The sequence below is a fragment of the Pelophylax lessonae genome (assembly GCF_965119305.1).
Source record: "Pelophylax lessonae genome assembly, chromosome: 3".
Taxonomy (NCBI): Eukaryota; Metazoa; Chordata; class Amphibia; order Anura; family Ranidae; genus Pelophylax; species Pelophylax lessonae.
Window position 1 is genome coordinate 401,033,487 of NC_138770.1, and position 72,089 is coordinate 401,105,575.

A 72,089-nucleotide genomic window follows, 5' to 3' on the forward strand; every position below is an offset into this window, starting at 1 on the left:
CATGTTATACAAAGTATTAGATAGTATTACAGATAAAAATTAAAATTTATTTAAAATAGCTAAAATGTCAAGGGATATATATATAAAAAGAGATGGATTTATTTCTGAATATCTATAAAATTCTATTATTAAAAATTATTAAGAAAACAATTTAGATCTATGTCCGCATTTAGCCCCAAGGGTTTTAATGTTTTTAAACGATGTATCCAGACGGTTTCATTCTGTGATATTTTTTTCCGCATGTCTGCGCCTCTCCAATGATTAAATATTTTATCAATCCCACAAAACCAAAGGAGGGAAGGATCCTGGTTGTGGTGTAGTCTAAAATGATTGGATAAGCTGTGCTTTTTGAAACCTTTTTTAATATTATCGACATGTTCTCCTATCCTTGTTGCTAAAGTGCGAGTAGTGCGTCCAATGTATTTAAGTCCACAGGGGCAAATGCACATATATGTAACGAATTTGGTGTCGCAAGTAATAAATTGTTTTATCTCAAACTCTCGGTTGTCTGAAGAGAAAAACTTATGTTCTATTCTTTTCTTAAATTTGCTTATCCTGCAGGCTTTACATCTTCTGCATCTATAGAAACCATTTTTTGCAAAGAACATTTGTTGTCTTTTAGGTGGATCCGGAACATTTTTTGCTAACATATTGCGTAATCCCGGAGCCCTTTTGTAAATAAATTTAGGGTGTTTAGGGAGTAATGATTTCAACGTGTCATCTCTTAATAATATGTGCCAATTTCTCTTTATACACTTCTCAACTTCTTTGTATTGTGTATTAAACCCCGTAATGAAAGCCAGTTCGAAGTTCGATTTTCCTTTTTTCTTCTTTTTCTTCTTCAGAAGGTCTTCTCTCTTTACTTCGGATATTTTCTTCTGGGTTTGTTTCAACTCTTTCTCTTTATAGCCTTTTTCTTTAAATCTTTCTATTAGTTTGTCTGTCTGTATATTGTAGTCTTTCAGATCTGTACAGTTCCTTCTTATCCGGGTGAATTGTCCCTTGGGTATTGCCTGTATCCATGCCGGATGGTGGCAACTCCTTTTGGAGATATATCCATTTGTGTCCACCTTTTTAAAGAAGGTTCTGGTATTTAAAGTGCCGTTGTGCTTGTATATCTCCAGATCTAGAAATTGTATTGTATTCTTATCTGTGTTTCCTGTGAATTTTATCTGGTATTTATTTTTGTTCATTTTTTTAAAAAATTGTTCAAGAGACTCTTGGGATCCTTCCCACACAACCAAGATATCGTCCAGATACCGACGATAGTATCTCAGTTGTTGTGGGTATTTTGAGTAGATTTCTTCTTCTTCCCATTTGGCTAAGAATATATTCGCTACGCTAGGAGCATAACGTGCTCCCATTGCTACACCTTTTATTTGGTTGTAATACTCATTCTTATACCAAAAATAATGGTTTGACATTGCCATATTTAGGCCTTCCAATAAGAATTCTCTTTGTGTGTCTTTCAAGTTTGTGTAATTTTTTAAAGCCCATTTTGTAGCGTTTAATGCATCCTTCTGTTTAATATTCGTATAAAGTGATTCTACATCAATTGATGCCAGTATCGTTTTTTCGGTGATATTTATACTTTCTAGTGACACTATTGTTTCCTTGGTGTCCTTTAAAAAGGATCTTCCAATCGCTGCTATCGGCTGTAAAAATGTGTCCAAATATTCACCAATCCTGGCGTATAAAGATTCAATGCCACTAATTATTGGCCTTCCCGGTGGCTGTTGTAGATTCTTATGGATCTTCGGGATTTGGTAGATCACCGGCATGCGTGGGGCTTTTATATTCAGATATTTTCCTTCTTTTTTATTAAGGAGGCCTTTTTTTAGTCCTTTGTTGATCCACTGTACCATTTTTGCTTTCAATTTGTTAGTTGGGTTTCCAGATAGTTTCACATATGTTTCTTGATCATTTACAATACGGTCTAATTCTTTGATATAGTCCTCTTTAGTGAGGATCACCAAGCCCCCTCCTTTATCAGCTGATCTGATAATAATATTTTTCCTTTTTTCCAAACTTCTAATGGCTTCCCAGATTTCTTTCGTATTTCTAGTAGGTTTTCTTTTCAGCATTTGTACTTCTTTTTGGACAATATTCCTGAAAACTTGGATATATTGGTAAGTACTAGATTTGGGGTTGAATATTGATTTGTTCCGGAGTTGGGTATGTTGGTATTCTAGTTCTTCTTCTTCTCCTATCCCTTTTTTATGTTGTTCTGCAAAAAATTTCTTAATGTTCAATTTGCGTGTAAATTTTTCTAGATCTATATGACAACTATAATAATTATCAACAATCCAGAGGAGGAGAAAGACCACCATCTTCCACCACCAGGAATATTGTCCAAAAAGAAGTACAAATGCTGAAAAGAAAACCTACTAGAAATACGAAAGAAATCTGGGAAGCCATTAGAAGTTTGGAAAAAAGGAAAAATATTATTATCAGATCAGCTGATAAAGGAGGGGGCTTGGTGATCCTCACTAAAGAGGACTATATCAAAGAATTAGACCGTATTGTAAATGATCAAGAAACATATGTGAAACTATCTGGAAACCCAACTAACAAATTGAAAGCAAAAATGGTACAGTGGATCAACAAAGGACTAAAAAAAGGCCTCCTTAATAAAAAAGAAGGAAAATATCTGAATATAAAAGCCCCACGCATGCCGGTGATCTACCAAATCCCGAAGATCCATAAGAATCTACAACAGCCACCGGGAAGGCCAATAATTAGTGGCATTGAATCTTTATACGCCAGGATTGGTGAATATTTGGACACATTTTTACAGCCGATAGCAGCGATTGGAAGATCCTTTTTAAAGGACACCAAGGAAACAATAGTGTCACTAGAAAGTATAAATATCACCGAAAAAACGATACTGGCATCAATTGATGTAGAATCACTTTATACGAATATTAAACAGAAGGATGCATTAAACGCTACAAAATGGGCTTTAAAAAATTACACAAACTTGAAAGACACACAAAGAGAATTCTTATTGGAAGGCCTAAATATGGCAATGTCAAACCATTATTTTTGGTATAAGAATGAGTATTACAACCAAATAAAAGGTGTAGCGATGGGAGCACGTTATGCTCCTAGCGTAGCGAATATATTCTTAGCCAAATGGGAAGAAGAAGAAATCTACTCAAAATACCCACAACAACTGAGATACTATCGTCGGTATCTGGACGATATCTTGGTTGTGTGGGAAGGATCCCAAGAGTCTCTTGAACAATTTTTTTAAAAAATGAACAAAAATAAATACCAGATAAAATTCACAGGAAACACAGATAAGAATACAATACAATTTCTAGATCTGGAGATATACAAGCACAACGGCACTTTAAATACCAGAACCTTCTTTAAAAAGGTGGACACAAATGGATATATCTCCAAAAGGAGTTGCCACCATCCGGCATGGATACAGGCAATACCCAAGGGACAATTCACCCGGATAAGAAGGAACTGTACAGATCTGAAAGACTACAATATACAGACAGACAAACTAATAGAAAGATTTAAAGAAAAAGGCTATAAAGAGAAAGAGTTGAAACAAACCCAGAAGAAAATATCCGAAGTAAAGAGAGAAGACCTTCTGAAGAAGAAAAAGAAGAAAAAAGGAAAATCGAACTTCGAACTGGCTTTCATTACGGGGTTTAATACACAATACAAAGAAGTTGAGAAGTGTATAAAGAGAAATTGGCACATATTATTAAGAGATGACACGTTGAAATCATTACTCCCTAAACACCCTAAATTTATTTACAAAAGGGCTCCGGGATTACGCAATATGTTAGCAAAAAATGTTCCGGATCCACCTAAAAGACAACAAATGTTCTTTGCAAAAAATGGTTTCTATAGATGCAGAAGATGTAAAGCCTGCAGGATAAGCAAATTTAAGAAAAGAATAGAACATAAGTTTTTCTCTTCAGACAACCGAGAGTTTGAGATAAAACAATTTATTACTTGCGACACCAAATTCGTTACATATATGTGCATTTGCCCCTGTGGACTTAAATACATTGGACGCACTACTCGCACTTTAGCAACAAGGATAGGAGAACATGTCGATAATATTAAAAAAGGTTTCAAAAAGCACAGCTTATCCAATCATTTTAGACTACACCACAACCAGGATCCTTCCCTCCTTTGGTTTTGTGGGATTGATAAAATATTTAATCATTGGAGAGGCGCAGACATGCGGAAAAAAATATCACAGAATGAAACCGTCTGGATACATCGTTTAAAAACATTAAAACCCTTGGGGCTAAATGCGGACATAGATCTAAATTGTTTTCTTAATAATTTTTAATAATAGAATTTTATAGATATTCAGAAATAAATCCATCTCTTTTTATATATATATCCCTTGACATTTTAGCTATTTTAAATAAATTTTAATTTTTATCTGTAATACTATCTAATACTTTGTATAACATGTTTACATATATTTATATATTTTAAAATAATTTTAAAAATATTTAAATTATAAGATTAGAGCCGTCCTATTATAAATATTGGAAAAGATTCCCATTATAGAACCTAATTAATCTTGATTCCCAAAAATTTCCACTAGATGGCGCTAGAAATATAAGAAACTAGTCCATATCATGGTTTTAAATAAAGCTAAAAACAAAAAGATAATTTTAATAATTTTTAATAAATTTTGATAAATAATAAAGTTTTATACTGTATGTTAATGGATTGTGAGAAATTTAATAGCTTTTTATGAACTGTTATGAAAATTGTATGATACATGTGAGTGAGGGGAACGTATACGACGGATATGCAGCATAAATCCGAGTACATTGAAATAAAATTTACAAAATCCCCTTATAGACTGCCAGTATTAAAATAAAGAAATAATTGGCAATAAGTGTTAGCTGAAAATAAATTGTAAATAAGATGCCGATAATATACTGAGTAATAGCCAATCAAAAGAAGGTCCATGACACTTAAGGAAAGAGATCCCGGGGAACAGTAGCCGCCTGATGACGCACAGATGCGAAATGCATTGTGGTTACTGACAAACCCGGAAGCAAAACATACAGGCATTCGTAGCAGAGGCAGGGACGCTCGCCGACCGCCGCACACAGCACAGTGAGAGGAAAACTAAGAGGAAGCTGCAGATCCTCGGATACGATTCCCCACTACTGAAAGATTTTGTGTACTGCCGAATTGCCCAGTGCCAGGAGGGCACAACTAATAGTAAGGGACCAACTGTATACCTTTTTATTAATTTTCAAATAAAGCATACAATATTTCACTATTGGAGGCTTTTTTTTGTTTATCTTTATGCGGACTATATGGTCCATACATGCCTAATGTAGGAGCAGATATCCATCCCAAAAGATATCGAGGAGAGGTCTGATCCACCCAATTAAAGGGATCACAGGCGTTGGGAGTCATTGTGACTCATTGGAAGCTGGTAAGAGGCCACGTGTGTCACACCCCACCACCTGAAGCACTTTAAGGAGCATATTTTTTGCACGAATTACAGAGACACTTGCTATATAATTATTATTTTTTCACTGGAGAGCATGAATTTATTTGCTTATATTTGATGAGTTTTTTTATGCACGCACTATTAAGCACTTTTATTTGTTTGCTGCACGGAATATTATATATTTATATAATTGATTTGCTTGTTGCATGTACAATATATTTATATATCTATTTATTTATATATAATTATTTATATATTTATTTATCAATAAGCAACAGAAATATTTTTTAATTTTGAGTTGTGCACTTTTAAATATATTCATTACCTTCAATTATAATAATTCACCAACAAGCACTTTTAATATATATTTAATACACATGCTACCCTGAATAAGTTTTATTCCAGTAAATATAAAAGATCACCAGCGCCTTTTTCATCTACGTCCCATATTACTTACAATGTAGTGAGAATACGTTTTGCTTCAGGAAGATAAAATCTTTCCTGAAGCGACAAATTGTAGGTGACTCAGAAGTCGAGTGGACTTTCTTTGAAAGGCTATGTAAAATCTTAAGCATGGTGAAAGGCCATATTTCTATAATCTTTTTGCTATTACACAAGACAACCCAGAAATTGTCCTAAATTATTCTTTGTGAAACAGATTTGAACATGACCTTTGAACTTTCTAGGTTACACAGCCTAGTGGTTAATATTGCTAAAGCGGGGAAGTCCAACCTTTTGACCTTCCTGGGCCACATTGGAAAAAGAGGAATTATCTTGGGCCACACATAAAATACACTAACAATAAGGATAGCTGATGAGCAGAAAACATAGGGCAGATCACAAGTTAACGATCACTGATATAGATAATGTACATAGAGTATTTGAATAATAAAACTTTTTTGTAATGTTTTTTACTATAAAAGTAAAAGAGGACAACATAAAACTAGTGTGATATTTGACACTTTTTTAAAATAAACGAAAACGAATGCATCAATATCTGGTTTGATGGATGTAGTAGCAATTTTCAATGAAATCTCAAGGTGCTCATCGGATATTTTGGTTCTAACAAATATAGATGCTGCCGTAAACTGATGAGATGAATAAGGCATGATTGTAAATAGGGGGAAACAGTATTTTTTGGGGGGAAGATAAAGTCCAGTAAAGAGACATTGTCAAATTTTTCTTCATCCGCAAGTGTAAATGCATAAAGAAAAAAAAAAAACAAACAATTTTTAAGTAAGTTTATGATTTTATTTTGGGCTGCATTCATAGCCAACTTGGGCTTCAGTTGGACACCCCTGACCTAAAGTCTCAATTAGCACAACCTTAATAGAAGCAAACTATGAATTAGTACTTAGATGGTACCTAGTCCCTGCTACATTTATTCTAGAGATATCAAAATGTTACTTGGGATGCCCAGTTTAAGGCACCAAATAGGGTGGCTGTGCCAAAAAGTTCAGAGGTTTTGGATTAGTATTTATGCTCTTATCTATACTGTAACCTTTAGTCCCATAAAATGTCCCGAAGAGGCCCTGCTGGGAGTCACTTCCCTCCAAAATTCAAGGGGATCTCCTTGGAGGTAAATAACAGACCTAATCGGATCCTGCTGATTGATAGGGATGGCTTTGCGGTTCGCGGCAAATTTTGCTTGTTCGCAACCCGCCAATTTTGCGAATACATGGCGTTGTTTGCGGCGGCCAAATTAGTTTACATTGGGGAGAACTTTGACCCATGACACAACCGTCAGGTGGAACGGGACAGTCAATTGAAACATTTCAGCACATGGACATGCCCCCTACCTTGTAAATAGACCAGAGCTGGTGGCCATTTCACATTCTGCTTTTTGTCAGCGTAGGGAGAGGTTGGCTGTGTGCATCAGGGACAGATTGCCAGGGACACAAATAGCTCTGTTAAGATCCACAAAAGTCCTTTTCAGGGCCTATATTTGGTATAGGTCTACTACAGTCTCTTTTCAGTTTAGGGACAGGTATGCTGTGTTCATCAGGGACAGATCGGCAGTGACACAAATCGCTCTGTTAAGATCCACAGAAGTCCTTTTAAGGGATGGTATTTGGTATAGGTCTGCAGTCTCTTTCCAGTTTAGGGACAGGTATGCTGTGTGCAGCAGGGACAGATCGACAGTGACACAAATCGCTCTGTTAAGGTCCACAAAAGTCATTTTAAGGGCTGCTATTTATTTGGTATAGGTGTACAGTCTTTTGTCAGTGTAGGGACAGGTACTGTTTGCTGTGTGTGCACCAGGGACAGATCGGCAGTGACACAAATCGCTCTGTTAAGGTCCACAAAAGTCATTTTAAGGGCTGCTGTTTGGTATAGGTGTGCAGTGCACTATATAGGGGTGTAATCCATGTATAATATACTTTGCAATATAGAAAGCATATTATAGTGGATTTGTATTGTGCACTGTGCAGCATTGTGACTGGTGTGTTGAGCGTTGCTGCAGCAATACTACAAACAGGGACAAAAGCACTTTTAATGTATTATAACTGGTGTGATAGACCAGTGGCCCCCCAATACCACATATTGAAGTGGGGTGTTATTTAACAGTATACTTTTTTAAGAGTGTATTGTAGTCCTGCAAAAATTTGGCCTCTTTTGCTGCGTTAACCGTGCTACACACAGTGACAACAGTTACTGGCCAATTATTTGTAGAACTGGTGTGATAAAACTGTGGCCCCCCAATACCACAGATTGAACCGGGTTGTTATCTGAGTATACTTTCATAAGTGTATTTGTGTCCTGCAACAATATTACCTCTTTTGCTGTGTTAACTCTGATACACACAGTGCCAAACTCCCTGGCCAATTTTTTGAACAACTGGTGTGATAAACCAGTGGCCCCCCCAATACCACATATTGAAGTGGGGTGTCATCTGAGTATACTTTCATAAGTGTATTTGTGTCCTGCAACAATATTGCCTCTTTTGCTGCGTTTACTCTGCTACAAACAGTGCCAAACTCACTGGCCAATTTTTTGTACAACTGGTGTTATAGATCAGTGGCTCCCCAATACCACATATTGAAGTGGGGTGTTATCTGAGTATACTTTCATAAGTGTATCTGTGTCCTGCAACAATATTGCCTCTTTTGCTGTGTTAACTCTGATACACACAGTGCCAAACTCCCTGGCCAATTTTTTGAACAACTGCTGTGATAAACCAGTGGCCCCCCCAATACTGCTTATTGAAGTGGGGTGTCATCTGAGTATACTTTCATAAGTGTATTTGTGTCCTGCAACAATATTGCCTCTTTTGCTGTGTTAACTCTGATACACACAGTGCCAAACTCCCTGGCCAATTTTTTGAACAACTGGTGTGATAAACCAGTGGCCCCCCAATACCACATATTGAAGTGGGGTGTTATTTAACAGTATACTTTTCTAAGAGTGTATTTTAGTCCTGCAAAAATTTGGCCTCTTTTGCTGTGTTAACTGTGCTACACACAGTAACAACAGTTACTGGCCAATTAGTTGTAGAACTGGTGTGATAAACCTGTGGCCCCCAAATACCACAGATTGAAGCGGGGTGTTATATACCTTTTTCCAGATATACTGCGATTCTCTAGAGACTTTTGTCACAGGGTAATTTAAAAAATGGCAGGCAGAGGAAGAGGCAGGCCCTTCTGAAAGGGGTGGTAGGGGTAGGGCAGGAGCAGTAGGCCGGAGCCAAAGTGTGAAGTTTCAGAAGGTGCCTTTGATTACGTCAAAGGACGCACCAGACTTGGTTGAGTGGCTCACTCAGCCTTCCTCTTCTGCACCCTCCTCATCCTCTCTATCTGCACCCTCTTCCCTCTCTGCTGTGTGCACCCCCAAAGACACCACCACAAATTCCACCACCACCATATACCCTCCGCTTGAGTCACTGGAATTATTTTTCAATCCATCAGAAGACATTTGTGATGCACAGCCATTGTTGGCATCGGATCAGGAAGAGGAGGTAGCAACGGCCACCACTCAGCAGTCTGACGATAGTATCCAGATCAGCCCAAGGAGGTTGGTCCCCGCTGTTGCTGCCTACGCCGAGATCTCGAATGTTAGTGGTGGGGAAGGTGACGTGGATGATGACGTGTCTATGGACATCACGTGGGTGGCCACAAGAGAGGAAGAGGAGGGGAGTTTAGAGGGAGAGACGGACCAGCAGATAGGGAGGAGAGGCAGGCGGAACTTGCATTGCACAAGAGGTACAAAGCAGACTGCAAATGTATCAGGAGCGAGCCAAAAACCATGTACAGTCACATCTGGTGCTCCCAGGATGCCAGCACATGGCTCCGCAGTGTGGGCTTTTTTTAATGTGTCCGTTGCTGACAACAGTGTTGCCATCTGCAGTCTTTGCAGTCAAAGCATAAGTCGCGGGAAGCCCAACACTCACCTAGGGACAACCACCTTAAGAAGGCACCTGAACTCCCATCACCGAGTGGGAGCAACACCATCAGAACCCACAAAGCCACACTCCAGGCTCTCACCGTCCAGCCTCTTCTCCTTCTCCTCTCTCCTCAAAATTGTCCTCCACTCCACCTTCCATGATGCCGTCATCATGTTGTTCTGGAAAAAGGCAGGCTTCTGTGGCCCAAATGTTGGAGCAGAAAAAAAATTATGATGCCGGATAACCCTCTTGCCCAACGTTTGACTGCTGGCTTGTCGGAACTGATAGCCCGCCAACTACTGCCATATCAACTGGTGGACTCGGAGACCTTTCGGAAATTTGTGGCCATTGGAACATCACAATGGAAGGTCCACGGCAGGAAATATTTCTCGCAGAAGGGCATTCCAGAGCTGTGTGGCCATGTTCAGCGGCAAGTGAATATATCTCTGGCACACAGTGTTGGTGCCAAGATACATCTGACCACAAAAACATGGTCTAGCAAACACGGGCAGGGAAGGTATATCACTTTTACTGCCCACTGGGTGAACATTCTGACAGCCGTCAAGCATGTAACCCGTGGCACCCATGTAGATTTGGTTGTACCGTCACGGATTGCATGCAGGCCTGCCTCTTCTTCTCCTCCTCCTCCATCCTCCCTCTCTTCCTCTGCTGACTCCTCCTTTTCCGCTGCTAATGTCTCTTCCGCTGCGCAGCCCAAGATCCCCAGAACCTATTCCACATGCCAGGTGAGACGTTGCCATGCTGTGCTGCGTCTGTTGTGCCTGGAAGCCAAGAGCCACACTGGTCCTGCACTCCCTTCAGCTTTGGTTCACAGGCAGATCAGTGGCTGACACCACTGAATTTGACAGTTGGTAAAGTGGTGTGCGACAACGGTGCCAATCTGCTGAGCGCGCTGAAACAGGGCAAAATAACACAACTGCCATGCATGGCACACGTCCTGAACTTGGTCATGCAGCGATTCGTTGCCAAATACCCTGGGGTGCAGGATGTCTTGCGGCAGGCCAGGAAAATCTCGTGCCATTTCAGAAGATCTTACACAGCCATGGCTCACCTTGCTGACATTCAGCCGCGACACAACCTGCCCGTCAGTCGTCTTATTTGTGACTGCCCAACGCAATGGAACTCAACGTTCCATATGCTTGATAGGCTGCTCCAGCAGAAACGTGCAGTTAACAACTACCTGTACGAACTCTGCGGCAGGACAGGTTCTGGACGCTTGGGTTTTTTTCACCTAGCCAGTGGCTGCTCATGCGGGGACGCATGCAGACTTCTGCGGCCATTCGATGAGATCACCAAACTGGTCAGTCACGGCCAGGGCGCCATCAGTGACATTGTACCTTACGCCTTCTTTCTGGAGCGTGCATTGCATCTTGTCATTGATCAAGCTGTCGAGTAGCAGGAGCAGGAGTAGGAAGATGAGGAAGTCGTAATGTTGGATGAATTCCCAGTGGGTGCTAATCCATCTGAGACAAGTGCTCCTCTGACTCTGGTGTTATCCGTGGATGGGGGAGGAGAACGAGGACGACATTATCCTGGATGATGAGCTGGAGCCAGGCCACTACACCGCTTCCAGTTTAGTGCGAATGGGGGCCTTCATGCTCCAGTGTTTTAAGGGGCACCCCCGTATAAAAAGCAAAAAGTCTAAGGACCAGCACTGGGTGGCAACATACTTAGACCCCCGGTACAAACAAAAATTGGCAGAAATGTTACCACAATCACAGAGGGCGGTCAGAGTGAAGCACTTCCAGGCCTTGCTGCGTGAAATGCTACATTCTGCTTTTGCGTGAACTCGCAGAGGAACTTCCAGTCACAGAGAGACATTTGCGGGTAGCAATCCAACAGCGCCTGCAATAAGAGGGCAGTTTGAAGATGGCTTGGTCACTTCAGATATGAGATCCTTCTTTCAGCCGAACCATCGACAGCTGTACTCCGGATCCAGCATCAGGGAACGCCTAGACCGACAGATGTCCGACTACATCAGGTTAACGGCCAATGTGGATGCTCTGAGGAGTGATGAACCCCTGGACTACTGGGTGGGCAGGCTTGACCTCAGGCCAGAGCTTGCACAATTTGCAATGGAAATGTTGGCTTGCCCCCTGTCCAGTGTCCTGTCCGAAAGGACGTTCAGCGCAGCAGGGGGGATCGTGACGCGATAAGCGCACTTGCCTAGCTTATGACAGTGTAGACTACCTCACATTTATAAAAATGAATGAGGCATGGATTTCTGAGGAATTCAACACATGTGACCAGTAGACCATGTTTCATTGAAATTCCTCATGCCAGGCCACAAATATTAGCCAGACCGCCACCCACCCACAGCATTTCCTGGTCCTTGGCTTCACTACATATAGCGGCATAAAAGGCATTTCATGTCCATTGAATGGCAAATTTTTGGGGCCTTTCAGGGCCGACAATTATTTTTTCTGTGAATGCCTAATGTACATCGAGCCACAGAATACAACTTTCTTAGCTGTCAGGTAAATCCATGTGGGCTCATTTTTGGGGCCTATACAGGCCGACACTTACTTCTGTATCCTGTGAATGCCTAATGTACCTCCAGCCACCAAATACTACGTTCTTAGCTGTCAGGTAAACCCATGTGGGCTAAATTATGGGGCCTGGAATGGCCGACACTTACTTCTGTTACCCGTGAATGCCTAATGTACCTCCAGCCATCAAATACTACGTTCTTAGCTGTCAGTTAAACCCATGTGGGCTAATTTTTGGGGCCTATACTGGCTGACACTTACTTCTTTATCCTGTGAATGCTTAATGTACCTCCAGCCACCAAATACTACGTTCTTAGCTGTCAGGTAAACCCATGTGGGCTAATTTTTGGGGCCTGTACAGGCCGACACTTACTTCTGTATCCTGTGAATGCCTAATGTACCTCCAGCCATCAAATACTACGTTCTTAGCTGTCGTTAAACCCATGTGGGCTAATTTTTGAGGCTAATACTGGCTGACACTTACTTCTGTATACTGTGAATGGCTAATGTACCTTCAGCCACAGAATACAACGTTCTTAGCTGTCAGGTAAACCCATGTGGGCTAATTTTTGGGACCTGGAATGGCCGACACTTACTTCTGTTACCTGTGAATGCCTAATGTACCTCCAGCCATCAAATACTACATTCTTAGCTGTCAGTTAAACCCATGTGGGCTAATTTTTGGGGCCTATACTGGCCGACACTTACTTCTGTATCCTGTGAATGCCTAATGTACTTCCAGCCATCAAATACTATGTTCTTAGCTGTCAGTTAAACCCATGTGGGCTAATTTTTGGGGCTAATACTGGCTGACACCTACTTCTGTATCCTGTGAATGGCTAATGTACCTTCAGCCACAGAATACAACGTTCTTTAGCTGTCAGGTAAACCCATGTGGGCTAATTTTTGGGGCCTGGAATGGCCGACACTTACTTCTGTTACCTGTGAATGCCTAATGTACCTCCAGCCATCAAATACTACATTCTTAGCTGTCAGTTAAACCCATGTGGGCTAATTTTTGGGGCCTATACTGGCCGACACTTACTTCTTTATCCTGTGAATGCCTAATGTACCTCCAGCCACCAAATACTACGTTCTTAGCTGTCAGGTAAACCCATGTGGGCTAATTTTTAGGGCCTATACAAGCCGACACTTACTTCTGTATCCTGTGAATGCCTAATGTACCTCCAGCCACCAAATACTACATTCTTAGCTGTCAGGTAAACCCATGTGGGCTAATTTTTGGGGCCTATACTGGCCGACACCTACTTCTCTGTCCTGTGAATGCCTAATGTATTCCAGTCATCAAATACTACGTTCTTAGCTGTCAGTTAAACCCATGTGGGTTAATTTTTGGGGCCTATACTGGCCAACACTTACTTCTTTATCCTGTGAATGCCTAATGTATCTCCAGCCACCAAATACTACGTTCTTAGCTGTCAGGTAAACCCATGTGGGCTAATTTTTGGGGCCTATAAAGGCCGACACTTACTTCTGTATCCTGTGAATGCCTAATGTGCCTACAGCCACCAAATACTATGTTCTTAGCTGTCAGGTAAACCCATGTGGGCTAATTTTGGGGCCTGGAATGGCCGACACTTACTTCTGTTACCTGTGAATGCCTAATGTACCTCCAGCCACCAAATAGTACGTTCTTAGCTGTCAGGTAAACCCATGTGGGCTAATTTTTGGGGCCTATATAGGCCGACATTTACTTCTGTATCCTGTGAATGCCTAATGTACCTCCAGCCACCAAATACTTCGTTCTTAGCTGTCAGGTAAACCCATGTGGGCTAATTTTTGGGGCCAATACTGGCCGACACTTACTTCTATTACCTGTGAATGCCTAATGTACCTCCAGCTATCAAATACTACATTCTCAGCTGTCAGTTAAACCCATGTGGGCTAATTTTTGGGGCCTATACTGGCCGACACTTATTTCTTTATCCTGTTAATGCCTAATGTACCTCCAGCCACCAAATACTACGTTCTTAGCTGTCAGGTAAACCCATGTGGGCTAATTTTTGGGGCCTATACAGGCCGACACTTACTTCTGTATCCTGTGAATGCCTAATGTACCTCCAGCCACCAAATACTACATTCTTAGCTGTCAGGTAAACCCATGTGTGCTAATTTTTGGGGCCTATACAGGCCGACACTTACTTCTGTATCCTGTGAACGCCTAATGTACCTCCAGCCACCAAATACTACATTCTTAGCTGTCAGGTAAACCCATGTGGGCTAATTTTTGGGACCAATACTGGCCAACACTTTCTTCTGTATCCTGTGAATGGCTAATGTACCGTCAGCCACAGAATACAACGTTCTTAGCTGTCAGGTAAACCCATGTAGGCTAATTTTTGGGGCCTGGAATGGCCGACACTTACTTCTGTTACCTGTGAATGCCTAATGTACCTCAAGCCTTCAAATACTACGTTCTTAGCTGTCAGGTAAACCCATGTGGGCTAATTTTTGGGCCTATACTGGCCGACACTTACTTCTGTATCCTGTGAATGCCTAATGTACCTTCAGCCACAGAATATTATGTTCTTAGCTGTCAGGTAAATCCATGTGGGCTAATTTTTCGGGACCAATACTGGCAGACACTTACTTCTGTATCCTGTGAATGCCTAATGTACCTTCAGCCACAGAATACAACGTTCTTAGCTGTCAGGTAAACCCATGTGGGGTAATTTTTGGGGCCTGGAATGGCCGACACTTACTTCTGTTACCTATGAATGCCTAATGTACCTCCAGCCATCAAATACTATGTTCTTAGCTGTCAGGTAAACCCATGTGGGCTAATTGTTGGGGCCTATACCGGCCGACACTTACTTCTGTATCCTGTGAATGCCTAATGTACCTTCAGCCACAGAATACAACGTTCTTAGCTGTCAGGTAAACGCATGCGGGCTAAATTTTGTGGCCTGTACTGGCCCACACTTACTTCTTTATCCTATGAATGCCTAATTTTTCAGACTGGAATTGAAAATCAATGGGTCTGTAAATGTTCCGCCAAATTGTGGAATGGATGCAGACCCATTTTACAGATGTGTGAATGGACCCTTAATGTATTTGACATGTATTTACCGGCTGCAGTCAGTTCTAGCTGATTTATGAAAAAAAATATATACACGTTTGTGCTGTAAAAAAAAAAAAAAAAATTAGGGCAACTTTTCCAATTGCAATACTTCAGTTATGACATTTTCCATGTGGTGGGACTATTTGTGCACAGCTAGTAAGTCATTTCTGGCTGCAAATATGACCTAAAGGTTTTTAAAGTTTGCCTCCCATTAAAGTCAATGGAGCCCGCCGCGAACTTGCGGTTCGCGGACATTTTAGAAAATTTGCGGCTGGCGTTCGCGAACTGCCCCAGCCGATGTTCGTCCATCACTACTGATTGATAGGTTGTCTAGCATTTTGATTACCCCACAGACCAAATTTGAAGCTTAGCGAGTCAGTTATTTCTAGCTTTTGCTGTTGGGTTGTCTTCAGTTGTTAGAGATTATTCATCTGCCGTGCCGATCAGTGAGGGTTTTATTCCTGCAATGTAAGCTGATGGAAGATAATAAATTAGGTGGTCCCTTCTTCTTGTGGCATGGTCACAGTCCGAGGCCTGTGCCAAGGTCCAAGGCATTTGAGCTAGCCTATGCTAGGGCCTAAAGAAATAGAGAGATGGTTTCCCATAGGGAGCATCTTCAAAGAAAATGGCAAAACTAAAACTATAGAAAGTGGCTACCCAGATGGGACATCTTTAGAAAATCTAGAACAGGAATGCGACTACCAGTAAGGAGCAAACTCTGAGGAGTGCGCTATACTGAAGAGCCTAGGAGAAGTGCCTAGGAGAGCCTAGGAAAAGCTGCTGACAGACTGACGTTGCATAGTGACCATGTCACTCAACATTTCAAGGTACAGGTACAGCCTGCAAATCTAGGGTAACTGCAACCTATGTTTGCTGCTCTTAAAGGGCCAACCACTATTAAAGGTCTGTTACAGTTACCCCTCTCTTCCATAGAGTCACTGCAACAGTAATGTTGCTCTCTTATAAAGTCACTGTTTCTTATCTGGCTGCTCTTTTGGGGCCACTATCAATTTAGCTGCAACTAAAAGGTCTACGATATTTTGCTCAGAAATTATTAAGCAGAAACTTTCAAGAAAAAAAAAAAAAACTAAAAGGACTGGCATCCAGCTGTTAGTTTTTAACCCATAGCAAGCCTAGGATCAACCCTAAGATGTTATATGTTAGCCTGCCTTCGTACATTGGGGGTCATCCTACACTGCCCAGGTGGATGCTACATTTTATTTCTCTGCCCCGCCCCTCCCCCATCAACATGCTAATGACATTAAAAAATGTGTTCTTATTGCGTACCTTAATCTAGACCGAGTAACATTATCACTAGGTCTCTTTGCTAGGTAGACTGCATTTGACTGCAGACTGGTATGCCTACATATTGTATTGTATTGTATGTATAATGCATATTGTGAAGCTCATGATGAGCAGTAAACCAGAGTAACCAAGTTCAATGTAGGGGAGGAGCCTGTACAAATCTGCAAGACTGAATGTAAGGCTGGAGTTTAGCTTTAAAACTTATAAATACTCCCCATTTTTTCACCCATGAAAAATCACAAAATACATTTTTATTTATATTATCATATAGTAGTTATTCAGAGTTTTCTCACCTTTGTATTTTTATGTGATAATGTGAAAATGTAGCTGAGCACCACTATCTTGTTTGTTATCTGAGCAGACCTTGCACATTGATCTATGCCACCTCATGTCTGACTTACCTGCGATAGAGAGAGGAATAAATGTGTTTACTTACTTTGAGCGTTTAGGCACAGTCATGGCTCTACTTTGGGTCTAAGCAGGTATTCCCACACTTAGGACAAAGAGCACCATGCATGAAGTAGAGTGCAGATTAGGAATCATGACCTCAAGTTTTCAACATACATAAGATCATGTACAGCAACCGAATCTTCCATTATTTGATTTTCTTACAATGAAGAATATGTAGGCAGGGTCTCTTTTAAATATCCATAAAGCTGAGATAAACCTCAAAGTCCACCTACCCTCCAGTGATGCAATATCTGCAAGCACTCTTGCCAGTGCCAACATTTCTCCCATGCTTTTCAGGTTCAGAGACCTTGATTTTGCCAAGATGATGTAAATTCTGTGCATGTCCATGGGATCTTCTTTATCCAGGCATTGAGGTGCATTGAGAATATATACTGTGCTGTGCATTTATGTTCTAAACAATCTTGCAAGGAGAAAGGTAAGAAGCCTTTATTGCAAAAGATTTTTAAGACTGCTTGCAAGTTTTTAAACTCAGGGTTAAGTTCTGCTTTAAAGTCCCCTCCCCTCTTTACACTTAACTTACTTTCCTAAACCCTACTTTTATCCCAGTGGCGTACTAATGGCAGTGCAGTCAGCACCAGGTGTAGGCTCACTGGGGGTGCCTTGGCTACCTGGCAGTTATCTTTTTGTGTTGCATAGTGAGAGTGGGAGCTCAGCATGAAAGAAAGTCTTCTCCCCTGCTCCACCCTGGGCTCGAGTTCTGCAGGAACACATGGGATCGGCATTCCTGTACTTTTCCACAGCAGGAACGCCATTCCCGTTAGCAGCCGAACCCTGGAGGACTGGCCTTTGTCCTCCCCTCCTTCTGTTCTCCTCCTCATCCACTGGCCACTGTAACAAAGTCCAGCCTCCTAGACCGGCTCCAGTGATAGGTGGAACACTGATCCAATGCCAGCAAATTGAATCAGTGTGATGTGTATTGTAGGAGTTAGTCTAGGAGGTGGGACTTTGTTACAGCGGCCGCTGGAGGAGGAGGACTGAGGGAAGGGAGGACAGGCGCGCCGGGACATTCAAATCCAAGATCCGTGACACAGCGGGAGATCTCTGCTGTGTGCTATCCATCCAGGCACCAATGAGGCTGCATTGCTGGGTACTGGTAAGGCTGCATTTTTGGGCACTGGTAAGGCCGTATTGATGGTCACTGGTAAGCCTACATTGATGGGCACTGGTCAGGCAGTAATAATGGGAACTGGTAAGGCTGCATTGCTGGGCACTGGTGGGGCCGCATTTCTGGGCACTGATAAGGCCGCATTGATGGGCACTGGTAAGGCTGCATTGCTGGGCACTGGTAAGGCTGCATCTTTTGGCACTGGTAAGGCCGCATTGATGAACACTGGTACAGCCGCATTTTATGGGCACTGGTAAGGCCATATTGATGGGCACTGGTCAGGCTGTATAAATTGGCACTGGTAAAGCTGCATTGCTGGGCACTGGTAAGACTGCATTGCTGGGCACTGGTATGGCTGAATTTTTAGGCACTGGTAATGCCGCATTGATGGTCACTGGTAAGGCCATATTGATGGACACTGGTCAGGCAGTAATAATGGGCACTGGTAAGGCTGCATTGCTGGGCACTGGTAAGGCCGCATTGCTGGACACTGATAAGGCTGCATTGATGGGCACTGGTAAGGCCACACTGCTGGGCACTGGTAAGGCTGCGTTGCTGGGCACTGGTAAGACTGCATTTTTTGGCACTGGTAAGGCCGCATTGCTGGGCACTGGTACGGCTGAATTTTATGGGCACTGGTAAGGCCGCATTGATGGTCACTGGTAAGGCCATATTGATGGGCACTGGTCAGACAGTAAAAATGGGCACTGGTCAGTCTGTATTAATTGGCACTGGCAAAACTGCATTGCTGGGCACTGGTAAGGCCGCATTGATGAGCACTGGTCAAGCTGTATTATTGGGCATTGGCAAGGCTGTGTTGCTGGGCACTGGTATGGCTGTGTTTTTGGGCACTGGTAAGGTCTCATTGATGGTCACTGGTAAGGTCACATTGATGGTCACTGGTAAGGCCACGTTGATGGGCAGTGGTCAGGCTGTATTAATGGGCACAGGTAAGGCTGTATTGCTGGGCACTGGTAAAGCTGCATTGCTGGGCACTGATAAGGCCGTATTGCTGGACACTGGTAAGGCTGGATTTCTGGGCACTGGTCAGGCTGTATTGATGGGCACTGATAAATCTGCATTTGATGGGCACTGGTAAGGCCGCATTTTATGGGCACTGGTAAGGCTGCATTTAAAGGGCACTGATCAGGCTGCATTTGATGGGCACTGGTACGGCCTCATTTTATGGGCACTGGTAAGGCCGCATTGATGGTCACTGGTAAGGCCATATTGATGGGCACTGGTCAGACAGTAATAATGGGCACTGGTCAGGCTGTATTAATTGGCACTGGTAAAACTGCATTGCTGGGCACTGGTAAGGCCGCATTAATGGTCACTGGTTAGGCCGCATTGATGGGCACTGGTCAGGCTGAATTATTGGGCATTGGCAAGGCTGCGGTGCTGGGCACTGGTAAAGCTGCATCGCTGGGCACTGGTATGGCCACATTGATGGTCACTGGTAAGGCCACATTGATGGGCACTGGTCAGGCTGTATTAATGGGCACTGGTAAAGCCGCATTGCTGGGCACTGATAAGGCCGTATTGCTGGACACTGGTAAGGCTGGATTTCTGGGCACTGGTCAGTAGGGATGATCAAACGTTTGAAAAGTTTGGTTCGACCAGAACACCCGAACCTCCCAAAAGTTCGGCCCGGATTTCAGAACCCCATTGAAATCAATGGGACCCGAACTTCGGTAATCAAAAAACACAATTTTGAAGCCCTAAAACTCAATACATGCCCCTAAAAAGTGCCTAGGGCTCTGGGTCATACCCCAGGGACTATTAATCACACAAAAAAAGTTCTTAAAAATTTTAATTTTTGATAGAGAGACAATTATTGAAAAAATTATAAAAAAAAAATTTCTTTGGATTTAGTATCTGGGGGGGTCTAAAAAGTGTACCTGTGAAGTTCCAGCTCTGTAGCATGTCCAGAACCATAAAAAAAAAGGATTGTTTGTATTTTGTCACTTATAGAACAGGTTAGTGGCTTCTCTCTTTTCACACCTTGCCGGTTTAGTAGCAAGCGGTTTTTTGGGCATTTTTTGGGGTCTTTTCAGGCAGGCAAAACATCTTAACTTGTGTATACGGGTATATATACACACATACTTATATGTATATATACACCTAGACATATATAGGTGTGATAGTAGCAGAAATATATGCTTGCCCTAATGAAATCATTTACACGAATATGGCTCTGCTCCTATAACACCTATATATGTCTAAGTGTAAAATACATATAAGTATGTGTGTATATATACCCGTATACACAAGTTCAGATGTTTTGCCTGCCTCCAAAGAACCCAAAAAAATGCCCAAAAAAACGGTAGCGCTAAAAAAAAAAAAATGCCCAGGTGTGTTGTTGCAGGCATTTTTTTGGGGTTTTTGGAGGCAGGCAGAACATCTGAACTTGTGTATATTGATATATATACACACATACTTATATGTATATATACACCTAGACATATATAGGTGTGATAGTAGCAGAAATATATGCTTGTGTTAATGAAATAATTAACACCAATATAGTTACGCTCCTATCACACCTATATATGTCTAAGTGTAAAATACATATAAGTATGTGTGTATATATACCACTATACACAAGTTCAGATGTTTTGCCTGCCTCCAAAAACCCCCAAAAAATGCCTGCAACAACACACCTGGGCGTTTTTTTTTGGCGCTATCGTTTTTTTGGGCATTTTTTTGGGTTCTTTGGAGGCAGGCAAAACATGTGAACTTGTGTATAGTAGTATATATACACACATACTTATATGTATTTTACACTTAGACATTTATAGGTGTGATAGGAGCGTAACTATATTGGTGTCAATTATTTCATTAGCGCAAGTAGTGTTTTCTGCTCCTTTCACACCTATATATGTGCAGGTGTATATATACATACATGGGTGTGTATATATACCCCCTATACACATGTTGAGATGTCATGCCTGACTCCAAACATGTTCTCAAAAAATCCCTATAGACGCCTGCAGCCAAAAAGCAAGCTGACAGGGGCGAAGCCATATTACTGCAGCGAAAGTGACTTCAGAGAAACTAGCTTTTCTCTATAGCAGTCACCCTGATATGGAAGGGTTTGGTCACCCTGCCATAGCAGTCACTGTCAGTTCACCCTACACTACACTACGGCCACCCTGGCACTTAACACTTTCCCTACAGAAACTAAATTTTTGCATCTAACTAAAGTGTAAAAGAGCACCCTAACTACACTAGATATCCCTTTCCTCACACTAATAAATGCTAAATGACACTTTGTAGCAGAAGTCCACGAACTGCTTCCACTCTCTTCCATGTCCCTGTATAACAATGCTAGGAATTTGGCGGGGGCTATCTTATATACTGGGGGGCATATTCACTAATGATTGGTCTATGGACCCCCTAGTCACTCCAATCACATTCCTAGCATTCTCCTGCCCCCTTTAATTGGCTTTTGCTAATGGTTCTGGTCCAATCATGGGCTTTTAAAGCCCATTTCCTGTCCCATTGTATTTTGGTCGGTTCTGGTTGCCGAATTCCGAACTTTTTGGGCAAAAAGTTCTAAATTCGGCCGAACCTCGAACAGCCAATGTTCGAGTCGAACCGATGGTCGACCCGAACCGTTCGATCATCCCTACTGGTCAGGCTGTATTGATGGGCACTGGTAACGCTGCATTTGATGGGCACTGGTAAGGCCGCATTTTATGGGCACTGGTAAGGCTGCATTTGATGGGCACTGACCAGGCTGCATTTAATGTGCACTGATCAGGCTGCATTTTATGGGCACTGGCAAGGCTGCATTTAATTGGGCACTAGTAAGGCTGCAAAAATAGGCACTGATAAGGTTGCATTTGATGGGCACAGGTAATACTGCATGTGATGGGCACTATAACAGTGTAAATTTGCTGTCCCCTCAAAATAACTCAACACACAGCCATTAATATCTCACCAGCTGTCTGAGAGAGAACAGAGGAGAGAGAAGGCAGCTGCAGCTGTGCTGGAGGAGAGAGAGACGGCCTGCAGCCCTGAGAAGCCATTGTCTGCAATGAGAGACCAGACAGCCACAGAGGAATCCTGAACACTCATCCGGTATCTTTATGTCTAGAAGAGCGCGCCACCGATGATCCCATTCACCGGGACCCTGGATTGCAGCCTGCCGGAGGGATCGCAGAGCCGGACCAGCTAGCCATGGGACAATGGGCTCTGGAGTATAAAGGGTGAAAAGCTCTGCCATCCTCAACAGCGTTTACAGTTTATAACCATTATTTGTTGGAGGACGTCGCTGGAGGAGTGGCTTCTGTACCTGCAAGTTGTGTAAAGACTGAGGCTAAGAACAGCGAACACCCACCAGAGACCGACCCATTACCTACTGTGTTGGAAGGGAGAAGTGACTGTTGGTTTGCAGCTCTACCCATTCATTGATTTGGTAAGAAGCTTATCACCTCCACTCCTCTTGGAAGGTGTTAGGGGTAAATCTTCTAAACCTTTCTGGTGTTTGATCTCTGGAGCGGAATCACACATTTGTATGCCCTGTATTTTCATCTTTCTGGTAAGAAGCTACGCTGGTGGTGGGATATTGAATAGAGTCACAAGATCTTCACCTCTTCAGTTTCAAGGCTTCATCACATTATATTTTATTTGGACTATTTTTGGATATTATCTGGGACTTTATGTAGCACCATGCACATCTGAGACACATACCGGTGTTTTCACTGTTAATATTGTGGTTTAAGTTTGTGTTTCATTAATCCTTTTCATAAGTTCAAAGCACAATCTAATGTTTACTTTATTTTTATGAGATCAGTAGCACATTGTTTGTTTGTTTAAATCATTCCTGTGTTTTCACTGCTAAAGATTTGGAAACATCACCTTATTGATTGGAGCACCTGATACACTTATCCCTATCAACTTCACTAATTAGCCCTAAGGTAGCAGCTTTTCAACACTTAATCAGCGCACTTTCTATTTTTCCATGATGGGAAGTTATCTGGGGGTGAAAAGAGGCATGGAGAGCTTTCCAGTTGATGATCCACTGGGTTACTGGGTCATAAGGATATACCACTGGCCAGAACTTGCCCAGTATGCAATTAAGCTGCCGGGCTGCCCTGCATCCTTTGCTTTACGAACGGGCATTCAGTGACATTCAATGTCACCCGGAGTCTGTCCACAGACTCAGGGTAACATTTATCAAAATGAATCATTCCTGGATTAGCAGCAGCTATCAAGAAATTTTTGTTTGTAGGTTTCATGGGCACAATTAACATCCAAGGACCAATTTTTCAGCACCTGTTTTACAGGTGCATATCATTTCAATTTTTGACAGCAAGGCTAATTCATGCTTTCATCAAGAGTGCCTCTACAGGGTTATGGTGTGAAGACACCACCGACACCCATTCCTTTTACTTCTATCCAAAGTCTCTAAAAGAGACACCAGAATTTATCCAAAAAATCTTTAATCTTGCTTCGAGTACACAAAATTGTGGCCCCATCATACAAACTGGCTCCCCAACCCGCCGTTTATAAAATAAAGAAAGCTTAAATGGAAAATGTAATGCTTTGCCTTTATAAAAATCGTTATTGCTGCAGCAGGTGCTATGCATGGTACAGATGTGCCACATTACAGGCAGACTAAGTGGACCACCCTGGCACTATATTTAGAGGGATATTTAATTTTTTATTGGTAGTTCTAATTTTTATGGTTTCATTTTAAGCATCAGTAAATCACTTCTCATTTAAAAATGATGTTTTTTATAAACTTTTTTTATTGATACATTTCCCCCAGGGCAGTACCCAGACCCACATAACCATTGTATGCCCAATTACTTGCATATATGCCTTCAAAATGGGCACTTTTGATTTTTCCAGTTCGGGTCCTGTAGACTTCAATGGGGTTCATTATTTTAGTTACATAGTTACGTAGTAGGTGAGGTTGAATAAAGACAATAGTCCATCCAGTTCAACCTGTGTAGGTGTGTGTGGCTGTAATCATCTCACATACGCCTGAATGTTCTGATCCTTGAGATGTACGTCTAATAGTCTTTTGAAAGCCACCATACTACCCGCAGAAACCACTTCTTGTGGTAGAGAATTCCACAATCTTGTAGCCCTAACAGTAAAGAACCCCCCACGTTGCCTGAGGTTAAAACGCTTCTCCTCTAATCGCATTTTGTGCCCCCGAGTCCTCATGCAATCCCTTCGACTGAACAGCTTTTTTTCTAAGCTGAGATCCCCATTGAGATATTTAAAAATTGCTATCATGTCCCCCCCTCAGGCGTCTCTTCTCCAGGGAGAATAAATCAAGCGATTGGAGACGCTCTTCATAATCAAGGTCCTCCAATCCCCTAATTAGTTTAGTTGCCCTTCTCTGTACTCTCTCCAGCTCCAACACATCCCTTCTGAGGACTGGCGACCAGAACTGGAAAGAATACTTCAGATGCGGTCGGACCAGAGTTTTATATAGTGGAAGGATTATAGTCTTATCTCTGGAAAACATCCCTTTCTTTATGCATGCTAATATTCTGCTAGCCTTGGTAGCCGCCGCTTGACATTGCAAGCTGTTGCCTAGTCTATCATCAACCAAGACTCCCAGATCCTTCTCCATTTTTGATTTCCCCAAGGGTTCCCCTCCTAAAGTGTATTGTGCTTTTATGTTTCTAGTCCCCAAGTGCAAAACCTTACACTTCTCCACATTAAACCTCATTTGCCAAGTCGTTGCCCATTTTATTATTTTGTCCAGGTCATTCTGTAGGATATCTGCTTCTTGCTGTGCAGTTATTGCCCTGCCTAATTTTGTGTCATCAGCAAAAACTGATATCGAACTACTGATCCCGTCCTCAATGCTGTTTATGAATAAATTGAACAAGGTTGGCCCTAGAACTGAGCCTTGGGGGACCCCGCTTACTACCTCAGACCAGTCTGAGTATGCGCTGTTTATTACCACCCTTTGGATACGCCCTTTTAGCCAGTTCCGTATCCAAGAGCAAACCCTGCTGTCGATACCTGTAGACCTTATTTTATAAATTAAGCACTTGTGGGGAACTGTATCAAACGCCTTAGCGAAATCTAGGTACACCACATCCACTGGTTTGCCCCTACCCAGCTCACAGCTCACCTCCTCGTAGAATGTTAAGAGATTGGTTTGACAAGAACGCCCATTTGTAAACCCGTGCTGGTTACTACTGATGATGCTGTTGTCCTTAGCAAACTCTACGATATAGTCCCTTATCATCCCCTCCAGAAGTTTACATACTACTGATGTCAGACTGACCGGCCTATAATTTCCCGGTATATGCCTCTGACCCTTTTTGAATATCGGAATCACGTTTGCTTTCCTCCACTCCCCTGGTACATCTCCTGTCCTAATACTGTCCGCAAAGATCAGGAACAGTGGTCTGGATATAACCTTACTGAGTTCCTTGAGTACTCTCAGATGTACGCCATCCGGGCCTGGTGATTTGTTTGTGTTAAGTTTGTCCAGCCTTTCCCTGATTTCACCCTCTGTTAGCCATAGTGGCAAGTCCTGTGTATTACTACTAACCATACAGTCATGGTCAGTGTACCCCTCTGTTTCCTGTGTAAATACTGACGAGAAAAAAGCATTCAGCACGGTTGCTTTTTCAGTGTCCTCCGTAACCAACCTCCCATCATCGTTAATTATGTGTGCAATATGCTCTGCCCTAGTTTTTTGCTGTTGATATACTTAAAGAATTTCTTTGGGTTTTTTTACTATCCTCCGCTATTTGTCTCTCAAAGTCTATTTTAGCCATCTTGATTTCGTGTTTACGCTTCTTATTTGCCTCCTTGTATTGGTCGAAAGCCAATACTGTGCCTTCTGATTTATATTTCCTGAAGGCCAATTTTTTTCCCCTAATAAGTTTTTTAACGCTACGGTTTAGCCAGCCAGGTTTGGCTTTGTCTCTTCGAAATTTATTTCCCATGGGAATGCACTGCAAGATGCCTTTGCTTAATATGTTCCTAAAGCATTCCCATTTTTCCTCTGTGGTCAGGGATCCCAGGGTTTGGTCCCAGTTTACCCTTCCCATCAATGAGTACAATTTTGGAAAGTCTGCCCTTCTGAAGTTAAGGGTTCTTATGTTCCCCACTTGCCTTGCTATATTGTTATTTACGATAAATGTGATCATCCTGTGATCGCTAGAGCCCAGGTTGTCCTGGACTCCTACCTCCGAGATTAGGTCAGGGTCATTAGTGATCAATAGATCCAGGATTGCGTTTTCTCTAGTAGGAGAATCCACCAGCTGTGACATGTAATTATCCAGTAAGGTTTCCGTGAATAGACGGCCCTTATGTGAGTGTGTAGTCCCCTCTCCCCAGTCAATGTCGGGATAATTGAAGTCCCCCAATATGATGACTGATCCTAGCTTTGCCACTTTACCCAAAAGTGCTAAAAATTCCAGCTCTACCTCCTCCCCTTGTTTAGGTGGCCTATAGCCAACCCCCACAATTACTTTTCCCTTTTCTCCTTCCCTATGGAGTTCTACCCATACGGATTCTAACTCCATACTCATCCCTTCCGTAATGTCACTCCTCTCAATCACCTTTACATTGTTCTTGACGTAGAGACATACCCCTCCCCCTCTTTTTCCTACCCTGTCCTTCCGGTACACCAAATACCCTTGGATATTGGCCAGCCAGTCATGTGAGGGGTCGAACCAAGTCTCCGCTATTCCCACAAGGTCTATGTCCTCCTCATGTACTAACATTTCCAACTCATCCATTTTATTAGCTAGGCTCCTGGCATTAGCATATACCCCTTTTAGTTTTACGGAAGTTAAACGTGATTGGCGGTTATGTTTATTCCTGTTTAGTCTGAGGTTCTCCCGCACAGACCTGCCAATTGACGTTGTGGACCTACTGTCGCTGCTGACCCTACAGCTGCCTTCAGTCCTTTGCTCCCTCCTAACTGCCTCTACTTCTGAGCCCTCCCCCCCGTCTCCTAGTTTAAAAGCCCCTCCAACTTGGTGGCCATCTTTCTCCCCAAAAGAGTTGTACCGTCCCCATTAAGGTGCAGCCCATTCTTACTAAAGAGCCGGTAGCCGACTGAGAAGTCAGCCCAGTTCTCCAGGAACCCAAACCCCTCCTTCCTACACCAGTTCCTCAGCCACTTGTTAAAGCGGAGTTCCACCCTCTAATTTTTTTTTTTTTAAATACCCCCGGGACAGTCAGGGCTAGTGCATTCCACAATGGCTAGCCTCTGATCTGTCCCGGGTTGCACTTACCTGTTAGGACAAATACTTACCTTGAAACCGTCTTGTCCAGCGCTGCCATCTCAGATGTGGGCAGCTTGAAGCCAGCGAGATCCTCTTCTGCGTCCTCTTCCGCCTTCTTCGGTCCCTCGATGCCCTGCGCTGGCCCCGACGTCACTTCCCGTGCGCGCGCGTCATCCCTCCACAGCTTCTGGGCATGCCCAGAAGCTGTTTAGAAGGGGATGACGCGTGCGCCCCGGAACTGACGTTGGGGCCGGTGCAGGCGCAATGATTCCTGGGAGCGATGACGTTCAGCTCCCAGGAATCATTGCAGAGCCAGGAAGTGACGACGGGCCGCGGCGGAAGAAGGAAGTAAGGTAAGTATATTTTCTTCGCTACGAGGTAAGTAAAAAAAAAAAAAAAATGTGATTATCCATTTCTTTTTCAGGTGACCCGGAGCGAGAAGATGGAGGTAAGTATTAAAATAGGGTGGAACTCCACTTTAAGTTCCCTCATCTACTTCTGCCTCTCCTGTGTGGCTCGAGGTACAGGCAGTATTTCAGAGAAAACCACCTTGGAGGTCCTTTTCCTCAATCTATTACCTAAGTCCCTGAAATCGTTCTTTAGGATCCTCCACCTACCTTTTACTTTTACCTTTTACTTTGTCATTAGTGCCCACATGCAATAATCTGTCTGCCAGATCTGCGATGTGCCGAACGCGGGCGCCCAGTAAACAACAAACTGTTCAGTTCACGAGATCTTTTTTACAGATTGCCCTCTCTGTCCTCTTGATAATTGAGTCCCCAACTACCACAACCTTTCTAACCTTTCCTGAGTTACGGCCCCCCTTCTTCCTGGAGCCGTCCCTCCCCTGGCAGCTGGGGGAGGGCGCATGCTCCAGCACTGCCACCCCTGAGCTGATATCCCCCTCAACCTGCAACTCTGCAAATATGTTAGGGTGTACCAACTCAGGACTGGCCTCCCTGACACTCCTCCCACTAACATTCCTAACAGTCACCCAGCTGCGTACCTCTGCTGCTTGCGTCTCCTCTATTCCTCCCTCCTCTATGCTGGCCCCTGCCAGCGCCTGATGGGTAATGTCCAAGCTCCTTTCCAGGTTGTAGATGCCACGCAGTCTAACCACTGTGTTCTCTAGATCCACGATGTGGGCTTCCAGAGCAACAAGTCGCTCACATCTTGCACAGCAGTATTCGTCCTCGATTGGTTCATCAAAAAACTCATACATGGCGCAAGAAGTGCACTGAGTGGCATCCCCAATCCTGTCGGACATTATTACCCACTACTCAATGGGGATAATGTTAATGACCTGGTCTTCCTTACCTACACTACCACTAACTCCCCTGGTACAAAACCTGGGGTACTCACCAGTCGCTAATATACTAACTGTCACTAAGATACTCACCAGTCGCAAAGATACCAACAGACGCAAAGATACTCACCAGTCGCAAGATACTCACCAGTCGCAAGATACTCCCAGTCGTAAGATACTTACCAGTCGCAAGATACTCCCAGTCGCAAGATACTCACCAGTCGCAAGATACTCACCAGTCGCAAGATACTCCCAGTCGTAAGATACTCACCAGTCGCAAGATACTCACCAGTCGCAAGAAGATACTCCCAGTCGCAAGATACTCACCAGTCGCAAGATACTCTCCAGTCGCAGCTACTCACCAGTCGCAGCTACTCACCAGTCGCAGATACTCACCAGTCGCAGATACTCACCAGATACTCACCAGTCGCAAAGATACTCACCAGTCGCAAGATGCTCACCAGTCGCAAGATACTCACCAGTCGCAAGGATACTCACCCGTCCAAAGATCTTCACCAGTCGGTCGGTCACAGAACACTGTCAGTCAGTCGCAGAGCACAGTCAGACAGTCGCAGAGCAGTCAGACAGTCGCAGAGCAGTCAGTCACAGCGCAGTCAGTTGTCAGTTAGTCGCAGCACAGTCAGTCCGTCGCAGAGCAGTCAGTCAGTCGCGGCACAGTCAGTCAGTCACAGAGCAGTCAGTCGGTCGCAGAGCGGTCAGTCGGTCGCAGAGCGGTCAGTCAGTCGCAGAGCAGTCAGTCGGTCGCAGAGCAGTCGCAGAGTAGTTTTAAGCAGATAGCAGCCCCTTAGCAACCTGTATTGCTAGTGGTGTTGTGCTTTTAGTCCCCCCACCAGCCCCACCCCCTACCAGCTGATCAGTTGTTATTTGTTTACGAACCTTTGCAATGTTTGAAAGTTCTGCTGCAAACTGAACAGGGGGTTGTTTGGCCCATCTCTATTGAGAATTTTGTGCTGGGGGGGTCTCTAGTTAGGGGCATGGCTGTAAGATGGGATTTAGGGATGTTAAGGGAGATCTGTACTATGGAAGATATGGGCTTGAGGGTATGATTTGTACTTGACAGAGGGGGTCATATCCCCTTCCCCCAACTGACAGTGCTGCTGTCCAAATGTGCCCTCAGTGCTCCTTCATTTAGAGTGGGGACACTCCAATCCAGGAGTTGTGTTACTGGCCAGATCACCAGGTGAAAACAGAGGGGAAAATGCCTAAGAAAAGAAAACTGATGCAGCATCCATATCTAATGATTTGCAAGCTGCAATATATGACATCTTTAATTTTGGGTTTAATACTGCTTTAAAACATATTTTGTGGGTAAAAGGACAGTGGCATGTATGTGCTTATTATAGCTTGAGTAGGCTTAGGTTTTATTTACCTATGCCCCTTTATGCTCCTCCCACTATTCATGCAATTTGACAACACCCAAAAATCAGAGCGCCACTTTATTTCTCACAAAAGTGTGAATCGAGCCTAAGACTACTTAAAGTGATTGTAAAGAAAAATATGTGTTTTTTTTTAAATAACAAACATGTCCATACTTACCTGCTCTGGGCAATAGAATTGCAGAGAGCGGCCCTGACCCTCCTCTTCTCGGGTCCCCTGACGGCGCTCCTGGCTCTTCCTTTCTCGCTGGTGCCGCTTACAGGAAACTGATTCCCATGGGAGCACTCATGTGGGCTCGCACCCGAGCCCTGCTGCTGCGTGCATTGACACAAACAGTGGGACTTGGCCCAACCCCCCGCTCACTCCTCACTGGAGTTGATTGACAGGAGCCGGAGCCAAAGGCTGCTATCAATCTGGCCAATAAAGAGAGAGACAGAAGATCAGATCGGGTTTAGATAAGAATAAGGGGGCCGGGGGGGGGGGTCCTGCAGCAGAGGAGGTTTTTTATCTTAAAGTAGAACGATGGGCAAAACTTTTTTTTTATTATGGATAGAGCAAATGAAGGGTATAACCCCTGTCAGATTTTTTTTCTTTTTGCCATCTGGGTCCCATTGCAGGGATTTCCCTTCACTTCCTGTCCCTTAGCCAAATAGGAAGTGAGAGAAAATCCCTGCAAATGAAGGGAATTTCTTGGGGACCCCCAGGTCACCAGAACTAGCGTCCCCATTGGAAGATTTCCCATCTATTACTTTTCTGGGGACAGTCTAAAATTTGGGATTTTCTTTTACTTTCAATCATAATGTTAAACAGGACAAATCGAGAGGGTGACTATCCTTAACGGGGCACAGGCAGCAATAAAAACTGACAGGTGTTCTAATCCCTCTTCATTCTATCTGAAGCTAAAAAAAAAAAAAAAAAAAGAGTTTGCCTTTAGTTATACTTTAATGCATAGAATGCATTAAATTAAAAATCCTAAGGCTTTAGAACCACTTTAACTCTGCAGTATACTTGCCTTATCCAATTATGGAGCTGTCAGTGTCATAAGATTATACTCCTGTAATAAAATGACACAACATTGAGATCCTGGTGCAAAAGCCCAAGATCCCTTTTTTAATGCATTTTATTTTATTTTTTTAATCCATTGCAATATTTTTTTAAACATTTTTGTGTCTAAATACCATTATTTTCAGTGTTGCATGTCAGCTATTTGCTGCGTTTTTTCACTTTGAGCTGTTAAAAAATGAAGACATTTCTTTTGATTAGAATCTGTGGCTTCCTATGCACACATAACATAATGAAACAATTAAGTCATAATGTAATATGTGTAATTAAATAGAGAACACAATAATACAAGATCACTTTTTTTCCCTAAGCTCTTGGGAACCAAAAAGACCTTTAGATTCTAATGCAGGCTTCTCGGACGTAGAGCATCCTCTACTGGTATCCTAGCAACCAAAAGGACATCCTGTAGGTGGCGCTAAAATGCTGTAGCTTCACATCAAATTTGCCCTAAAGGACTTCTAATGCTCCGTGCTTCTACTAAGAAACTAATTGGTAGCGACTTGGCAAATGAAACAAGAAGCCAAATCACAATACTGTTCATAATTTAAACATGGCTTTATCTCATCAGAGATATGTAGAATTCCTAGAAGTTAAATATCTTGCCTGGTAATGTAGTTGGTTTTCCCTACTTCTCATTATTTATAGCCAGTGATGTACACTAGCTTGTAATTCATTCCTAATTCTTTATCTAACAATAATAAATATTATATTGGTAATCTCTCATAATATCTTACTTCCACCATTGTTTATTCTCTCTCTTACAAAGTAAATTGAAATAGAATTGTATTATGATTTTATTTTAGAAACTGAAATATATCTGCAGCATAAGCGTGAGTTCAGTAAATAAATAGCTTCAGGAAAAACCACTTAAGGACCGGAAGGTTTTACCCCCTAATGATCAGGCCATTTTTTGCGATACGGCACTGCGTTATTTTAACTGACAATTGCGCGGTCGTGCGACGCTGTACCCAAATAAAATTGATGTCCTTTTTTTTCGCACAAATAGATGAAAAAAAAAACCAATATTTTTTACTTTCTGCTATAAAACATTCCCAATATATTGATATCATATATTCTGCTACATATTTTTGGTAACAAAAAAATCCCAATAAGTGCATATTGATTGGTTTGCACAAATGTTATCGCGCCTACAAACTAGGGGAAAGATTTCTGGCATTTACATTTTTTTTATTTTTTTCACTAGTAATGGTGGCGATAAGCGATTTTTTGTGGGACTGCGACATTTCGGCAGACAGATTGGACACCTAATTGACACTTTTGACACTTTTAAAGGGATCAGTGACATTACTACAGTATTCAGTGCTAAAAAATATGCACTGTTACTGTACTAATGACACTGGCAGGGAAGGGGGAAGGGGTTAACACCAGAAGCGATCAAAGAGTTAAATGTGTGCCTAGGGGATGCTTTCTAACTGTGTGAGGGGTGTACTTACTGAATAAATACAGATACTGTACCTGTGTTTCTAAATAGGGGGAACACAGGATCCCTGTGTTCATCACTGACAGAACAGCGGTGTGCCGTGTTTACTTCAGCAAATCACTGTTCTGTCTCCATGGGGAGCAATCGCGGGTGCCCAGTGGACATCGCGTCCACCGGACCTGCTGATTGTCCACCCTTTAGCACGCCCCCACTAACTGCTACACAAAACAATGTACAGGTATGTCATTTCGCGTAACAGAGCTGGCCTGCCGCAGTGTAACTATGGCAGCTTGTTGGCAAGTGGTTAAAGTGTTACTAAACCCACAACAGTAAAAATCAGTGTGTATATGTAGTAAAACATACTTGTTATACTCACTGTGGAACCTAAGGGGTTAATCCTTTGCATTGTGTACAAAGGCTGTTTGACCCATCTCTCTGATCCCCCTCTTTGTCCACTGTTACCAAAAAATAACCTGATATTTACAGAGTCAGAGAACGGGCTGCACATGCTTAGTTGCTTTTTCTTTACTTGGGAGAGTGCATGTGATCAGCACAGGACCAATCAGCACTGTCCAGACATATCCAGACAGAGGATCAGGGGAGAATGAAAACTCCTCCTAAAAGCTTTACTAGGAACTGATAGAAGTCACAAGGCTGCTATATACTGCCGATAAGAAAAAATATATATATATATCAGTTTATATTTACTAAAATAATTGCATTTCCATGTTCTCTGTACTTTGGGAGACCTGATATAGAGAATGCAGGTTTTGGGTTTAGTAACACTTTAAGGGCAATATATATATATATCTATATATATATATATATATATATATATATATATATATATATATAGATATATATATATATTCAGCACCTACATGTACCAATACTGCAGGTACTAATTAAATGTTAAGATGGCTGGTGCAACTGTTGAAAGCTGAACTCCAGGAAATAGAAGAATGCTTCCTTGCTGTGAAGCTGCCCCAGCATGGCAAGAGTTAAATGCTTTTCCAAGACCCTTGACCTTTTCCAAGTCCCCTAGACCTAAGCATGCATTCAACTCATGCAGATAGGCTTTTTTTTTTTTTTTTTTACTTTCCCCGGAGATAGGCTTTAAGCGTGATATAGGAAAGAAAAATAGTAAATTATTTATCACAGTTGAAAATATATCAATGTGCAGGTTATAGTGGAACTATACTCACCTTCAGTCCAGCGATGCGGTGCCCTGGAGTTTCCTGACAGCCACTGACACCTTTGGGTGGCTGCCTTCCGAGTATTAGTCAAAGGCCACCTTCATTGGTTGATTTCAGTTCAGTTACCTTGCATTGCTGAATTTGTACAATGAGATATTTCATTCACCTGACAATTTCTTATATTCATCAGGGACTCTGATGAAAAGATATCTTGAGTCCCTGGGTCTGCACACCTGATGTAGTGGCATTGCTATGGGGTTGCGGGGGTGCAGATCACCAGAGGGGTGACACCATCAAGTAGGAAGTGATATCTCACCTTTATGGTGTCACCCCCATCTGTGCCAGCCCACGGTGTGGGGTTGTTTTTTAGAGGTTGGGCTTGGCCCCTTAGTTCCAGTTAAGGGAACTCTTAAGGTGTCAACATACCAAGACATTTTGGACAATTTCATGCTCCCAATTTTGTGGGAACAGTTTGGGGATGGCCCCTTTCTGTTCCAACATGACTGTGCACCAGTAATGTCCCTAAATACATGGAGGTGGGGGGGAGAAACTTAACTGGACTGCTACACTGTACTGACCTCAACCCGATAGAACACATTTGGGATGAATTAGAGCAGAGACTGCGAGCCAGGCCTCCTCATCCAAAATCACTGCCTGACCTCACAAATGCGCTTCTGGAAGAATGGTTAAATATTCCCTTAGACGCACTCCAAAACCTTGTGGACAGCCTTCTTAGAAGAGTTGAAGCTCTAAAAGGGTGGGCCAACTCAGTAATAAACCCTATGGACTGAGACTGGGATGCCATTAAAGTTCAGGTGCGTGTAAAGGTAGGTGTCTCAATACTTTTGACAATATATTGTACATAGGCATGAGTAGGGGGTTATATGGCAGTGTCCACTGTGTCTTTTCTTTGAAAAAGGACACTGTCCTCCAATTAGCCATGGAATGCTTCCTTGGAATCCAAATTTAAAAACCTTAAAGATTTGTGTACGTAATTTATTTTATTACTTTATACTTGTAAAGGAATATCAGCCATTTAGTATTGGTCTCTGACAGGCTATCCAGGATTAACCTACTAAATGTCATCTGATTAAGTTATCCATTTTGTACTTGGGACACATTGTCTCTCAAGAAGGGGTCCAGCATAATTCAAAAAAAAAAGAAGAAAAAAAAAGTAACCCCCACTTTAGATATTCTCTTCGGTGAGTCATGGACTTTTCGTATTACTCCTCATTCATACCTTAACCGCTTGCTGACCACCCGCCGCAGATATACTATGGCAGGCTGGCTCGGCTGCGCAAATCGACCTATAGGTACGGTGGTTTGCACTAGCGGTGCTGGGGGCGAGCGTGCGCCGCCAACGGCGCGCTCCCACCCCCACTAGGCAGCGTTATGCCAATCCATGGCACCCGTGATGGCTGCCCACTGAGAGAGAAGGACGGCCAGCTATTGTAAACACAGCTGACCATTCTTTACTCTGAAATGATCACAGAGTGCCTGTGATCCTTCTATATAGGATCAAAGGTCTCTGTGGTCATTTCACAAGTCCCTCCCCCTACAGTTAGAAAACACTCCCCTAGGTTCACACTTAACCCTTTCCTCACCACTGTGTTAACTCCTTCCCTGCCAGTGTCATTATTACAGTAACAGTGCATTTTTAGCACTGATTACTGTTGTAATGTCACTGGTCCCCCCCAAAAGTGTCAAAAATGTCAGTTAGGGGTCCGATCTGTCCACCACAAGGTCACAGTCCTGCTAAAAAATAGCAGATCTCCAACATTACTAGCAAAAAAAATAAACAAATAAAATGACATAAATCTTTCCCCTAGTTTGTAGACGCAATAACTTTTGTGCAAACCAATCAAAATACGCTGACTGTAATTTTTATTTTACCAAAAATATATAGCAGATTACAAATTGGTCTAAAAGGATGAAAAATGTAGATTTTACACTTTTTTTTTTTTTTAATCTTATATAGCAGAATGTAAAAACATTGTCGCTTGTTTTTTGTTTATAGTGCAAAAAAATTAAAATCACACAGGTGATCAAATAGCACCAAAAGAAAGCTCTATTTGTGGAAAAAAAGGACATTCATTTTATTTGGGTACAGTTTCGCACGACAGCGCAATTGTCCGTTTCTAATAATGCAGTGCAGAATCGCAAAAAATGACCTGGTCATTATGGGGGCAAATCCTTCCGGTCCAGAAGTGGTTAAATGGAGAAGTGTACAGGCTTCAGTACCGCAAACAGCAGACATCACTGATGAAATGAAGCCAGCATCTCCCTGTAATGTGAGCCCAGGTTAACATCACAATGTACACCTAGAGGGAGTGATCATGACAATCTCAGCTCACAGAAAAAGGGTTAAAAAAAAAAAAGAGCATGTTCAAGATGTTGTGGCACAACACTGACCACTATTGAACCTGTGTAGGCTATTTATTTCTATAAATCTGTTGGTTTCTATGCTTCTTGGGATTGGATAAATCTTAATGAACCTTTATATAAGAGTTACTCTTCAAAGTGAGTGGAGCCCCTTCCTTTTTGTCTCCAGAGCATAGAGATGGGTTCCCTTAACTATAAAAAATTAAAATATATAGCTTAGATAATGTGCTTGCCTTATAAATTAACGACTGGATAAATTAGCTGAATCAAAATAAATAGGAAATGGCATTCATTTTCATTGTCTAGAATGTTGAATACATGAATATCTAACTTACACCATTTTAGTCTCACACCCAAATACACAGATTTAGCAAAGATTATTGCAGTCATGGAATTGGCTGCTTTAAATTCACATATGTTTTCAGTTTCTGAACCAGTCTGTGATTTGGCAAGATAATACTTTTGGAAGGGATTTTAATTCCCCTTTTTCATGGCACAAGAATGTAATAGGAAAAAAATATCTATAGGACTGGAAAACAGGGATATACTGCAGCTTGCCAAACTATTAAAATCATATGTTTGAAAAGTGCTTAATCCAAAATCCATATAATTCTTGGAATCACCCATTATGTTACAAAAAGAATAAAACACATGACTAACAGCATGATGTTAAAGTACTCGACTAAAAGTTATCAATCATCAAAAATGTGACAACTATTTTCAGGATTAAATGCTGCATCATTTTATCATTTGTTATGAGAAACCATTTTCGAGTAATACCACTTTTTTGGCTGCTGTAGTGGGCTCTTTTTGTAAACAGAATAAGCCAAAGCCTAACTCCAGGCAAACTGTTAAATATGTTGTGGAAATATATACATAGGATCTATTTTACCTTCCAAATGATTTTTATTTCTGTCTATCCAGTCCTGAGATTTACATTGCAGGCACAGCCGTACTTTCCTGTCCTGCAGGCAAAGTGATTAAGTGATTGTAAACAATCACCTTGTAAAAACACGCATTCAGTTTAAAATAGAAATCAAAGGCAAAATATTTTTGCAAAGATATAAAAAAAAATTATAGATACTTGTTTCCTCTCTTTTATAAATGATCAAATTCCCTCTGTTCTCAGCTGCATAAGAGCTAGTAGGAGGATAAGCAACAGCACACTGAGCTTGCCAGAGAATGGTTGTGCAGAGGGGCGTGTCAGGACAAGTTTGATCATTGGAAGAGAGTACACTGAGTTCCCAGGATAGCATATCAGGTGCAACTCATTCTGTTTTACACTGGTCCAATAGGGAGGCATGCTGGACAGTGGGAGGAAACCTGACAAATGGGTGCACATGTGTTTGATACAGCCCTGGGGATTTGACAGAGAAAGGGGGCATCGGTGCATGCTGGGACACTGTATAAATGCCAGGAGCACATGTGCTCGGGGACTTTTGGCTGGATTGCGGAGTCCAGGAGGGAGGGGGCGGCTGCCTCCTTCTCTGTAGAGATGCCATGCGGCCTCAGGTAGTCATCCTGAGATATAAAGTAAATAACCGCGCTAAGCCAAAGAAAAAGCAGCAGCTGTAGTGGGAGTCACTAAGTAGAAGATGTAAAGGGAGAGCTGCGCTAAATTGATGGAAAACCAGAGTCACCCAGTATGAACAAAATAAGGTAAACCCACAATAACAGATGGTACTATGTCAAATAAATTCTCCTGCAACACAGACACATGTATATCACAAATTGTCAGCAGGCATAAATACAGATGTGAGAAATAGTCCATCAAAAAAAGTCCATAAGGTTGAATAGGTGTCCAGTGAAAAGGATGAAACCACACACCGCTTTCAACGTGTCTAATTCCACAGGTGCCACATGCAAAGAGCTCAAGATCTGCTTACCAGAGCTCATAGGATTATGAGCATAACACACATGTCCACAAATGGGCCAACCAAAATCGACAATGTGTAGCGTAATACCACTATTCTTGGGCGGATGACCCCGAGCTGAAATAGGAGCCTCTCGGTGTTCCACGTTCCAAAAAAAAAGGAAGGGTACGATAGCGTAGTACGTCCACACACGTTTATTAAACATAAGTTAAAAACACTTACATTGTATATAAGAACAAGCGCTTGTAATAGTCTAATGCCGCCCGACTTCCGGGTCGCGTCGTGGTGACGTCAGCACGCCTTCCCTACGCCGTTTCGTGATACCTCACGTCTTCCAGTCATCCTGAGAGCCTAAAGGGAGCTAGAGAGGAACTGAACCCAGAGGTCCTGTGACGCTGACTGGAAGGGGAGACACTGGAGGATCTGATTCTGCAGTACAGTGAGTACAGATCTGTGTCAAGGGGCCTGATCTGAGGAGGTCACCCCTGCAGCTAGAAGAGTCAGTGGACCGGTGTAAGTAAAGGGGATGCTAGTGAGTGTCCGGAAGAGAATATAGTTCACCAGGTCTATTGCTGGAGAGAAAGAGCAAGGAGACTTAACCCTTTCCATACATGTGGCAGTATTTTTTAAGCAGTGCAGCTGCTTTCACAAGCAACCTGGTAAGGCCAAGTGAGAGTTGTCCTTATCCAATGTACATAGTTCCAGTTGGAGTATCCCACTATTCCCTTCTCCCATCCAAGTTCCAAAATAAACACTAAAAACCAAAACCCCTGAAATATTTATTAAGCAACGAACCATTGGGAGTAAGGGTGAATGTGTGAAATGTACCCTAAGTGACTGTTTGCTGATAATTAGAGGAGGCCCAACAAGTCATCATACAGCAAGCCCTACGGGGACAGTGCTACACCTGATTGGCTTCTAGTGCTGCGCTTCCTCTGCTAAACTAAATGCTGATGTGCTAAAGATTATAGGAGGCTGATATAAAATCAATTTCAGATACTTATGCTGGTTGCTTGTAAAATATATATAATGATTTTAGTAAACATAGCTTCAATCATTGATTTTTTGCTATATGCCTAGAAGTCAGCTTTTAAACTAAGCTTCTTTATCAGTAGTATTGTAAGCATTGTGTCTGCTTTTGTGGTACATACATAGCATAGTTCTTGGTGCGAAGTACACAGTAAATATTTAATGGTTCTCATGGTCAGATTGCTAAAGGAGGCATAGTTCAGATGAAGTCACTCCATTTTACCTAAAAAATAAAAAAAAAAAAGCTTTCAAAGGATGCCACATCAAATAAACAATTGCAGAAAAGTACCAACAAGAGTTACTTGTATAGTAAAATGGTGAAATTTAAAGGCACAACAAGAGACACACCAAAAAAGGAGATTTTAATATAGACTTTTGAAGTATATGTATTAAAAGAATTTGAAATAGCCAGGAAGAGGAATATATCCTCTACACGTTATTTCCCCTCAAATGATACAGGACATGAATACCAGAAGATGATATGACAGCAATCCGTATAATCCAAATGATCTTGTTCAGTTTTTAATGGTCAACGTGTTTCGCTTGAATAGTAGCTTATTCAGGACCGTATACTTTTGGGGGAGCAGCACTATTGTCATCAAAAATAAACAAAAATTAGCTTGGTATTTGGAACCCTGATTTTCCCCCAGGGATGGAAATTAAGGCCTTTAGCTGGTGGCTAAACAAGGGCCTTTACAGAATTAGCCACTTTCTCCAACCTCTAGGCCCACTCACCAAGGCATCTTGTATTGGCAAATTAGACATGCCTTCTACTGAACTTTTTTGCTTCTCCCAAATTTCTAATTTTTTACATAAACTTTAAAATTTGAAATCAGAAGGGCCCAAGATCACTGCATACGATCAATGGTGCGGTCAAGCCATGGAGCAGAGAGGGGGAATTTCAGTTATCTACAGGGCGCTTTCCTCGATACACTCAAAGACTTCTTTTATGTGGGCCTGGGAAACAGATCTTACACAAGAATGGGATCTTGAGGTGTGGAATAGCAACTTTTTTAGGTCTTACAAAGGGGTGCTCAATATTGCCCTTGTAGAAGCTAATTTGAAAATTATGACAAGGTGGTACCTCGTCCCATACAAATGAGAAAAGTTGTACCCTTCATCTTCCCTCCTCTGTTTTAGAGGCTGTGAACACCTGGGCGATACGCTTCATATATGGTGGGATTACCCTAAAATCAGGAGCTTCTGGAACAAAATATTTTCTTTGCTCCGGAAAATTACAGGTATCCTGATCACGAAGTCTCCTCAAACTGCCCTCCTCAACTTCCCAGTGGAATCAGCCTCCAGGAATATGCAAAGACTTATCTTCTTCATCCTCCTTGTCGACAAACTGACTATTGCCAAGTCATGGAAGGCACCATATGTGTCTGTCCAATTGGCAAAAAGGAAAATCTCCTGGTTAATGGCCCAGAAGTAGATGGTCGGCATGCTCTTTGATTCCACTCAGAAATTTGAAGCCATATGGGAACCATGGGCGAATTATATGAATATCCCTTTGGTCCCATGAATTTTGGAACCCTCTCTTCAACCCCCCTTTTTTTCTCTTTCTGTGATGGCTCTTTCCTAGACAGTCACTCTCAACCTAGTTATCTTCTTTGCTCTGCACTACATTTCCCTTTTTCTCCTTCTACTATGTTGTCCTTTCCTCTTTAAGGATTTGATACCTAATCGAGGTCCTTTTTTGCCCTCGGCCTCTTTCTACTGACAAGGTAAATCATGTTTTGGGTTCCAATATATGTTTACTACTAATAACATTGAAATTCCTAGAATCCTTTGACTACTTATTTAGATCCCTTGGAATCATAAATATTATATCCGACACTTGAAAATTAATCTGCTCTAGTTATGTGAACATCGGATAATCCTGTTATGTTTATTTTTGGCTCTTTCCAATATTGGACACTTTCTATTTTTTTTTTACTGATAATCCCTATTTTCTTTTTTTTTGTCCATGTGTGATGTTATTATATGCTTAAGTTGCTCTAGCCTGAGAGGGTTTGTTAATACCTTTCTGGCCCTTTACAAGACTTTTCTACTGTTTTTCATTTGTATGATAAGCCTGGTTTGGTTTGTTAATCTGTTTACATGATACTCTTAATAAAAACGTATTGAAACTAAAAATTAGTTTGTTACATACACTATATCACTAAAAGTATTGGGATGCCTGCCTTTACACATGCATGAACTTTAATGGCATCCCAGCATTAGTCCATTGGGTTCAATTTTGAGTTGGCCCACCCTTTGCAGCTATAACAGATTCAACTCTTCTGTGAAGGCTTTCAACAAGATTTAGTAGTGTCAATGGGAATGTTTGACCATTCTTCCAAAATCACATTTGTGAGGTCAGGCACTGATGTGGACGAGAAGGCATGACTCGCAGTCACCGCTCTAATTCATCCCAACGGTGTTTGATCGGGTTGAGGTCTGGACTGTGCAGGCCAGGCAAGTTCCTCCACCCCAAACTTGCTCATCCATGTCTTTTTGAACCTTGCTTTGTGCACTGGTGTGCATTATGAACTGACAAAAGAATCTTATGGATTTGCATCCCACTGAACTTTCTCATAGTTGCTGACATTTCAGAAAAATTCCCAGTGACACCTTTTTGCTGTTCGTCCAGCAAGTCATTGTAGATTGTAGTGAGATTCTATTTTAATTAAGGGTGGGGTATTCATTTAAATGGATGTGGTTGTACTAGTAAACCATTGTACAATTACATTTTTAATATTGTGTATACATGACGAATTGTCATGTTATTGTCAGAGACACCGCCAAGAAGGTATTGATCATTAGTAAAATTATTATGCATTTGTTAATCTAGTTCAACTTCTAGTGCCTGTTCAAACCACAAAAATGGTGCATTTTTGTTGTGTTTTTGATGCGTTTCCCATGTCATTGGAACTTGTATAACCTCTTTTCCATGCTTTTTTGATGGAGAAAAAAAAAAAAAAACACTGCACTTCATGTTGTCTGAACTGACCCTAAAGCTGGATACACACTATACAACTTTAGTTGTTAGATTTCCTTTAGATTTACCTCCAACTATGTAGTGCAAGGGCCTTCCTGATTGCATACAAATTGAAAGTGTTTAGGTTTGACCTCATATTATATAGTTTTGGTAAATCTAAATGAAAAAATCTAAAGACAATTGTATTGTGTGTATGGCCCATAAGTCTGTACAGTCCATTTAAAGTGATTGTAAAGGTTTTTTTTTTTCTTACAATAACAAACATATTATACCTGCTCCTCTCCTGGGGTCCCCCATCAGCGTTCTTGCCTCCTCCTTCTTTTTGTGTTTCCCCCATAGCAAGCCGCTTGCTATGGGGGCTCAATTTTGATCTGGGCTGCTTGCGTCTATTGACACACCCAACACAGCTTGGCCCCAACCCCTACTCCCTGCTCAAAGGCTTTGATTGACAAAAGCAGGAAAGGGATCCCATTTCCACCTCTGTGAGAGAGAAGAGACAGCCGCAGCAAATGCGCTGGATTTAGATTAGGCTAAGGTAAGTAATAAGAGGGGGCCGGGGGGGGGGAACTGATCATGGATTTTTTTTTTTTTTTTTACCTTAATAACCACTTTAAAGTGTGGAATCCCAAAAGCTCTTGCAAAAAATACAGTTGATAAACACCAATTACACAAATGGCATAATATACACTACTCAAAAAAAAGGAACACTTTTTAATCAGAGTATAGCTTTAAGTCAATTTAACTCCTGGGATACTGATCTGGTCAGTTAAGTAGCAGAGGGGTTGTTAATCAGTTTCAGCTGCTATGGTGGTATTGAAATAAAAACTAGATGGGCAACAATGAGACAACCTCCAAAACAGGAATGATTTTATAGGTGGAAGCCACTGACATTTTTTCCCCTACTCGTCTTTTCTAGTTTTTTTACTAGTTTTGCATTTGGCTAGGATCAGGGTCACTACTGGTAGCATGAAGTGATACCTGGACTTCATAGAGGTTACACGTAGTCCAACACCTCCAGGATGGCACATTATTTGCCATTGCCAGAAGGCTTGCTGTGTCTCCCAGCACAGTCATAAGTGCATGGGGGAGATTCCAGGAGACAGGCAGTTACTCTAGGAAAGCTGGACAGAGCAGTAGAAGGTTTATAAACCAGTATCAACTCCTTTGTGCAAGGAGGAACAGGGTGAGCACTGCCAGAGCCCTACAAAATGGCCTCCAGCAGGCCACTGGTGTCAATGTCTCTGACCAAACAATCAGAAACAGGCTTCATGAGGGTGGCCTGAAGGTAGATGTCCTCTAGTGGGCCCTGTGCTCACTGCTCGGCACCGTGGAACTTGATTGGCATTTGCCATTGAACACCAGAATTGGCAGGTCCACCACTGGCACTCTGTGCTTTTCACAGATGAGAGCAGTCACCCTGAGCACATGTGACAGACGTAAAAGGGTCTAGAGAAGCCGTGGAAAACGTTATGCTGCCTATAGTATCGTTCAACATGATCAATTTGGTGATGGGTCAGTAATGGTCTCATGGAGGGACAAACTGACCTTTACAGGCTAGACAATGGCACCCTGACTGCCATTAGGGATCGAGATGCAATCCTTGGATCCATTGTCAGAACCTCTGCTGGTGCAGTGGGTCATGTGTTCCTCCTGGCGCATGACAATGCCCAGACCCATGTGGCGAGAGTTTGCAGCCAGTTTCTGGAGGATGAAAGAATTGATCTCGCCTGATCTAAATCCAATAGAACACCTCTGGGACATTATGTTTCGGTCCATCCCATGCAACCAGGTTGCACCTCAATCGGTTCAGAAGCTCAGTGATGTCCTGGTCCAGATCTGGGAGGAAATACCCCAGGACACCATCTGTCATCTCATTAGGAGCATGCCCCAATGTTGTCAGGCATGCATACAAGCATATGGGGGCCATACAAACTACTGAGTACCATTTTGAGTTGTTGTAATGAAATTATAGCAAAATGAACTAAAACAAAAGAAGGTATGTTCCCATATTGGTCTCTAATGATTATCAAAAATAGTAATATGTAATTAAACTACTACTGCCTAGCCAGGTAACCGTTGATCAGGGCATATGTAGAAGAAAGAGATTAAGTGGAAAGCAAAGTGTCTTTCCCCCTTAAAGAGATCAACAATGGGTACCAATGAGGCAAGTAATATAAATATAATTAAAAAAATAATGTTTATTAGGCACTTGTGCCTTAAGAGCCGTGCTGATACTACAAGTTGAATCAACTATTTGATTACTTTCCAAAAAGTCCATCCAGGTAGTAATGATTTTCCTCAAGAGGAATAAGAACTTCTATGAACATAAAAGACAGTGCTGGTTCCGCTGAGCAAGGATCTGGAAAACTATACCTGATGGAGATCAGGATTAAGTAAATGACATTGTATTAACCATGCTAGCCAGATGCCATAGTTGGTTGATCCGGTTGGCCCAGGAAGATTGGTGAAAAAAGTATGGAATGAATCCAAATAAATAAGGAAAGTATTGGGTCAGCAATCTCAGTCCAAGTTGGTCAAATATTGATCTTGGTTGTTATAAAAAATAAATAATAACTGGTGATGGAAGGGTGGTGACCGTCTTTGGTTCTGCTGTAATAACCAATTAATTAATAAAGGACGCAGAAGTTCAAAAATAAGTTAAGTAGGTATCATCCGTTGTGTTTGTGTAAGTATCACATAAGTATATCAAAGCTGGTTATGCTGCATGTCCATACCTCCGTATATGCATCAAAGACTCAGCCGGCATTAGCGTTCCTCTTCCAGTGTTCTCCTCTCGTGCTCGCTCAAGCCGATTTCCTGGTGTCGACGTGTGAGTCCGTCAGTGGCGGCCTGACGGTCATTTCCGGTGCAGCGAGTCTAGAGCTGGGGGAACGGTGAGGAACCGGCTGTGCAGGAGTCCAAAGATCACGGAGAAGGCAAATCCAAATGTGTGGACCGATTGACGCTAACGCTGACGCGTATCACTGACTTAACGTCAGTTTCTTCAGAACTAACTGTGGGGATGTGAAGTGTTCCAATTTATATTAGTTGACAGCTGATCAATTAATCAGGTGCAGGTGTACATGTTCTGTTGAAACCAGTGATCACCACTACTATCTTTTTCCACTAGATGTCAGTATTTAATCAACATTCGGTTGGTAATAAAAAGACCATCTACCCACCAGCGTCAGAGATGTTTACTTCCATAGAGATTACTAAAAGAACCTTGTTTATATATAAATTAGTGATAATAAAGGTAATAACCCTATCACTCCTTAGACGATGGCTCTAGACTCGCCGCACCTGAAATGACGTCAGGCCGCCACTGACGGACCCACACGTGGACACCAGGAAATCGGCTTGAGCGAGCACGGGAGGAGAACGCTGGAAGAGGAATGCTAATGCCGGCTGAGTCTTTGATGCATATACGGAGGTATGGACATGCAGCATAACCAGCTTTGATATACTTATGTGATACTTACACAAACACAACGGATGATACCTACTTAACTTATTTTTGAACTTCTGCGTCCTTTATTGATTAATTGGTTATTACAGCAGAACCAAAGACGGTCACCACCCTTCCATCACCAGTTATTATTTATTTTTTATAACAACCAAGATCAATATTTGACCAACTTGGACTGAGATTGCTGACCCAATACTTTCCTTATTTATTTGGATTCATTCCATACTTTTTTCACCAATCTTCCTGGGCTAACCGGATCAACCAACTATGGCATCTGGCTAGCATGGTTAACACAATGTCATTTACTTAATCCTGATCTCCATCAGGCATAGTTTTCCAGATCCTTGCTCAGCGGAACCAGCACTGTCTTTTATGTTCATAGAAGTTCTTATTCCTCTTGAGGAAAATCATTACTACCTGGATGGACTTTTTGGAAAGTAATCAAATAGTTGATTCAACTTGTAGTATCAGCACCGCTGTGTTTAAACATACATACATCAGCTCACCATTGCTACTTTTGTCCATGGCTATTTATACATGTGTTCGTTGTTATTTTTAAATGCTTTTATCACATTGTTGTGCCACACCCTGTCACCTGTGTATTATTGTTCTTTCTTAAGGCACAAGTGCCTAATAAACATTATTTTTTGAATTATATTTATATTACTTGCCTCATTGGTACCCATTGTTGATCGCTTTAAGGGGGAAAGACACTTTGCTTTCCACTTAATCTCTTTCTTCCAGCAAAATGAACTAGCCTGTTACATTATTTTTTCCACTTTGATTTTCGGGGTGTCTTTGAATTCAGCCCTCTGTAGGTTGATATTTTTCTTTTCCATCAAACTATGTGGCATTCTTTTTTGTTTCTAACACATTACCCAGTCCATATCAGTATAGATATCCAGCATGATATGTTTTGCCCATTGAGTTTTGATGTGTTTTCAAAGTGTTTTATTTTTATTTTTTTTAAGCAGTTTCTCCTTAGGAAACTGTGAAAATTGGACAGTCTAAGCCCTTACAGCTGGGGACCATGAGGCAAGTCTCTTTGGTGCCCGGTTACCCTGCACCATTGCACAGCTATTGGTACCCAGTACAACCTCAGGAACACTGCACAGTACAGGAGGGTGCTTTTCTCTAAGCTCACAGTCCAGGACACTGCTGAGGATGGTGAATGGCCAGTATCTGAGGCCCTATGTGAGTTGCATGAGTCCTAGCTACCTTTAGCATTTATATCCTAAAGTCACCAGAAATCAATTCAGGTTCATTACTCACGAGTCCCCAGGAAAGCTGCCAGCTTTCAGGCTACTCTGGACAAAGCCCAGTAGGGGAAACAGTCCTTCTCTAGACCAGTTCCTTTTGGTGAAGTCTTGTAGTCAGTTCCAGTTCACTTTCAGATCCCAGCTCTACCACCACTGAGACCTCACTGAACAGCAACGCAGTCCACAGCCTGACTCAGGGGCAATAGCCCCCTGAAACTTGGAACTTTCCTTGCTGGGGAAAGGACCACCTCTCCAGGGCTCCAAACTATTTATCAGCTTCCCAGCCACTATCTGGGCACACCTCCTCAGGGATTGGCTAGGCCCTGATCAACACACAGGTTGGTTATTTGAATTATCCTTCTCTAAGCTCTAGAAGCTTCTTCTTCAGGCAGGGGGAAGCAATCGAACTCCCAACCTGTGAAACCCTGAACAGACCAGACCAAACAATCACTGCTCTCTTGATTACAGAATGATCCAAACGCTGGAAGGAGGCTACAAAATCATACAGTTCTTTCAAATGAATTAAATAAATAGAAATTATGTTAATTATGGAAATTAAAGTATCACTTATAAAAAAAAAAGATTTCCATAATAAGTATCACAAGAAAAGCTTAGCTGCTTTCTTTGAGTGGAGAGTGGAGTCTAAGAGGCATTTGGTACCACCAGGGAACCCCTCACAGGAGTTTGGGCTTGGCTTTAGGCTACCCCCAGGCCAGGCCCATACCAAACAGGTATACACAGAGGAGGGAAGGTGCCTGGTGGTGAGGAGTTGGAATTTAAAAGAAGTCCAAGTCACTTGTTAGCTGGCAGCAGGAGGATTCTGGAGGCCGCAGAGATAGCACAGCAGAAGTTTTGATTCTAGCTCCTGCAAAGACCATGGGTGCTAGGAAGATGTAGCAGGGACACAGATTATGGATTCAGTGGAGACCACCGGGGAAAAAAGGCTGAGTTTGTAGGTCCTGCAAAGGCAGAAGGAGCAACTAAGATATTACAGAGACTGTGGTGCAGCTGTGTGCAGGATCCAGGGGTACAAGGCTTTGTGGGAGTCAGGCTTAGGCAAAGGGTTTCGGTAGCTCAGTGGAGTAATATGATCTCTATACATGAGTTGGGACAGTGTGTTCCATTCTGGTTTAAATAAATCATTTGGTTACATGATGCATCAAGTCAGGTAACTTACCTGTGACTGCATACAGCAGGCGTATATTCTGTTCTGAAAACTAGAGCACCTCATTCAGCTGAGAAATCTGCAAGGTATAGTTAGGGACACATAACTGCACAGCAAATGTAGGTCATTGTGTAAGGTGGCAGGACTATCACAGTGACACACATCATGTTGCTGACTGTTAGTGGCTCATTCTTGTGGAAAATAACAGGTTGCATATATTTAACCTACCTTCCAATGCAATTCAGCTGGATCCTCATTGTTGCTGTCTGTGAGCAGTCTTTGCAATTTTGTTGGTAGCATAGTGTACTGTGTACATACAGTTCCCCTTCGATGTATGTACACCTAGAACTGAACCGCTACTAGAGCAGGAAAATAGCTCTTCCTAATCTAGTAGTTGTTGATTCTAGGTGCACTGACACTGAGTGGAAAACTTGTTTCTATCAGCCTCTCTTCCTCCAGATTTGTATAGCAATGAGTATTAATCTTATTAAGCCTTGTACACGCTATGGCAGCTCAGGTTGGAGCCGCTGTAATAACAATCCGATGTAAGTACAGTGATCTCCACTGCTGTGCTATTGTGTTCTGACAGAGGGACCCCCACTCCCTGCGAGGACACTGCAATGGTCGTCTTCTGTGGCACTGGCTGTCATACACATTGAATGAATGTTGGCCGATTTTTATTGAACAGGTGTACTAGGCTTTAATGTGAAACTTTGCCAACTATGCCAAGCCAGTGCACTATGAATCAAGAAAACTACACATTTTGCTAAATAGTTTTAGTTGCAGTTCTCTTTTTTGCTATTTAATGCAAATGTACAATTTTCTTTTTTTTTTTGTTGGACTCCAGTACAGACTTTTTTTCAGTTTACAATAGAGTAGGTAAGAGTAAAGACTTATATCAAGTTTTATTTCTATTTATGACTCCATTGTGGAGATTCTCCCTTAGTTCCTGTGCATGTGATGTCCATGGACTGTGAGCATACTAGAGCATACATAGCAGAAAAGCAAGGCACAGATAGCACATTTTTAGGACATTGTTAGAAGTTCTAAACTTGCTCACTCTACTAAATATGAATATTTGTTGTTTGTGTCGCAGAGATTTCCCATAAAATATTGGTTTCTTTTGGTGCTATGCGACTACCTCTGCGGTTTTTATTTTTTGTGCTATAAACAAAAAAAGATAGACAATTTTAGAAAAAATAAAAAACAATATTTTTTTGCTTTTTGCTATAAATCATATCCAATAAAAAAAATAAAATAAAAAAATCAAATTTCTTTATCAGTTTAGGCCAATTTGCATTCAGGTACATATTTTTGTAAAAAAATCACGTACAGGCACGTGATTTTACGCCTAAGAGCCACCCTGCCGCAGTAAAAGTACGTGGGGCGATCCTTAAGTGGTTAAGCAAAATGAAAAGTTTTGGCTGGAGTTGGGCTTTCTAATGCAAGAACAGAGAAAGCAAACAGCATGGAGTCAAGTGTATTACATTTTAGTAAAAAGCATTTTTGCTTAAAATTTTTAACCTTTTTAAATATTCTGGTCACATATAATTAGCTCTTTGCAGATAGTGCTGGCTTTGTAAAAATGTACAATGTTCTTTTCATACTGTAAAAGTATTCAGCTCTTTCTTGTTATATGCTTTACATGCATTCCACTTTAATGACTACTGATCTTTACCCAAGCAGAAAGGAATGGGAAATATCTGTAAGTTAAATTATGCATTCTTCTTGAAAGATATGGTGGTAAAACCTCAACAGCATCAAGGAAACATTCAGTGTTGAAAGTTGTTCAGGGATGTTAGTTTTGAAAACTGAGGCTTGTGTGTGGGAGGACGGAGGCAGGAAGAGCGATTGAGTGAGTAATAATGACAGAATGTTTGAGGTCATGAATGAGGACAGGAATACACTGGGATATGTAAAGACAAGTATTATATCAAAACACAGTTATAGTTTCTTCTAGTTCTGCAGTACATTATCTGTTTACTCAGCAAAATAGATGTGTTAAGTACAAAATAGATGCATTGCAATATTTCTAGACTGCTTCCCACTGGAAAAAAAATGTTCCTCAGGAAATTAGCAGTTTGTGGCTTGAATTGGGCTGCCATGCTTTTTACCGTAAAAAACTGCCAAATCATGATTTGTTTCAAACATCTCTACATGTCACATTTAGGCAAATCTTTTTATTTATTTTTTTGGTTAATAATTGAAGTGCAGACCTAATTTGACATGTCTATGTTGTCTTCATGGATCAAATGGCATTTTTTCTTTTAATTTCTGCTGATCTCTGTCCAACAGTGTCTAGTGCAGTGATTGCAAACCTTGGCACCCCAGATGTTTTGGAACTACATTTCCCATGATGCTTGTGCAATCTACAGCGTAGTTGAGCATCATGGGAAATGTAGTTCCAAAACATCTGGGGTGCCATGGTTCGTCATCACTGGTCTAGTGTAAACCAACCAAAGCCAGCCATCTGTCATCTATCCCATTGTCAACAGTGCTACCAGGAACTCTAATTGCAGTTATGTCAGACCGCTGTGCACCAGTGATTACTGCCACATCATCATCCTGATCTCCGCCATACCAGTGGGTCCTGATCACCGCCATACCAGTGGATCCTAATCACTGCCACACTAGTGTCAACACCATGTCCAAAAAAACCGACACCGGCATGGAAGATTTTGAAATTTTAAGTATGACAGATAATAGCAGCAGGGAACTCTCACTATCAGACTCAGATTCTGAATATGAACCCATGGACAGCAGTGCTTCAGCATTTGATTCAGAAGAAGAAAGGGTTACAACAAGAAGAATGAGGCACCCTGAGAAGCAGCAGGCAAGCATCAACAGCTCAATACCTCTCTGTGACATGGCTAGCTCTAGCTGTGTAGTTTACGCAAGTGAAAGTTCAAGTAATACTATTGGAGTGTCACGTCATCCACCAAAGATTAGGACCCATACTGCTATCCCAGAGGCACTCTTATACCCTGTTTGGCTACCTTCACATTCAGGAGTATCTATGATCCCCCCATTCATAGTACAGCCAGGCATTCAGGCAGAAACCCACAATTTTACTCCCATTGAGTTTTTACATTTATCTTCCACAGAAGTATTTTTTAATTCAATTGTGGACCAGTGCAACCTTTACACCCAGTAGTATATCATCCAAAATCCCAGCTATGATTAAGCTCATCCACTTGAGTGGAAACCCCTGCCAAGTTAAGAATTTAAAGTGTTTCTTGGTCTCACACTAAACATAGGACTAACAAAAAATAAAAATTAACTGCTGGCCTATTGGTCCACAAATACATCCACCATATGCCAATCTTTTCCTCCACTATGTCCAGAACTCACTATAAAATAATTATGTGAGTTCTGCACTTCCCTGTGCCCTCCAAGATATCAGCTCTGATTAAAGGGTACACCCCGAAACGCGCAAGCGTTTTTTTGGAGGTCTACATCCTTCCACGGCCTGCGGCAGCTGAGGATGCCCAGTGGAGACCCCTGGTGGTCCCTCATTGCTTATTGCCCGTGTTTCATAATTGTTTTGTGAGTATAATATGTATACATGTGTATTACAATAAATTGTTAAAAAGATAATGCGCTAGGCTGGTGCGCCCTCTGTCCATTTCTCTTTTCCCGTATCTTCTTTGGGTTACCACGACCCGTTGAGAGTGGCAGCACAGCCTGAATTTACTACAATTTGACCTGAATCACATTTTCCGGGTTCCAGCCGCAAGGCCACCCCTTAAGCGCAGGAGTCATTTGCTCTTTGTACCCTCCAAGATATCACCCTGAGTATAAAAATTTTTATAAAATTAGGCCACTGTGTAATTATTTTAACCATACATTTTCTGAAATATATTGTCCTAACAAACATATCTGTGTTGATAATTCCCTTGTTCATTTTACTGGGAGGCTTGGTATAAAACAATACATCCCAAGCAAACAGGCCAGATACAGGGTGAAGATATACTGCACAAATTCTGCGAAAGGGTCACAGAGTATTTGTGCATGTTTAGGATTTATGAATGAAAGGACAGCCAGATGGAGCCCCCTGATTGCCCACCCTATATGGAGACAAGCAGAAAAATAATTGTCTAGGACCTTGTATTATCCTTTCTTCAAGCAGGGGTCCACCTTTACATAGACAACTTTTATACAAGCCTGTCCCTTTTTCATCACCTTTACCCTTACAAAAACTGTAGCCTGCAATAAAGTTAGACCCAGTTGAAAGGGCTTCCCACAGCAACTGGTTGCCATCAGGCTGAACGGGGGGGGGAGTAAGCCAGTTTGAGGAATGAAAAGAGCTTAGCCATTAGCCCTTTCCCTTATCAACAACAACAGCTCATTGGAAAATCAAGGAAGGCACTGTCCCATCCAAAAACCCCAGCGCATACAAAATTGCAAACAGTTCATGGAGGGAGTAGATTTAAATGATCAAATGTTACAGCCCTACATAACCACTAGAAGATCAATCCATTGGTATAAAAAAGTATCTACCTCATTCACTTTGCCCTGTATAATTCCTACATCGTCTATCAGAAGTCCACGCAAAGACCCATCACCTTCTTACGCTTTCAGGAGGAAATTTTCACATTCCTCATCTATCAGGAAAGCCCCATACCTGCACAAATTTGCTCTTACGTAGTGATTAGGCTGCATGAAAGACAAAGAATATGTCATACATGATTCAAAAACAGAAATTTAAATTGACACCCCATACTATTGTCCCCAATGTCCCAGCCAGCCTGGCCTCTGTATAGGAGTGTGCTTCTGTCACTGTTATACTATAATTCGATATTAGTAGAAGTATGGTGATCATATTTCCCTTGTTACTACTTGCCATTTCCGTGCCACATTTCTTCCTGCGGCCTGGACTCATTTGCCTGCCTCTGCCTTCTTCCTGAACTAACCACAGCCTGCTAATTGATTATGCCCCTTTCTGCCACCTGAAATGACCTCAGCCTGTTAATCAATCATGCTTTTTGCCTGCCGCCTGGACTAATCTTTTGTTTAAGCCTTTGTTGTAGTGGCAGTCAAGACAACATAGGGGTCTCACATATGTGAGTGGCTCCAGAGTAGTGTTTATGAGTGAAGAAAACTTTGTTTTTGCTTTTCTTTGGGTTTTATAATTCCCAGGTCAGGGCTTGCAGAATGGAGGCTTCTAAGAGCTTTGGTTGTGAAAAAGCATATATCTATTTGTCCAGTCTTACCTGACCAAGGCCCTAAACCTAATGCTTCTGCCTGGACCAATCATTTGACCATGTCTCTGCCTGCTGCCTGTACTGATTCTGGCTTGATTATGAACAATGTCCCTGCTTTCTGCCCGGACCAGCGGTTTGCCTGTTTGCTGACCAAATCCCTGCCTGGCACAAGTGGTCATTTTGTGGGTGTTTCCACTGTCCTGGTCCTCCAGGACCTCCTAAAATGTGATGGATGGTCAAAAAATTTGATGTGTAATTTATGCACCCAGAACGCCCAAAGGTGCTCATTGGATGTGTGGAGCCCCTCTATGTTGTTAGGCTGTGAAAAACTCTCACACATGTGGTATTGCCATACCCAGGAGGAGTAGCAGGATTTGTTTTGAGGTATGTAGCAATATTTCCAGACATTGGGCCTGATATGGTTCTGCCATTGTTACCGGTAACACTTCCAACACATTTAAGTTGAAAACCCAAGTGTGAGAACTGAGACAATGACCATTCCGGCATCTTTGGATTGTTTTTTTTTTTTTTGTAATGGGGACGGGAGAAGGGAATGAGTGGGATACTCCCTCTGGCTCAACTAGGTTCAACTGGGACACTGTACAGAAAAATGCCTGTTGGCGCTGTCTTAATGCCAGCTGAATGCTAAATGCTCCCTGGCGCTTGAAGATACTGTTCTGCTGAACTGTGCTGAAACTTCGACTTTAATACTCAGATTAACGTACCTTCCCTCCTGGGACTCTGCTTCCCGCCAAAGACGCTGCGTCATGGGTTCCCCTCAAACTCATACCCACTCCCAGAATCCTCTGCGGCAGAATCTGCCTTCTGGGGTAGATACAGGCCTGAATGAGCCACTGATTGGGTTTCCTGCACTGCCCAATGAGAATCCTCTCATGGAGCCAGTGGGGAGACTCCCCTCTCAGCAGTCACACCTGGGAGACATGACAGCCCAGCTGAAAATCATGGCCCTGCTGTTAGGAAGCCAAGGCCCATTATGCTTTTATCTAGCTCCTACCTTGTAGGGTGCTACAGTAATAATTTTTAAGTATACCTACTCTGTGTGTTAGAAATACCCTATAAATTGACAATGTTGTTTAAAAAAATAAATTTTCATTTTCATTTCTCATTTTCTAAAAACTTGTGGCAAAATCATTACGTTTTCAGAAGAATACTCAAGCCTCTTAAAAGATACTTTGAGGTATTTGCTTTCTAAAATGTAGCCATTTTGTGGTTCTTTCCACTATCCTGGTGCTCCAGGGCCTCCAAAAATGTGACAGGTAGTGTAATTCATGCTCCTAAAATGCCCAAAGGTGCTCATTGGATGTGGGGACCTTTAATGTAGCTAGGCTGTGAAAAAGTCACACAGATGTGGTATTGCCATACTCAGGAGGAAAAGCAGAATGTGTTTTGAGGTGTAGTTTTAAGTATGCCTATACTGTGTGTGAGAAATAGCTTGTTGAAATGAAAACTAATTTTGCTTACTTTCCTATTTTTTCAAAAAATGTTGGCAAAAAAATTACAACTTCAAAAAAACTTACCATGCCTCTTACTAATTATCTCAGACTGTTTACTATCCCAAAAGGGGTAATTTGGGGGGTATTTGTACTATCCTGGCATTTTAGGGCCTCAAGAAATTCTATAGATAGTCAGTACATTAGGATAGATCAATTTTCATTTAAATATACCACAGTTTGTAGACTCTATAACATTCACAAAGACTAAATAATATACTGTACACAGATTTGAGTCATTTTATTTCCAAAAAAAAGTAGCAGAATACATTTTTGGCCTAAATTTGTGAAAAAAGATTATTTATTAAAAAACTAAGAAAAAAATGTTTTTTCAACATTTTCAGGATTTTCTTTTCTTTTTTTATGGCAAAAATTTAAAAATCCAATGATGATTAAATACCACCAAAAGAAAGCTCTATCTGTCTCAAATAATAATAACAAAATCATTGCCATTGAAAGTATGACAGTGCTGAAAGCTGAATATTGGCTTGGACTGGAAGAGAGCGAAAGTGTCCAGACTTGAGGTAGCTAAGTAAACTTCAGGCCTAAAATTAGCATTTTAACATAGACAAATGGTTAAATGTTAATTTATAAGGTGAATGTTTTAGAAAAATAGTAAAACAGCTGAATACAAAATTATTTAAAAAAAAAAAAACAAACTGAAATTCATTCCAAGCCATTTTGCTTTTCATGCATATTGTTACATTTTTTTCTTGTCCTATTATATTGTAAATGTATATAATTTTACAAACACGTAGAATATAAATAAAATTTTCTTTAGAAAATTAGATTCCACTTCTGTTTTAAACATACAAATAAAGTGCAGGAACAAGAAAGTATAGAAGTTGAAATGTTAAAGTGGAACTCCATTGTTGGGGGGGGGGGTGGTGGGGGGATAGCATGTTGGGGGGGGGGTGCTGCAATTTGCAAGAGTGCACAGCATATTTGAGCATTACGGCATACACACTTCTGGGTATACTTTGCTCCAGCAATGCGAGGTCCAAGTTTCCCACCTCCACTGTATTGCCATGGCTACTGGTGCCACATCATCTTATCATCTTACAGATGACAGTGTACACTACCATTCAAAAGTTTGGGGTCACCCAGACAATTTCATGCCTTCCATGAAAACGTACATGTTTATTCTTCAATTGAGTTGCAAAATTAATAGAAAATATAGTCAAGACATTGAAGAGGTTAGAAACAATGATTTTTATTTGAAATAATAATTTTGTCCTTCAAACTTTGCTGTCATTAAAGAATTCTCCATTTGCAGCAATTACAGGCTTGCAGACCTTTGGCATTCTAGCTGTCAATTTGTTGAGGTAATCTGAAGAAATTTCACCCCACGCTTCCTGAAGCACCTCCCACAAGTTGGATTGACTTGATGGGCACTTCTTACGTACCATACGGTCAAGCTGCTCCCACAACAGCTTAATAGGGTTGAGATCTGGTGACTGCGCTGGCCACTCCATTATAGACAGAATACCAGCTAACTGCTTCTTCCCTAAATAGTTCTTACATAGTTTGGAGGTGTGCTTTGGGTCATTGTCCTTGTGACGAGACCAACCTCGCCACATTGCATTGGAGGAGCCTGGTTGCCCACCTGCTGCCTTTGGATTATGGACCTGCAGCTAAAGGGTTAATTTTACGGTGCAGAAGGATTTATTTCTCCCTTTCTGCACAGCCGTTCGGTAGTTTCTATCTACCGAACAAACAGCCCCTGGTTCTAATTCGTATGGATTTGGTGAATGCAGGGTGACCAGGAGGGTGTTGAACACTGAAAATATGGTTTGGACTACTACAAATGAGACAGTCATATTCAGGAAAAATGTCTCCCTTGTAATATGAAGATTTTTGTTCCCATTTGCCATGAGCTCTCTGAACAGGAAGTCAACTCCTAATATGGTCATTACAGGAAGTTCTGAGGAGACGGGCTGTCTAAGGTGGCTCCCCATTCACCTTTTGTCAGGTGTGCTAATGACCTCACCTGTTGTCTGCTAAGGGAGGTATTGACACTCAGAGTAATGTGTATTGAGGCAGGCTGAGTTACAGGGGGAAGAGGTAGTTGTTCCTGCCCCCCAGCAGCAGAGTTATATGCCGGGAAGGCAGTGTGAAGTACAGGGAGAGGAGAGCAGTGTCCTCCCTCCCCAGCGGCAGCGTGATTTTTTGTGAATTGGGAGCCCAGTCTCCATTCCCCAGCGGCAGTGTGATGTGCCGGGAATTGGGAGCCCAGTCTCCATTCCCCAGCGGGAGATACAGCAGGGAATTGGGAGCCCAGTCTCCATTCCCCAGCGGCAGAGTATCCTACAGGGAATAGAGAGCCCAGTCTCCTTTCCCCAGCAGCAGGACTCTGTGTTGGGAGGAGAGACAGTCGGTCTCCCTCCGCAAAGACTGGAAGTATGTATGGGAGAGGAGATTGTTACCACCTCTCCCCAGTGGCGGATCAATGATGGGCAGAGTGTTCTATCGGGAGAGGAGCTTGTTACCCCCTCTCCCCAGCGGCAGCTTAATGTACCAGGGGAGACTGTAAGCCCCGCAACGGTGCAGATAGGACCGTGGTCTCTGCACTTACCACACAGGGGGTAGGGATGGGCGGTCCTACCCCCCCACGACAGAGCTGGGTATCCAAGGGGAGACAACCGGTCTCCCCATTCCGCAGCAGAGCTATGCACCTAAGGGGGAGACAGTCCGTCTCCAGCAACCAGGCCCCAACCAGACTACTCCGGTGGTAGTGCTGGCACCAGGACAGAGTACCGCTGGTCTCTGCCCACTCAGCAACCCACCAAGGCAGCCTATCAGTCCCCTACACAGCCGTGGTGAGGCACCTGGACATGGACTAGTTTCTCCTCTACCCAGGTGTAGTGACCATTTATTGTGGGTGGGCTGTACTGTTTTTCTGCTTTGTGGGTGGGCTGCTGGACTAACGAGGGCACTGACCGGCAGGAGGTCAGGTACCCTGTTAGTCTTTTTGGAAAGGGGGAGAGATGTGACGAGACCAACCTCGCAACATTGCATTGGAGGAGCCTGGTTGCCCGCCTGCTGCCTTTGGATTATGGACCGGCAGCTAAAGGGTTAATTTTACGGTGCAGAAGGATTTATTTCTCCCTTTCTGCACAGCCGTTCGGTAGATTCTATCTACCGAACAAACAGCCCCTGGTTCTAATTCGTATGGATTTGGTGAATGCAGGGTGACCAGGAGGGTGTTGAACACTGAAAATATGGTTTGGACTACTACAAATGAGACAGTCATATTCAGGAAAAATGTCTCCCTTGTAATATGAAGATTTTTGTTCCCATTTGCCATGAGCTCTCTGAACAGGAAGTCAACTCCTAATATGGTCATTACAGGAAGTTCTGAGGAGACGGGCTGTCTAAGGTGGCTCCCCATTCACCTTTTGTCAGGTGTGCTAATGACCTCACCTGTTGTCTGCTAAGGGAGGTATTGACACTCAGAGTAATGTGTATTGAGGGCTCGTTAGGGAACCATTGTTCTGTGTCTGACTATAGTTTACATTGATTGCCCCCTGGGGCTTCTGTCTCCTTGCATTGGTCAAAGCTATCTGACCAATCCCTGTTGACTCATTTTCAAGTCCTCATTTGCATAGCAGCCCTCCTGGTCAAGCTATCTGACCAATCACTACTGACTCATTTTCGAGCCCTCATTTGCATGTCTGGAGAGGACCTTATGGGGGACTGCAGGTACTGTGAAATTGACCAATGGGAAAGCGGTTGTTGGGGGAAGGATGTTCCAAATTCTGTATAAAAGTGTGCTGTGTTCTTCCAATAAATGTTGTTCCTGTTTTACCCTCAACTCGGAGCTTTGTCTCGTTCTTGGGGGGATTCACTGTATGCTGTTGGAGACTGATTGCTAGGAGTGTAAGCTGATGTATGCTTTTCCTGTTCGTCTGCTAGCAGCTATTTGTGAGGTTCCAGGTTGGAGTGCTATTTTGTATCCAGATCGGGAGTTTGGTGTCCTGCAAGTAGCTGTGCCTGTCTCTCAGAAAGGGGCATATCGCCTAAACAGATTTTAACCCCTTGTCTGCTGAAACGGTCCGTTACAATTGGTGGCAGCGGTGGGATCGTTCTCACAGCCAGAAGGACAGCTACAGGAGGCACCATTCTGTGGATTTACAATTTGGGGGCAACGCATGTCTCAGTACAGCGACCCTTAAAGCAACAGGATGGAACCAGCAGTGGAGTACAGATATTCTCTGAGAGAATATGACCGTATGGTGTGGTTACGGCTGAACTTCTTCGGACCCAATCAACTGGAGAGATCCAAGCGGTTTGTGAAGAACTTAGTGTTCGGGACTCTTCTAGACAGGGCAGAGAGAGAGGGCCAGCTGGCACTTTGGGAGGAACTCCAGCGGCAGGTACAGTTAAGGGAAGAGGAGAACCCAGTCTCCATTCCCCAGCGGCAGTGTAAAGTGCAGGGAGAGGAGAGCAGCGTCCTCCCTCCCCAGCGGCAGGCTGAGTTACAGGGGGAAGAGGTAGTTGTTCCTGCCCCCCAGCAGCAGAGTTATATGCCGGGAAGGCAGTGTGAAGTACAGGGAGAGGAGAGCAGTGTCCTCCCTCCCCAGCGGCAGCGTGATTTTTTGTGAATTGGGAGCCCAGTCTCCATTCCCCAGCGGCAGTGTGATGTGCCGGGAATTGGGAGCCCAGTCTCCATTCCCCAGCGGGAGATACAGCAGGGAATTGGGAGCCCAGTCTCCATTCCCCAGCGGCAGAGTATCCTACAGGGAATAGAGAGCCCAGTCTCCTTTCCCCAGCAGCAGGACTCTGTGTTGGGAGGAGAGACAGTCGGTCTCCCTCCGCAAAGACTGGAAGTATGTATGGGAGAGGAGATTGTTACCACCTCTCCCCAGTGGCGGATCAATGATGGGCAGAGTGTTCTATCGGGAGAGGAGCTTGTTACCCCCTCTCCCCAGCGGCAGCTTAATGTACCAGGGGAGACTGTAAGCCCCGCAACGGTGCAGATAGGACCGTGGTCTCTGCACTTACCACACAGGGGGTAGGGATGGGCGGTCCTACCCCCCCACGACAGAGCTGGGTATCCAAGGGGGAGACAAGCGGTCTCCCCATTCCGCAGCAGAGCTATGCACCTAAGGGGGAGACAGTCCGTCTCCAGCAACCAGGCCCCAACCAGACTACTCCGGTGGTAGTGCTGGCACCAGGACAGAGTACCGCTGGTCTCTGCCCACTCAGCAACCCACCAAGGCAGCCTATCAGTCCCCTACACAGCCGTGGTGAGGCACCTGGACATGGACTAGTTTCTCCTCTACCCAGGTGTAGTGACCATTTATTGTGGGTGGGCTGTACTGTTTTTCTGCTTTGTGGGTGGGCTGCTGGACTAACGAGGGCACTGACCGGCAGGAGGTCAGGTACCCTGTTAGTCTTTTTGGAAAGGGGGAGAGATGTGACGAGACCAACCTCGCCACATTGCATTGGAGGAGCCTGGTTGCCCGCCTGCTGCCTTTGGATTATGGACCGGCAGCTAAAGGGTTAATTTTACGGTGCAGAAGGATTTATTTCTCCCTTTCTGCACAGCCGTTCGGTAGATTCTATCTACCGAACAAACAGCCCCTGGTTCTAATTCGTATGGATTTGGTGAATGCAGGGTGACCAGGAGGGTGTTGAACACTGAAAATATGGTTTGGACTACTACAAATGAGACAGTCATATTCAGGAAAAATGTCTCCCTTGTAATATGAAGATTTTTGTTCCCATTTGCCATGAGCTCTCTGAACAGGAAGTCAACTCCTAATATGGTCATTACAGGAAGTTCTGAGGAGACGGGCTGTCTAAGGTGGCTCCCCATTCACCTTTTGTCAGGTGTGCTAATGACCTCACCTGTTTTCTGCTAAGGGAGGTATTGACACTCAGAGTAATGTGTATTGAGGGCTCGTTAGGGAACCATTGTTCTGTGTCTGACTATAGTTTACATTGATTGCCCCCTGGGGCTTCTGTCTCCTTGCATTGGTCAAAGCTATCTGACCAATCCCTGTTGACTCATTTTCAAGTCCTCATTTGCATAGCAGCCCTCCTGGTCAAGCTATCTGACCAATCACTACTGACTCATTTTCGAGCCCTCATTTGCATGTCTGGAGAGAACCTTATGGGGGACTGCAGGTACTGTGAAATTGACCAATGGGAAAGCGGTTGTTGGGGGACGGATGTTCCAAATTCTGTATAAAAGTGTGCTGTGTTATTCCAATAAATGTTGTTCCTGTTTTACCCTCAACTCGGAGCTTTGTCTCGTTCTTGGGGGGATTAACTGTATGCTGTTGGAGACTGATTGCTAGGAGTGTAAGCTGATGTATGCTTTTCCTGTTCGTCTGCTAGCAGCTATTTGTGAGGTTCCAGGTTGGAGTGCTATTTTGTATCCAGATCGGGAGTTTGGTGTCCTGCAAGTAGCTGTGCCTGTCTCTCAGAAAGGGGCATATCGCCTAAACGGATTTTAACCCCTTGTCTGCTGAAACGGTCCGTTAAAGTCCTGTTATAGGAGGAAATTGGCTCCAATCAAGCGCTGTCCACAGGGTATGGCATGGTGTTACAAAATGGAGTGATAGCCTTCCTTATTCAAAATACCTTTTACCTTGTACAAATCTCCCACTTTACCGGCACCAAAGCAGCCCCAGATCATCACAATACCTCCACCATGCTTGACAGATGATGTAAGGCCCTCCTCCAGCATCTTTTCACTTGTTCTGCATCTCAGAAATGTTCTTCTGCGTGCTACAAACACCTCAAACTTAGATTCGTCTGTCCATAACACTTTTTTCCAATCTTCCTCTATCCAATGTCATGTTCATTTGCCCATCTTAATCTTTTTATTTTATTGGCCAGTCTCAGATATGGCTTTTTCTTTGCCACTCTGCCTAGAAGGCCAGCATCCCTGAGTAGCCTCTTCACTGTGGATGTTGAGACTGGCGTTTTGCGGGTACTATTTAATGAAGCTGCCAATTGGGGACCTGTGGGGCATCTATTTCTCAAACTAGAGACTCTAATGTACTTGTCCTCTTACTTAGTTGTGCACCGGGGGCCTCCCACTTCTCTTTCTATTCTAGTTAGAGCCCGTTTGTGCTGTTCTCTGAAGGAAGTAGTACACATCGTTGTGGGAATTCTTCAGTGTCTTGGCAATTTCTCACATGGAATAGCCTTCATTTCTCAGAACAAGGCTAGACTGTCATGTTCTAGAAGAAAGTTCTATTTTTATGGCAGTTTTGAGAGTATAAACTAACCCACAAATGCTGATGCTCCAGATACTCAACTAGCTCAAAGGAAGGCCAGTTTTATAGCTTCTCTAATCAGCACAACAGTTTTCAGCTGTGCTAACATAAATACACAAGGGTTTTGTAATCATCAATTAGCTTTTTAGCACGATTAGCTAACACAATGTACCATTAGAACACAGGAGTGATGGTTGCTGGAAATGGGCCTCTGTACAACTAGGTAGATATTTAATTAAAAATCAGCCGTTTCCAGCTAGAATAGTCATTTACCACATTAACAATGTCTAAACTGTATTTCTGATTAATTTAATGTTATCTTCATTAAAAAAAAACAGTGATTTATTTAAAAAATAAACGATACAACGGTAGTGTACATATAATGGGACTATACACTGTGCTGTGCATGCATTGCAGTCGGTATACAGATAATAGCTTGCTATCAGACAGGTAAAAGAGGTTTTACTGTGGCAGAGGCAGTAAGAGGCAAAGTTGCAAATAGGTGGTTAACAAGTTTAGTACTGCTTTAATGTATATTGATTACTCTCAGAAAATTGATTATGGAAAATCTCAGAGCCTCTTAAGAAATGTTGTGGTTTAACCTTACCTTGCATACATGACAACTGATTACATGTGTTTCATTAAGATCAAGTAAATGGTAATGGTGTGTAGAGCAGCAAAATCCTAACTAATGAACTTAGTTCTGTGTTTTGATGTGGTATACTTACTATACACTTCTGTTATTTGAGTCTAGGTTCGCACATATGTGATGCGTGAAACACAGAGATTGCTGCACATTTCCAGCACTGCATTGCAATTGCACTGTGTTTTCAAAGTGCTGCAGGTATCAATACAAAGTTCATGACACCCTAAACGTATTGCAAACAGGGTGCGGTTTGCCTGCACGGGATCACCATGCGATCCGGTTGCAGTGTGGCTCCAAAAAAGGTGCCTCCACATCTGTGAAGTGGTGCGATTTGGGCCCGTTCAAAATTAATGGACTAAAATCGCACTGTAATAAATAGCATGTGAATTGCACAGGAATGGGGTGTGGTTTCAGTGTGATTCACTTGCAAGTTATAGTGTGAACCAGGCCTGAATGATATTATTGAAATAAAGATGAATGAGGTGTAATACCCAAAGAGAAAAGGATGTCAGTTCTTGGACCATGCAACTGGAATCTTTAATGAAAAACATGTATAGAATATAATGCAATACAAAGAGCTAAAAACTCCACCAAAACCTCCACCAAGGTTGTACTTAAAAAGACAACATTGTCTAACAACACCGCAGCTGCACACACTTGTCTCACATGCAAGCATGACTGAATGATACCACTGGGTACATGAGGCTCAGACCGGTCCATGAGTGCTGCCCTATAGTGGAGTTCACTTGTCGGTGTAGTACCGGTGTAGTACCGCCTGTCACAGATAGTAATATGCTTGGCACATATACACTCCCAGCAAAAGCAGGCAGCACTGGGTCTCAGTACATCTAAAAAAGGTATCACACTGTACATATATGCATTATGTTACAATTTCTGCAGACTCTGTTGTGGGAGATACTAGTGTAAAACAGCTCAGTCTATATTGGCTGGCTCCCAAACAGTGCTTAAAATTGACAGGCACACTGATTGGTGATCCATTCAGGATCCATAGATCAGCTCACCCACATGCAGTGTCCGGGCCATCCTTACTCTTTGATAGCTGGGGGAGATTCAATTGCTTGTACCTCAACAGTTCACACTAATGACAACTTGCTGTGACGTCCACCGTCTGGGTCACACATCCACGTGATAGAGCTCACAGTAACTTAACCAAGATGGATGCCGAGTTTTTCAATCTAGCCACAGAGCACGTGCAGGCATGCGGGACTGCATCCTCAGTGATATCACACGCGTTACCCACATGGTGTCAGCTTGGGCTTCTTCAGGGAGTCAGCAAATAGCTGGGCCATTGGCTAGTTAATGTTTAACTTGTCAGTGCACGGACACTAATGTGGCATAAGCAATTCCTCTTTGGTTGTGTGTATTGAACAATATTATTAAATGAAACTTAAAATGTAACTCCACTTTTGTTGAGAAAAAACCCTCCCCTCTGAGTGATCTATTTACATTACACAGATTTTAACAAACTTTGTTGCAGATTCCTACCTTTTGTTATTCTGAAGAAATCACTGTTTGTTCCTTTGTTTTCCTGTGCTGAGTGGATCTAATGGGAGTGGTTTCATAATTATCAACCAGCTGTGGCAGTTGCAGAGCACTTAGGAAAAAAGCTGCTGGGCCTGCATCCCTTTATCCCTGTGAGTGTATCACCTTTTTTAACCCTCATTAAACTGTATATGCTACACTTAGTAGGTGCTGCTTTTTGCTTTCCCCCATTAGGCGTGTTCCTATTGGAAGTATCTCACCAAAAATGACATTTTTGTTGTGGGGGATGCCAGAAATCTGACTTGTATCTTAAGCAGACTTCTGGGAAAATTGGTGAGCCAATCACACAAGCAGGAAATGATGTTTCTGGGGTGTGGTCAGTACACATTCTGTGTACAGAACAGCTCCAGGTATTCATATTGCATTGCATTTTCATAAAATAAGAATGGCTATGGATTGAAAAGTAAAGGTAGATTTTAATAACATTCAATTACAATATGAATTGTATCGCACTTGTATACACTATTTTGTTTTTTCTTTATTTGCTATTTTTTTTCCCCACGAAAGTGAAGTTACCCTTTAATTCAAGATCTTGACATTTGTGAACATATTAATTGGATCTTTCCCTTAACACTAGAAAAGTCCACTACAGACAGATGCAAACCATTCCTGAGTACAATGTGACTTTCTAAACATGGAAAAACAGAATAATACAACTTGTATATATTTTAACTGATTGGAGTTCATAAACAGTATAACTTTGTTCATATGCTCTAAATTCGACCCTGTTTATCAGATGACAGATCTCTTGTACTTCTAGTGTTTAAGAATGTAAAATGTCATCTCATCTGTGGAATACAGCTAAATGATCTGCGGCGCCTACAAATAGTTGGGGATGAAAAGAATAATAAAATCTTTATTACCCAATTACCAGACAGCAGGCCAGAGACACTAAAAGATAAATGGATACTTCTAAGATCACACACAGTGTTCATGCCTGAGGAAAACTTGTGCATATTATGAATGCCACGCATTTTATCAAGTGTCTGTTTTGGGCTCACTTAAATTGTGCAGTTTATTTCAATCCTAGTAATGTTATACAATGTATGCGGTAGCTGTACATAAAACTGTCTAAGGAGCATTTCCAGACATTAAAAAGATTTTACACTTTCAGTAAACAGCAGAACGTCTCTCTAATTGGAAAGAAATGTTAGGAAGCAAAATCACCTAAGCCCACCAATAATATTTCTGATTCTGTAGGAAATCAATGAACTTTCAAGGCAGCAGCCTCGCCACTATTTATTAAGGTTAAAATCAGAGAGATTACAATTAATCCCAGCAAACCATAAAAGCATAAAAATAAAAAAAAACGTAACTGATATTAAGTTTTGCCTTCTTACTAGTAGCTAAATTACTTCCAGCTGTTTTCATAGCTTGAAGATTCCAATAGTTTGTGGGAGGAATTCAATAAATCTGCTGTGCCACCTTTCTGGAATTAATCCCTCTTGTTAATGTATTGCTCCAAATTTACGAGGCATTTGTGACACTTATGGTTCTGACAGCGACTTTTCATTGTGTCGCACTGAATGCACCAAATGTAAAAGTGGACAAATTCTCTTTTGCCGTATAAAGAGAAAAACTGTCTCAGACAGATATTGCTAAAATGTCTCAGGTGCATTTTAAAAGTAGCGCAGCGTGAGCCCAATTCAAGTACAAGTTCTAAACAGGTACATGAATTTTTTATTTATTTATAACTTTTAGAATGCATGAGAGACATATGGAGCCAACAGACACGTGGTTGAGTGAATTCAGCCTTTAAAAAAGAGCTTCTGTCTAATTGGAAAATGAAATATGCTAAAACAAGGACCTGTTAAACTAGAACCATGTGACTCTTACTTATTTCATAATTTGTTGTGGGAGAGTATATTATATACAGTCCACTGTTTATCTTTACTTACCCTTACTCAGTAATGAAACACTGTACCCAAATACATTTTTTTTTTCAAGACAAATAGAGATTTCTTTTGGTGGTATTTAATCACCACTGGGAGTTTTACTTATTAGGCCCCGTTCACACTGGGGCGACGCTACTTCCCAGGGCGACCTCACAGGTCGCGGCGCGCTGCTCGCACCGCGACCTCGGAGCAGCCGGCACGGACTTCATAACATTGAAGTCAATGCAGGTCGCTCCAGGTCGCCCCAAAGAAGCTCCGGACCCTTTTTCTAAGTCGGAGCAACTTGTGTCACTCCTATTAGAACGGGTCCACAGCTTCTCTATGCCAGGCGACCTATGGCGACCTGTCAGGCGACCAGGTCGCCTGACAGGTCGCCCCAGTCTGAACGGGGGCTTACTGTATAAAGGAAAATAAGACCAAACATTTTGAAAAAAGAAACATTTTCTTTTTGTTATAAAACTGTACAAAAAAATGATCTTTTATCATAAATTTGGGCCAGGAAATGGGATTCAAGGGTACCACCAGATGGTATAGGTGCCCATCGGGTATGTACCATTTCATCAATTTCACACCTGAGACTTGTTGGCGCTGCGGTTCCTTCAAGGGTACTATGCTCCACATATGTTGGAAATGCCCCCTATCAGATCCTTCTGGCAAATTGATGCGATTTCTGTACAACCCTCACCTGAAGTAGCTCTTCTGCCAACTCTTCAAATCCATTAACCACTTTACCACCCAAGGATTTTGCTGTCTTACGTCCAGGCCACTTTTTGCGATTCGGCACTGTACGACTTTAACTGACAATTGCGCGGTCATGCAACGCCGTACCTAACTAAAATTTATGTCCTTTTTTTCCCACAAACAGAGCTTTCTTTTGGTGGTATTTGATCACCTCTCTGCTTTTTATTTTTTGCAATATTAATAAAAAAATGCGAACATTTTGAAAAAATAACAATATTTTTCTACTTTGACAGTTAAAAAATATCCAATATTTTCAATTTTTGTCATATATTTAGGCCAAAATGTATTTAGCTACCTACATGTCTTTGACAAAAAAATTCTCAATGAGCGTATTTTTAATCACTTTATGACCAGAAGGTTTTACCCCATTCCTGACCAGGCCATATTTTGCAATTCGGCACTGCATTATTTTAACGGACAATTGCGCGGTAATGCAACACTGTACCCAAATTAAATGTATGTCCTTTTTTCCCCACAAATAGAGCTTTCTTTTGGTGGTATTTGATCACCTGTGCGATTTTTACTTTTTGCGCTATAAACAAAAAAAGAGCGACAATTTTGAAAAAACAACAATATTTTTCACATTTTTTTATATGAAATTCCCCCCCCCCCCCAAAAAATGTAAAAATCTAAATTTTTTATCATTTTAGGCCAATTTGTTTTCAGCTACATATTTTTGGTAAAAAAAATCGCAATAAGCGTATTTTGATTGGTTTGCGCAAAAGTTATTGCGTTTACTAACTAAGGGAAAGATTTCTGTCATTTTTGGTGTTTTTTTTTAACGAGTAATGGCGGCCATCTGCGATTTTATTTGCGGGACTGCGACATTGCTGCAGACAGATCGGACCCTTGACTGACATTTTTGACACTTGTGGGGGTACCGGTGACATTACTACAGTAATCAGTGCTATACATATGCACTGTTACTGTAAAAATGACACTGGCAGGGAAGGGGTTAATTTTTATTGGAGAGGGAGGGGTTAATGTATGCCTGGTGCTTACTAACGTGTGTGGGGGGAGGTGACTGAGTGACACAGGGACAGATCGCAGGTTCAGCTATGCTGAACCCTGCAATCTGACCCTGCCTGTCACTTAGGAGATCCACCCGCTTTGTTTACACAAGCGGGCGGATTTCCACACTAGATCCCCGACAATCGGGGAAGTGATCACCGCCGCTCCTCCCCTGGCTCGACTCCCGCTGTAACTGAATACAGCGGGAGCGAGCCTCCGGCGGCGCGCGCGCACCGCCAAGAGAGGGGAATGTCTGGTGTCGTAGGTCTACATCGCCAGACGATACCGAGCCACTTTGCCGCAGTACAGTCAATGTGACTGGTCGGCAGTGGTTAAAAAGATGTCCTTTGACATTTCTTATCCGGAGCTAGAATGGTCATACCTCGCCATTGGAAGACGACAGATATACCTTCTCTTGGGGAGTGGACCATGGAAGTTGACTCAGTTAGAGACCTTAAAAGGTTGTTGGTGCAGGAGGCTAATAGAGAAGAACTTTTTCACTAACCTGGACCTCATGGTCTATGTTCCGCTACTCATCTGAGTTTCTCACATGGGCTTCGGGTGATTCCTTACATTCCTCTTCTGGATCTTGATGGAGTATACAGAACCTCTCTCTCTCTGAATTCTTGATTCTACTTTATATACTTTTCCTCCCTGATCTTCCTCTTCCTGACTCCTTTTTTTTGTCTTACAAAAAGTGTAAAAAATGTGCTCTACACCTTAAGGGCTCTTTCACACGGGCGTTCCTTTTTTTTTGCCCGATCAGGTCCTTTTTTTTTTTTTGTAATGGACACGGATGACACTTGTGTCATCCGGTCCGTATGTCCGTTTTTCATCCCATCCGTTTGCGGATGAAAAACTGACATAATGCATGTCTATGTAAAAACGGATGTCTGCGGATGACACCACTGACATCCGTTTTTGCTTCAGTTCCGTTTTTTGAAAGGAAGAAAAAATAGGGTTCTCCTCCGTTCAAAAAAACTGAACTGAACTGAACTGACAAAAAACGGATGTCAGAGGATGATCATCCGCTGACATCCGTATTTACATAAAGATACATTATGTCCGTTTTTCATCCACAAACGGATGGGATGAAAAACGGACATACGGAACGCCTGTGTGAAAGAGCCCTAATGCTTCCTTCAACATCTCTATGCATACCTAACTTAATCACGCAGGTTAAAAGTTCTTCATTTTTACTGTGTTATATTATATCTTTATATCATCTAAATTGTTATCATGATAATTGATAATTGTTACAGTTCACTCCAACGTCCATGTGTTGATGAAAATAATTATTTCTTGAAGTTTAAAGACCTATGTAAATGATCATCTTATACTTCATATATGTTTGTGTTTTGGTCTATGGTTTGTTACCATATTTTTTGATACAATAAATTAAGATTGAACTAAACCTCCTTCCTGCACAGTCCATTTTTCAGTTTTCAGTGCTGTCACATTTTGAATGACAATTACTCAGTAATGAAACTGTACCCAAATGAATGTTATTTTCAGTCAGATAGAGTTTTCTTTTGGTGGTATTTAATCACCACTGGGAGTTTTACTTTTTACTGTGCAAAGGAAAATAAGACCAAACATTTTGAAAAAATAAACATTTTCTTTTTGTTTCTGTTATAAAACTTTACAAATAAATTATCTTTCTTCAAAAATTTGGGCCTTTGGTGAAAAAAACAAACAAAAAAACAAATCAGTGTATGTTATTTAGTCTGTGGGAAATTTATAGATTCTACAAACTATGGTGTATATAATTGAAAATTGATTAATCCTGATGTACTAACTGCCTTTCTCATTTTTCAAGGCCCTAGGAAACCAGGACAACACATCCACAAAATGACACCTCTTTGGTGTCATTTCAAGCACACAGCATATGATAATTTCAATTATACCTCCTGCTTCTCCTGAGTATAGGGATATCCCATGTGTGAGACTTTTTTTTTACAGCCTAGACACATAGAGGGACACAAAATCTAAGGAGCCCATTTGGACTTTCGAAGAAAATGTGTTATATGTCTAATTTCCTGACTACTTTTTATTTTTCTTGAATCCCTGAAGTACCAGGACAGGAGAAATACCCACAAAATGACTACATTTTGGAAAGCAAACACCCTAAAGTATTTTCTGAAAGGCATAGTGAGTCTTTTGAAAATGTAATTTTTGCCACAAGCTTTTGAAAAATGCAAAAATAAAAATGTATTTTTTAACACAAATTTGTCAATTAAAAATACATTTCTAACACGAAGCATAGGCATTCCTAGAATTACACTACATTTTTTTGTAAAATGAAAAAATGGAATAATATCTATTTTTCTTTTCACAAAATTGTCATTTTACAACTTAAGAGAAAAAAGTTTCAGCTGGCGTTAAAGGTCAATATATAAACCTCAATTAAAATATTGATAAAAATGCAGTGCCAAAGTATTCAAAAATTATATACCAAAGAAATCTGACAATGATGACATAAAGTGTACAAATAATTTTCAAAAGGTAAATAAACTTTTATGTAGAAGTCCACAGGGTGAACTTGTGGTCCACCACCCAAGTAAAAACAGTCCTCTTTACAATTATTAATATTATTATACAGGATTTAAATAGCGCTAACACAATAAATAAAGATTCATGCAAAAAAAGGGGTCCTCTTGGTGTAGTAATATCAAAGTGGGTATTTATTTAGAAGTAGTAACTTACATTTAAGTTTAAAACAAACAGCTCCTGTAATGGACAGCAGGATACAAATTACAGGATTACAATTTAGGACATTACAGGGGCTGTTTGTTTTAAACTTAAATGTAAGTTACTACTTTTAAATAAATACCTACTTTGAAATTACTACACCATGAAGACCCCTTTTTTTTTTTGCATGAATCTTTATATGGAGGAAAAAACGTGGTTCTAAAGGGCCACACACCCCACTAAATAAAGGATATCTGGATATACAGTGGAACAAATGAGGAGGAGGAGGACACAACAGGAGCCCACTATGCATGCCCCAGGCGGTGGTGGGGATGATCAAACCACCAGCACTTTTCTGAAAACCGAATATTATGGACTCACTTATGAATTATATATACATTTCTGTTTATGCGATTACACTGCAATATTGTGATTTTGCATTTTTTCACATTGCACATTGTGTTTCACATTTATTTGCACTGTTTTAGAGCATACCTAGGAACCAGGGTTTGAATTTATGATATTGATTTATATTTGTGTATTCATCAATATTATTTATAAAGGATACTAAGGAGTAAAGTTTCAGACTTTGGTTGCACCTGTTTATGGTAATAATATGAATTCACTTATAAATTGTATATACATGTTGCATTTTTAAGGATTTTTTTATGCGATTATATTGCGATATTGTGATTTTGCCATCACGCCATTCAGTTGCGTTCTTTCTTTTTAATTACATATTTGTGATTCACATTTATAATCACTGTATCAGGCTCCGTTCACATATAGGCGTTTCGGATCGCGGGCAGAATTGCCCCGATTCTGCCCACGATTCCGAACCGTTGCAAGTCGCGGGATGCCCGTGCGTTTCCCATGACTTGCAATGGCACCCCAAACACTGCGCGATTTTGCTGCGATTGTCACCTGACGAATCGCGGTAAAATCATGCAAATAGTATCGTGGGACGCCTGAAACTCGAAAAGACTTCTTTTGGGCGTCAGGCGATTCTGTTTGTGCGATTCATCGGGCAACAATCGCGGAAAAATCGCGTCACGCTTGGGGTACCATTGCAAGTCACGAGAATTGCTCGGGCGTCCTGCAACTTGCAATGGTTGTGAATCGCGAGCAGAATCGCAGCAATTCTGCCCGCAATCTGAAATGCCTATATGTAAACAGAGCCTTGGAGTTTACCTAGGAACCAGTGTTTATATATGACCCACTTACTATTTACCAAGGACACTAAGGAGGAAGACTTTAGACTTTGTTTGCACCTTACAACACAATTTCTGACACTACTAATGGCATTAGGTGCAACAAAACACACTCTCATTATTTGATTCACATTGTGGGAACACAATTAGTTGTATGCAGCCACCCAACACAAGACAAGCCATATAATAATACCTATAAGGTAGAGCGGGATATCCCACACTTTTTTGTCATTAGTAATTATTGTCACATTTCTTTGGTTTATCATTTTTGAACTGTGTTACAT